The 72,089-nt window shown below is 45.4% G+C and overlaps 1 protein-coding gene across 1 annotated transcript; it reads left to right on the forward strand.

Moving 5' to 3' along the window:
- The first annotated feature begins 3,491 nt into the window (after positions 1-3,491).
- On the forward strand, positions 3,492-53,063 carry LOC143987708 (N-acetyllactosaminide alpha-1,3-galactosyltransferase-like). Its single transcript, XM_077486661.1, has 4 exons — positions 3,492-3,554; positions 5,826-5,956; positions 25,116-25,386; positions 52,127-53,063. Exons 1-4 carry the CDS (start codon positions 3,492-3,494, stop codon positions 52,532-52,534), a joined length of 873 nt encoding a protein of 290 aa, XP_077342787.1. The 3' UTR covers positions 52,535-53,063.
- The last annotated feature ends 19,026 nt before the right edge of the window (positions 53,064-72,089 follow it).

Genomic DNA, 72,089 nt, shown 5'->3' on the forward strand with positions numbered 1-72,089 from the left:
GGGAAAGGGAACTACAAATGGCGCTGTCTCCGTCCCAGCAGTCACAAATCCTAACACTGGCTCATGCCTCCTCTGGATCCTCTAAGACATCAGAAATGGCGTACAAACTTTTGACCAGATGGCACTACACACCGGTTGTTTTACATAGGTTTTCTCCCCAGTCCTCCCCACTCTGTTGGCGGGAGTGCGGGGAGGTAGCCACTCATGCCCATATTTGGTGGTACTGCCCGAGGATCCGCCCATTCTGGTTGGCGATCTTATACACAATTAAAGAAATCCAGGGGTGGGAGGTACCCAATGACCCGTGGTATGTGCTGTTCCATTGCACGGGGAGGCCGACAGGCCCCTACAAGAGGTCGATTACACCACATCTCTTAAACGCTGCTAAAACCCTCATTCCTCAGTTTTGGAAGCTGAAGACGATCCCCACGCTCCGGCGTTGGTTGCTCAACGTGGATACCACATATTATATGGAAGATATGACTCTTTCCCTCCGGGGTAAATCTGAGTTGTCAACAAAGATCTGGGCCTGTTGGGTTGCCTTTAAATATTCCTCGAGTTATGCAGCCATAATGTCTCAACCAGAGTGAGGTGAACATGACGCTTGTTCTTACTATGTTTACTGTTATTTTGCAATAGGTTGTCTGACGGTGGTCTGCCCCCTCCCCCCCCCCCTTCTCCCCTCCCCGCCCCCCCCCCCCACACCCCCCCCCCCCTCCCTTCTTTCTCTCTCTCTCTCTCTTTCTGCTTTTTTTTTCCCTTTCCTTTACTCTCCTTCTAATTCTGTCTACTATATTCCCTCTTTCATAATAGAAGAGGTGGGTGTATATTTCTGTGCCCATGTAACTAACGTTATAATGTTGTTGATCTTGCTATTGGTTTCTATATTGATCGTTATGCTCTGTACACGCTTCTCTTCTTTAATAAACATTAATTATAAAAAATAAAAAAAAAAACAGCCGGTGAGTGTTTTCACGAAGGGGGGGATCACAAACACGGATGGTGTGGTGAAGGAGTTACTTTTAAAATGGATTTGGACACTGGAGATTTGCTTACGCACTTATAGAAGGACTTTGGAGTCTGGAAATTTAATTATTTTCTGGTGGATGGACTATATTCACTTTTTGATTATACCAGTCACTTATTTTATATTTTAGATGTGAACTAATATATTCACTTAGCGACAGTGATTTGTGTAATTCATGTGATTTTTGTTTATAATTTATAGCACATTGATCCACACAGGATCACTTAGGAGTTTAGGTAGTGTGTGCTGACAGGTAACACCGGTAATAGCGCTACGTGCAATCAATTAGTTGGTTTATGTTTTAAAACTAGTTTGGATGCACCTATATATGTTTGATATTTTTTGGAAAGTAGCAGCTAAGTTTTAGAATTGGGGTAATTTGAGCGCTGTGATGATACACTAGGTGGAGGGATTGTGATTTGTGTATGCATAGAAATATAAAACAATGCGTTCTAGCAGAAACAAATTTCTCTGAGCCCAGCAGCAATGCTCTGAGGGCAAGGTTTATGTTCAGTAAATATAAACCTGTCATATTGGCATTTTCCCAGAAGCGGCTTGGACAAGGGTCATTTTTAGTGAAGGTGCAGTTTTGAATTTTTCCAAGTAACATTAAATGTCATTCACCTAGAGTGTCACAGTTATATTCACCCTTTTTATAACACAATAATTGTGTACCAGGTGAATGTAGCAGCCAATGACCAGCTGTTGGGTGCCAGGGGTACATCCTGCAGACAAATATGCAGGTAGACGCTCTCCATTGTGCTGAAAACATGTTTATACAACGTTCCAGCACTGGGAAGGTTAACTGTAATTTATACTCACCGGTCACCTTATTAGGTACACCCGTTCAATTGCTTGGTGACACAAATTGCTTATTAGCCAATCACATGGAAGTAACTCAATGCATTTAGGCATCTAGATGTGGTGAAGTTCAAACTGACCATCAGAATGGGGAAGAAAGGGGCTTTAAGTGACTTTGAATGTGGCATGGTTGTTGGTGCCAGATGGGCTGATCTGAGTATTTTAAAACATTGCCTGGTCTGATGAGTCTCGAGTTCAGCTGCGACATTCAGATGGTAGGGTCAAAATTTGGCATAAATAACATGAAAACATGGATCCATCCTACTTTGTATCAACGTTTCAGGCTGGTAGTGGTGGGGAATAATGCACCATGTCACAAAGCTTTCTTGAACATGACAATGAGATCACTGTACGCCAATGGCCTCCACTGTCACAAGATCTCAATCCAATAGAGCACCTTTGGGATGTGGTGGAACAGGAGATTCGCATCATGGATGTGCAGCTGACAAATCTGCAGCAACTGTGTGATACTATCATGTCAATATGGAGCAAAATCTCTGGGAAATGTTTCTAACACCTTGTTGAATCTATGCCACGAAGAATAAGGCAGTTCTGGGGTGCAGGGGACAGAGGACACTACAGTGGGGTGGGATGCAGGGGACAGAGAACACTACAGTGGGGTGCAGGGGACAGAGGACACTGCAGTTGGGTGCAGGGGACAGACGACACTGCAGTGGGCTGGGGTGGGGTGCAGGGGACAGAAGGCACTACGTGGAGTGCAGGAGACAGAGGACACTGCAGTGGGGTGGGGTGCAGGGGACAGAGGACACTATGGTGGGGTTGGGTGCAAGGGACATTGCAATGGGGTGGAGTGCAGGGAACAATGGACACTACGGTGGGGTGGGGTGCAGGGGACAGAGGACACTACAGTGGGGTGGGGTGCAAGGGACATAGGACACTACTGTGGGTTGGGGTTCAAGGGACATAGGACACTGCAATGGGGTGGAGTGCAGGGAACATTGGACACTATGGTGGGGTGGGGTGCAGGGGACAGAGGAAAGTGGGGGGTGCAGTGCTGGACACAGGTGAGACTGCGTTCCTGGGCACAGGTGAGGCTGCATTGCTTGGCACTGGTGAGGCTGCATAGATGGGCAAAGCTGAGCCTTGCATTCTTTATGTAGCCATCTCCTGAACCCTGGGGCTCTCTGGAGACCCTGATGTTAGGGGGGGCTCTTTGCAGACCCTGATGTAAGGGGGGCTTTGGGGACCCTGATGTAAGTAGGGAGGCTCTCTGGAGACCCTGATGTAAGGGGGGGCTCTCTGGAGACCCTGATGTAAGGGGGGCTCTCTGGGGACCCTGATGTTGGGGGGACCCTGATGTAAGTAGGGAGGCTCTCTAGGGACCCTGATGGGGGAATCAATGGTGGAGAAAGATTTGGGGGTTTTGGTAGATCATAAGCTCAATAATAGCATGCAATGCCAAACTGCGGTTTCCAAAGCAAGCAAAAGAGGTATGGACTCCAGAGAGAGAGATATCATTTTGTACAAATCATTAGTAAGACCTCATCTGGAATATGTAGTTCAGTTTTGGGCACCAGTTCTCAAAAAGGATATCGGGGAACTGGAGAAAGTGCAGAGAAGGGCAACCAAACTGATAAGAGTCATGGAGGAGCTCAGCTATGAGGAAGGATTAGAGGAACTGAATTTATTCACTCCTGAGAAGAGGAGATTAAGGGGGATATGATCACCATGTATGAATATATAAGGGGTCCATCCATATAGAGTGAACTTGGTGTTGAGTTATTCACTTTACGGTCAACACAGAGGACAAGGGGGCACTCTTTACATCTAGAGGAAAAAAGATTGAATCTCAAAATAAGGAAAGATTTCTTCACAGTAAGAGCTGTGAAAATGTGGAATAGACTCCCTCCAGAACTGATTCTGGCCAGCTCATTAGACTGCTTTAACCACTTCAATACAGGACACTTTTGCCCCCTTCCTTCCCAGCCCAATTTTCAGCTTTCATCGCTCTAGCGCTTTCAGTGACAATTGCGCGGTCATGCTACACTGTACCCAAATGAAATTTTTATCATTTTGTTCACACAAATAGAGCTTTATTTTGGTGGTATTTATTCACGACTCCATTTTTTATTTTTGCGATATAAGCGCAAAAAAAGCGGAAATTTGGAAAAAAAACAATATTTTCTTTTTTCTATTTTAAAAGAAATCCAATAAAATCTAATTTTGTCATAAATTTAGGCCAAAATGTATTCTGCTACATGTTTTTGGTAAAAAAAATTCCGTTAAGTGTGTAATAATTGGTTTGTGTGATCACGGACATATGTACGCAAATGATCATGTACATATGTGTGCAGGTGATCACGTACATATGTGTGCAGATAATCATTGGGACATGTGATTTTAGTGGGACATATGTGGGGAACATGTTTTTATTATTAGGGACATGTGTTTTGGGGACATGTGTATTTATTATTTGGGGACATGTATGTTTTGGGGACATGTGTGGGGACATTGTGTTTATACTGTGTGGTGTGTTTACACTGTGTGGTGATTTGTGTTTACACTAGACTGGTGATCAGTGAGTAAAAAGCTGTAAAAAACAGCTCATACTCACTGATCATCAACCGGCTGCAGCGATCTGCTCTCCTCTCCTCAGTGATGACTTCTGTGTGAGGAGAGGAGGAGCCGATTGCCTAGCAACCGGATGTTTTGTTTACATCACATGACGGCCGTGATTGGACACGGCCGTCATGTGATCAGGAGGGCCAATCTGGGTGACACGGGCGCATCGGGATCGCGCCGCTGCGCGGGCACGCGCGCGCGCGATCCCGCTCCTTCTGATGGACGCTCCTGAACGTCCTATCAGAAGTAGACAGCTCCCACCCAGCAGTATATGTGCATTGGCTGGGTGGGAAGTGGTTAAGAAAGGCCTGGATTCTTTCCTAATTTTTCATAATATAACTGGGTACTAACATTTATCAGTACTGTTGATGCAGGGAAAATCTGATTGCCTCTCTGGGATCAGGAAGGAATTTTTCCCCTGCTGTAGCAAATTGGATCCTGCTTTTCTGTTTTTTTTTTTTTCCTCTGGATCAACTGTGGGTATATGGGATTGTATGATATTTTTTATTACATTTATTTATTTATTATGGTTGAACTGGATGGACTTTTTTCGACTTGACTAACTATGTAACTATGATGTAAGGGGGGCTCTCTGGGGACCCTGATGTAAGGGGGAATCCACACTCAGATATGTAACGATATTATATATAGACACACACAAGTACTGTATATTATATACATGTGTATGCCCGCTCAAGCGTATTACTTTCTTTACTTCATTGCTTTGGGCTCTAGCCCCGTATCTTTTGTAGACCTAGAAACACCCCTGTTGGGGGGTCCCTTGCTGTGGAATGAGGGAGATTTCCTTGGCTGTGGAATGAGAAGGGGGTCCCTTGCTGTGAAATAAGGAAGGAGGTACCTGGCTGTACAATGAGGGGGGTCCCTGGCTATTGAATGAGGGGTCCCTTTGCTGTGAAATGGGGGGGGGGGGGGCTGGCTGCTGAATGAGGGAGGGGATTCCCTGGCTATTGAATAAGGGGGTCCCTTGCTGTGAAATAAGGGGGGAGCCCTTACTGTGGAATGAGAAAGGGGATCCCTGGCTGTGGAATGAGGGAGTCCCTCTCGGAATGGGGGAGGTGGCTGTAGAATGAGATGGTCCCTCTTTGAATTGGGGGGGGGGGGGGCTGGCTGTGGACCATCTCCTGTTGCATGTCTGCAGTCTCTGATAGTTTTCTGCAGCATTACATTCACTAAATATTATGTGTGGCCCAGTGGTGATGTCAGGGGATATTGTCTGCACCAGTCATATGCATCAGGAGACTCATCTAGTATCTACAACAACTGTTATTAATCTGTAGCAGTAATCTAATATTGCTTGTGTCACTGAGTCATCTCATGTCCTTTCAGCTGCTTTCCTAAGGTACCCACTGCAACATCTTGGGGAGCTCCCATCGTGTGGGAGGGAGCCTACGACTTTGAGGAGGAAAATCGATTCCATCAGAAACAAAGGACCGTGGTTGGACTCTCAGTTTTTGCTGTAAATAAGTGAGTGTTCTTACATAGTTACATAGTTAGTCAGGTTGAAAAAAGACACAAGTCCATCCAGTTAAACCACAAAAAAATATATATATAATAAATATCATACCAGCCCATATACCCAATTCTATACCCACAGTTGATCCAGAGGAAGGCAAAAAACCCCAGCAGAGCACGATCCAATTTGCTAAAGCAGGGGAAAAAATGTCTTCCTGATCCCCCGAGAGGCAAACGGATTTTCCCCGGATCAACCGTACCTATAAATGTTAGTACCCAGTTATATTATATACACTTAGGAAATAATCCAGGCCTTTCTTAAAGCAATCCACTGAGCTGGCCATAACCACCTCTGCAGGGAGTCTATTCCACATTTTCACAGCTCTTACTGTGAAGAAACCTTTCCGTATTTGGAGATGAAATCTCTTTTCCTCTAGATGTAAAGAGTGCCCCCTTGTCCTCTTTGTTAACTGTAAAGTGAATAACTCGACACCAAGTTCCCTATATGGACCCCTTATATATTTGTACATGTTGATCATATCCCCCCTTAATCTCCTCTTATCAAGAGTGAATAAATTCAGTTCCTCTAATCTTTCCTCATAGCTGAGTTCCTCCATGCCTCTTATCAGTTTGGTTGCCCTTCTCTGCACTTTCTCCAGTTCACCGATATTCTTTTTGAGAACTGGTGCCCAAAACTGAACTGCATATTTCAGATGAGGTCTTACTAATGATTTGAACAGGGGCAAAATGATATCTCTCTCTCTGGAGTCCATACCTCTCTTAATACAGGAAAGGACTTTGCTTGCTTTGGAAACCGCAGCTTGGCATTGCATGCTATTATTGAGCTTATGATCTACCAAAACCCCCAGATCCTTCTCCACTATGGATTCCCCCAGTTGTACTCCCCCTAGTATTTATGATGCATGCATATTCTTAGCCCCCAAGTGCATAACTTTACATTTCTCAACATTAAACCTCATCTGCCACATAGTTGCCCAATTAGACAGAGCATTGAGGTCGGCTTGTAAATTGGAGACATCCTGTATATAAATCCTGAATAATAATAATAATAATAATAAGGACGTTATTCCACTGCATAGCTTCGTGTCATCTGCAAAGATGGAAATGTTACTTTTGATCCCAGACCCAATATCATTTATAAAGATATTTAAAAGAAAGGGTCCCAGCACTGAACTTTGGGGTACACCACTGATAACCTTAGACCATTCAGAGTAAGAATCATTAACCCCTACTCTCTGAATTCTGTCTTTTAGCCAGTTTTCTATCCATTTACAAACTGATATTTCTAAACCTGTAGACTTTACCTTACACATGAGCCATGTGTGCGGAACTGTATTGAACGCTTTTGCAAAATCCAAGTATATCACATCCACCGCCACCCCTCTATCCAAGGTTTTACTTTCCACCTCATAAAAAGAAATCAGGTTTGTCTGACAACTTCTGTCTTTCATGAATCCATGCTGTCTGTTGCTCAAAATATTTTTTTCCTGCAAGAACTCGTCTATGTGGTCTTTTATTAATCCCTCCAGTATCTTCCCAACTATAGAAGTTAAACTAACGGGTCTATAATTACTTGGTAAAGACTTTGTTCCCTTTTTAAATATAGGCACCACGTTGGCCCTGCGCCAATCCAGTGGTACTATTTCTGTCATTAATGAGTCCCTAAAAATTAGATACAATGGCTTTGAAATTACAGAGCTCAATTCTTTTAGGATCCGTGGGTGGATGCCATCAGGTCCAGGTGCTTTATCCACCTTTTATTCTGTCCAAATATTTCTGGACCATATCACTTTTGAGCCATTGTGGATTTGGGGCTGCATCAGTACCACCCCCAACCCAAGTACCATCTTCTGATCCTCGGTACAATGCCCTGCCAATACTCTGCAATAACCAGCAATGCCCTGCCAATACTCTACAATGCCCTGCCAATACTCTGCAATACCCAGCAATGCCCTGCCAATACTCTGCAATGCCCTGTCAATACTCTGCAATGCCTTGTCAATACTCTGCAATGCCCTGCCAATACTGTGTAATGCCCTGCCAATACTCTGTAATGCCCTGCCAATACTCTGCAATGCCCAATACCCTGCCAATACTCTGCAATACCCTGCCAATACTCTGCAATGCCCTGACAATACTCTGCAATGCCCTGCCAATACTCGGTAATACCCAGCCATACCCCGTGATACTCTGCAATACCCAGCCATAGTCGGTAATACCCAGCCATACCTGGTGATACTCTGCAATACCCAGCCATACTCGGTGATACCCTGCAATACTCGGTGATACCAAGCCATGCTTGGCTGTACTCAGCCTCTGTATGTTGCCAGGCTGTGGAAGTCTCACACATGTGGTATCGCCGTACTCAGGAGGAGTAGGAGAATCTATTTTGGGATGTCATTTTTGGTATGTACATGCTATGTGTTAGAAATATTGTATAAATGGACAACTTTGTGTTAAAAAAAAAATGCATTTTAACCACTTCCCGCCCACCGGCCGTCATATGACGTCCTTGAATTTGTGTGGAGATATCTGAAAGATGCCTGTAGCTACAGGCATCATTCAGATATCAGCTTTTTCAGCAGGAGATTTCCTACACCATAAGAATGACCATTGCGGCTGTTCCGCTGCTTGATAATTCTTACAGGAGGTGAGAGGGGACAAATCCCCCCTCCCACCGCCCTCTGGTGCTTCTACCGACTCGCCAATACGATCAAAGCCAGAATCGTGTTTTTTTATTTCAGGCTTCCCAGCCTAGAGGTGAGATGTGGGGTCTTATTGACCTCATATCTCACTGTAAAGAGGACCTGTCATGCCATATTCCTATTACAAGGGATGTTTACATTCCTTGTAATAGGAATAAAAGTGATCAAAAAAATTATTTTTGGGGAAAAAAGTGTCAAACTACAATAAAGTAAAATGAACAATAAAATATATATTTTTTTAAAGCACCCCTGTCCCCATGTGCTCGCATGCAGAAGCGAACGCATACGCAAGTCCCGCCCACATACGAAAACTGTGTTCAAACCACACATGTGAGGTATCACTGCGAACGTTGGAGCGAGAGCAATAATTCTGGCCCTAGACCTCCTCTGTAACCCAAAATATGTAACCAGTAAAAAAATGTAAAGTGTCGCCTATGGGGAGTTTTAAGTAACGACGTTTGGCGCCATTCCACGAGCGTGTGCAATTTTGAAGGGTGACATGTTAGGTATCTATTACTCGGCGTAACTTCCTCTTTCACATTATGCAAAAACATTGGGCTAACTTTGCTGTTTTGTTTTTTTTAAAGCACAAAACTGTTTGTTTGTTTTTACAAAAAAAACGCATTTGAAAAAATTGCTGCGCAAATACCGTGCGAGATAAAAAGTTGCAACAATCACCATTGTATTCTCTAGGGTCTTTGATAAAAAAACATAGATAATGTTTTGGGGTTTTATGTAATTTTCTAGCAAATAAATGATGATTTTTACATGTAGGAGAGAAATGTCAGAATTGGCCTGGGTGCTCCAGAAGGCTTGATGGTGCTCCCTGCATGTTGGGCCTCTGTATGTGGCCACACTGTGTAAAAAAATTGCCATACTCGGAAGTAATAGCAGAATGTGTTTTGGGGTGTAATTTGTGGTATGCATATGCTGTGTGTGAGAAATAAACTGATAATATGACAATTTTGTGAAAAATAAAAAGGAAAAAAAAATCTTGATTTTGCAAAGAAGTGTGGGGAAAAATGACAACTTCAAAAAACACTCCATGCCTCTTACTAAATACCTTGGAATGTCTTCTTTCCAAAAAGGGGTCATTTGGGGGGTATTTGTACTTTTCTGGCATGTTAGGGTCTCAAGAAATGAGATAGGCCGTCAATACTTAAGATGTGATCAATTTTCAGATATTGGCACCATAGCTTGTGGACTCTATAACTTTCACAAAGACCAAATAATATCCACCAATTTGTACTTATTTTTTACCAAAGATATGTAGTAGTATACATTTTGGGCAAAATTTTTGAAGAAAAATTACTAATCTGCTAAATTTTATAACAGAAACAAACATTTTTTATTTTTTTAACAGAATTTTCGGTCTTTTTTCTTTTATAGCTTAAAAAATAAAAAACCCAGCGGTGATTAAATACCACCAAAAGAAAGCTCTATTTGTCTGAAAAAAAGGACAAAAATTTAATGTGGGTACAGTGTTGCACGAGTAATTGTCATTCAAAACGTGAGAGCACCGAAAGCTGAAAATTGGTCTGGTTATTAAGGGTGTTTAAGTGCCCAGTGGTCAAGTGGTTAAATAAAAAACACTTACAACTATCAAAGTTGGAAAGGGCAAGGCCACAGCTTTATTAAATCCAACACATAACATGTGAACACTTTTCAAACGGTGCCAGTCACAGTTGTACTGTGAGCACACAATTCCAAAAGAGGGGGAAGGGGGCCTGTCCTTACCATAAGTGCTGGACAGACCGCCTACTTCCTATTTCCATTACGGGCATATACCTTTACAGCCATTTTATGCTGCCAAGGTCAAGAAACCGCAGCAAGGTGTGACATACCATAGAAAAAAGGGGGCGGGAGGGTGGTCAGCTCTTACAACCACGTTTCCTGAAAGACCCAGAATCCCTTGGGGCACAACTTTTACAGAGCTCAGGCCCGAGCCCGTCCCCCCTAACAACCAATCCTTGGTGACCCCTTAGTCACCTTGTCACCCTCTGGTCATGCCCCCATCAGTCAAGGATCACGGATATCTTTCTCTAAGGGGCCCAAGAGGCAATGAGCCCAGGTACATAGATGTATAGACAAACCTTCCTCCTTGTCTCCTCACCCCATTAAATAAAAAACACTTACAACCATCAAAGTTGGAAAGGGCAAGGCCACAGCTTTATTAAATCCAACACATAACATGTGAACACTTTTCAAACAGTGCCAGTAACAGTTGTACTGTGAGTACACAATTCCAAAAAGGAGGTGTGAGAAAAGGGAGCCTGTCCTTACCAGGCCGCCTAATTCACATTTCCATCAAGGGCATATCCCATTACAGCCATTTTATGCTGGCAAGGTCAAGAAACCAACACCCGCCTATCAGTGGATAACTGACGGGCGCCCCACCACAGCCAGCACCAGTTCCAAACCACGTTGAAGGCCAAGGTTAAAGATATCCAATGTCATTGAGGTGGACGCCATCCGATCTCAGCAGATCATCATTAACACCTTCTAAATCCTTGTGCCGGATCACAAACCCCCTGATCTGCCATACAAACTTGGCGACCTGTGTGTTAACTTTTCAACGGAAGTGTTCCAGGCGGGGGCCAGGGATCTCCCGAGCCCATAGCAAGCGGGGCACGATTTAAGACCAAATGAGAATCAAGTTGGTAAAGACTGCATAACACTGGGCGATATCTCGCTTAATAGTGGAATATAAGTCCACAGAACGTGTATAACCAACGTCATTCCCACCAGCATGAAGAACCAAGATGATAGAACCAGAAACATGAGCATAAAGGTGAAAACATTCCGGGAGGACCTGAGGCCAGCATAACCCACGGAGCCCAAACCAGCAGATCCTGGCGAGATCATAGGTGAAACCCAAATTTTTCCCGTAGGTCCGAACTTCCGCCTGACGAGTGGCCTAGTAGATGTAGGAATCTCCAATTATCCATATCAGAGCCGGGTGACAACCTGAAAAATTAACACAGCAGATGTGGGCGGATGTACAACGAAAAACAAGATGATTGCCAACGACCCAGACGCTGGAGTTCCATATCAGAGAAACCCATATCAGAAGCCACGGAGGCAGCACCGATGCGAAATGAGTGGGTTGAGAAATCGCGCAAAGGGAGGCCCATGATCTCGAGGCAACGATGCAAAACCCGTAATAAATGGAACCTGCTCAGGGAGGAAGAATCATGAACGAAAAAGGTGGGAGACGTAGGGAGCGCAGACAAGAAAGGAGAGGCTAGTGACACAGGGCAAAAGGGGCCACCACAAGGGTAAATAACAACCCTTCTACCCTTGCCAAAGCCATTGGTCTTCGAGGTCCGCAACAACACCATCACGCGGTGCTCAGAGAAGGAAACATCCTCCATCAGCATGCCATCCACCGATGACGTGGATTTAGAAACCAATTCACCAGTGCGAAAGGCACCGAAAAACGCCCAAGACAAGGCCACGCGAAAAAGAAGAGTCTCAAATGTAGAGGAGCACACGGACAGCAACAGGGAAAGAATACCGGAGAGGATCTGGAGGGAAAACTGGCGCCGCGAATCGGGAGAATGGGTAGCACGTTTCCAACCCCGCAATACCTGTTGAACAGGAAATGCTTTTCTGATGTCCTCCCACTCGAGGAGTTGAAACCAAAAGGACAATGCAGACATGGTCGAGGAAACAGTGGACCCCAAAACACCTCTCTGCAGCAAATAAACTAGGTAAGCAAACAAAGCCATACGTCTCTTGAAGAAGAGAGTGAAACCTCACCGCCCGACACTTGGACCCATTCATCCCACACACGACAGTACGACGCCCACGTCCACGGGGAAAGCGATGCCCGAAGGAGGTCTAGTAGGCATCGGAAACGAGGTTCCACAAGTGGCCGGACAGGGGAGGCCCTCCAGGGAAGCCGACGGGGCAACTACCCATTCAAGGAAGCTACTGAAGAGCTCAAAGAAATAACATGAGATGGCGCAACCCATGGGGAGGCAAAAAAGATGTCAAAAAGTAGCTTCCCAGAAAGTAGCAGCCCAGGAGATGGAAGCATTCTGGGTGGACTCAATGTCCGCCTTTGCCAGCAAAGCTGACTGACCGGCAGCCCTAACTAATTGGAACGCCCTATTAAAAGAGGCTTAGTGGACCCTGGATTCCGCCTTGTCGATGCCATCATTGACCGAGGAGCCAGAAGGGTAGGATAAGCGGTGAATAAGGCGAAATTTTCTCTCTGCCTTTTTTGGGACGACACCGAGGGGGGACACCCTCAGGTTGTGGAAAGGGGAAAGATCAAATGGGCCTGCCATAACCCAACTCCAGCTCCTTCTGAAGCTTCTCAGCCACAATGGACTCAAATTCAACTGTGGATTTCAAATGAGGCATCATGGTATGCACGTCTGAAGGGGAGAAGGGTATCCAAAAACCACAATCCAGGCCATCTCTCAAGATCAAGGCCTCCCTATGAAGGGGGTACTGGTCTAGCCAGGGAAGCATCTCTAAGATGTTCACTGGCGTTATCTGGTTTAGAAGGGTCAGGCTTGGCTCCCGGCCTGGGAAGTGGTTGTTTTCCCTTCCGGAAGCAACGGCTGGCGGGATGAGCACCCCCGCAACTAGAGCACTCATGCTTAAAACGGCACGTGGTGTACCATTTGCAGCGACTCTCATTTAACAGCCAGAAAATAGCCTTTTGTGGAGCGGCTGACGCTCTGGAGGGAGTGCCAGCCAGGGACTGAAAGGACGAAGGCCTGTGGGGCACATAAGCAATAACCACAGGCTACAGTCTTGACAATCAAAACTAAACTCCTTACGTGCCGCGATTTTTTGGCAAAACTGGGTGTCATAGTGAAACCAACACTGGGCCCCGTAAACCTTATATGTGGCCCAAATAAGGTCTAAGTAGCAAAAGAGAGATGCGGCCAACTCCGGGAACCGCTCACAAAGCACTCCTGCTTAAGTGCAGAACCCTTGCAGCCAGTTCCCGAATGTCCTAGGAAGCTGTTTTGGTTTGTTGCACTGCACAGCGACATCAACACGACGAGATTTGTCAATCGTCTCCCTGTCAGGTGGGACCAGAGCAATAAATTTGTGACGCCATATCTTGCCCTTTATCTCCTCCATGAAGTGCGTGCCAGTAGGTGAAACCACCCACAAAGCGCCACCGGAGACAGGGGGGGCTAGCCGCCGAACCCGATACCCCCATACTGGAAAGAACTAATTTGACGACCAAAGCTGTGCAATCACCTGGCGGGCCCAATACGGAAGCATCAGTGGACCTACCCCAAATTAAATCACAGTCATACTCACTTACGCGCATAGGCAGAGCTGACGAAGGGCAACCAGCAGCAGGTCCAGGCGGAACATCCGGTGCAGGCTCGACCATGGTAGACAGCTGCCTGAGACGACCATCTCCTGGAGGAACGGTGACGCCTGGTGAGGCAGGATTGTGATGACGGACAGAGAGGTCCAGGGGCAGGGGTCCAACCACTGACCCTGAGGAGTCCAGATGGCCAGGGATAGCGACTGAGCACAAGAGCACCTGTTGACTCCAGAGGGATGACCCAGGGCGGGTGCAGCCGACATCCCGGGCCTGGAGTAGGAGTCTCCTGCCCTGCCAGGCGCAGGGAGACGAGGCTGAGATGTGGTGGCGAGCAGGCCGCGGGGACCTCCTGCCCGGCCGGGCGCATGTAGGTGCGGGTATACAGGAGTCCGAGGTGAGGGGGGGAGGCTGGAGCAGAGTGACCATCACCGCCCTGCTGGGCGCATGGAGATGCTGGTGGGCACAAGTCAACTGGAACGGGTGGGTGGCAGGCGTGGAGTGGCCATCTGCTGCCCAGCTGGGCGCAGGGAGACCTTGGCCATGGGGAGATAAAAGTGCTGTGTGGGCAACCTGGGAAACATACTGATCCCCACCCAGAAGGACGCAGGGGGATTCAGGACTGACATCCCTGGCTGAGCGGAGATCATTGGCACATTTAGATCTCCCACCCTGCTGGGCGCAGGGAGATTCTGCATTGGCAATAAAGGCTGAGCAGAGTTCATTGTCATATTTAAAGCGGGAGTCCGCCGGGACTCCGCGTTTTTTTTTTTTTTTTTAAAGCCAGCAGCTACAAATACTGCAGCTGCTGACTTTTAAAATAGTGACACATACCTGTCCAGCGCGCCCGCGATGTCGGCACCCGAAGCCGATCTCTAGATCGTCTCTCGGGTGCTGCCGCCGCCATCTTGGGTATGGGAATCAGGAAATGGAGCCTTTCGGCTTCATTTCCCGGTTCCCTACTGCGCATGCGCGAGTCGCGCTGCGCAATAAGGACAGTCCCCGCTGCCTCTGGGATCTGTGTGTTTCCCAGCAGGCAGCGGGGCACTTGCGGAAAGGGGCGGGCACTTGCGGAAAGGGGGCGTAATCTACGCCCCTTTCCGCAGAGAGCTATCCCGGAAGTGGGTGCAGATACCTGTACTGTACAGGTATCTGCACCCCCTCCCCCCTGAAAGGTGCCAATTGTGGTGCCGGAGGGGGGGAGGGTTCCGATGAGCGGAAGGTCCACTTTAGGGTGGACCTCCGCTTTAAATCTCCCGCCCAGACAGGCGCAGAGAGAGAAGGAGCCACTGGGGGCAGCAGCGCTGACGTAGGCAGAGCTGCGGAACCGCCAGCAGGGAAATGAGAATGGGCAGCTGGAGAGGAGACCGAAGAGACTATCTGGCGGTGCTAAGTCCGCCGCCCAGACTTGGCAGAGGGCACTCGGGCAGAATGGCATGGACCCCCGCCAGCTGCCACTCCCCCCGCATGCTAGGAGAGTGGGAGCGGGATCAGGTATGGCCGCAGCAGACACCTCCCATGTGTGTGACGGGAAAGGGAAGTGCTGTAGCTCCCGCCCGCCCGGGCGCAAGGAGGCAGTCAGAAGAGGCACCAGGAGGTGTAGCCCGAGTGGACCGGATCGCAGCTCTAGGGCTCCGCGAGTGGGGATAGCAGGAGGAGACTCGGGCCCGCCGGGCAGGACCCCGGCATTAACGGGCGGAGGTACCATGTCTCTTATTAAGGAAAGTGGTAGCACCTGGGTCGGGAGTGTCTTCAGGGGAGCAGGGGGGACAGGAAGTCATGTAGGAGGACCTGGAAGGACTGGTACTCAAACAAGAAGGGGGTGGGCCCGCCTCCGAGCCCTGGGAGTCGGGGGCCACGCAGCAGTGTCCGCAGGTGAAGTGGGGGAGAGGGAGCTGTCTCAGGAGAGAGGAGAGCGAAGAGCCAGTCAGCCTGACCTTAGAGAGCCAGTTTGCGGACCTTGACCAACAGGAGCTCAGTGTCCATGGCTGGGGAACAGGGTCAGCTCCAGCTCTTCCAACTACGTTTCACAAAAGACCCAGAATCCCTTGGGGCACAACTTTTACAGAGTTCAGGCCCAGCCCATCCCACCTAACAACCAATCCTTGGTGACCCCTCAGTCACCTTGTCCCGCCCTGGCCATGTCCCCATCAGTCAAGGCTCTCTTTCCCTAAGGGGCTCAAGAGGCCTTCATTTGCTGCACATGATCTGTGGCTAAACATAGGCATGAGTCAACCTTGGATAAGCACAAGTCACTTGAGATTTTGTCATTTTGCACCACTAAAGATTGTGCTTTATAATTTATAAATTACTTTTACGTCTATATACAGTATATATTTTTTTTACTTTTGATTATCATTTTTTTCGTGCACATTTATATTTTTTTCTGTGATGAATTGTTTAGGATGAAATCTGACTGATCTATGCATATGTATATATATATATATATATATATATATATATATATATATATATATATATATATATATATATATATATATATATATATATATATATATATACATATATAGGACTTTTCCAAAGCCTCTCCAATCCTATGGAATGCCCTACCCCAATCTGTCCGCCTATCTCCTACTTTATTAGCTTTTAGACGATCCCTGAAAACACTTCTCTTCAGAGAAGCCTACCCTACCCACACCTAACTGTATTTTAATTTTCTTCATCAGCTCACCCCCCCACAGTTATTGCCTTTTGTTTCAACTTGACCCTCCCTTCTAGATTGTAAGCTCTAACGAGCAGGGCCCTCTGATCCCTCCTGTATTGATTTGTATTGTAAGTGTACTGTCTGCCCTCATATTGTAAAGCGCTGCGCAAACTGTTGGCACTATATAAATCCTGAATAATAATAATAATGAATAGTAATATATATATATATATATATATATATATATATATATATATATAATTTTTTTGATGAAACTTCTTATTCATCTGAGAAGAGTGACTCACTAGAAAGATCACTTTTTAGGTGGCGGTAGTGTCTACTATGCATCTGTAGCACTTTCACCAGAGAAGAATTACTCGCTGTGGAGGATTACTCTTCAGGTGACTGGCAGCACCACCCACCCCATTTTTCATACAACCTCTTTCCAATACTGGTGCTCCAATTGGAGCTCCTCAGAGGAGGCAGCAGCCCAGCCTATACCTAAGCGCGGAATACAATAATTTATATATCACTGGCAAGAAGGATATTCCGCACTACATCACCACCATAAATGCCAGAGGAAAGGATTTGAAGTTGCCAGATCCCAGGTATTACTGGCAAATACTACAGATACTCACCGAATCTTGTGGATTACAAATGTGTGCTCTGTGGAGTTAAGGACGCTATGCTGGAAGCCACTTCACCCCTGTAAAGAGGTTATTACTAGTGGAGAACATGCATGATTGGCTGTACTGCTGAGATTGTGCTTGACTGAATGCTGCTGGCAGATACAAGAAGTGCCCATTTGAGTAGCACTGGCCAGTGCTGTGGAATTGCCAGTGCGGTTCCCTCTGAAAAGTGAGCTGTGATGTTCAGCAGGTTGTTTCCTTCAATTGATGAGGGGATCTATCTCAGTCCCCAGCTGTCATGCGGACAGACTGAGACTATCCTTGCAAGGGAACCTGTGTTCGGGAGTGCTGTCCCTTGCACCACGGCCTGGCTGCTTGTTGCCTGATTGCAGCTGTGCCTCCCATCCCCGGAGTTATCCCTAAGAAGAAGGGAAACTTCTGGGAAATATGTTTCACCCAAGTGATAATATTGATGGACTCTGGTGATTCAAAGGCACCGGGGTGTTGTGCCGCGTACACACGATCAGAATTTTCGATGGACTAGGTCCGACAGTTATTCCCGACGGACTTTCAACCTAAGTCCGACTGACTTTTACAAACGAATGGACTTGGACACACACGAACGGACTAAGTCCGTTCGAAGGTCTGTTCGTTTTGAACGTGATGACGTTAACGGGACTAAACAAGGAATAGCCAGCAGCCAATAGCTTCCCTTGCGTCGTATCTGGTCCGTCGGACCAGCACACAGACGAATGGTTTTAGTCCGTCAGACAGATTTGAGACATGTTCTATTTCTAGGTCCGCCGGATTAAAAAAAAAAAAAATGATCAGACTTATCCCTTCGGACGTAGTCCGCCGGAAAGTCCGATCGTGTGTACACAGAATTAGTTAGCTAGATAGGATAGGCTCTGGTAAGAAAGGGGGTGAAAGTTCTTACAGTGTCTACTGAATAATGGACTGCCCAGTGTCGCATGTTGGCCACCAGGTGGTGTGAGAAGTGCCAGCCCGAGTGAGCCCTCATTCATATTATGTGTTAATCTATAGTACATACTAAGAAAGTTTGTAGGAGTGGAATTCTTGGATGAGAATGAGGCCCACTTTCATTCATGTGTGTATGGTTCAGATCGGACACATTTTTGGGACCACTGACAATTATACAGCGATCAGTGCTCTATAAATGCACTGATTACTGTGTAAATGTCACTGGCAGGGAAGGGGTTAACACTAGGGGGCGATCAAGGGATTAACTGTGTTCCCTAGTGTGTGTTCTAACTGTAGGGGGGTGGGAGTGACTGGGGAAATTACAGATCGTTGTTCCTAGCTAGTATGAACTCACAATCTGTCTCTCCTCTCCTCTCCTCACAGAACATGGATGTCTGTCCCTGTTCTGGCTCTCGTGACCGTCAGTCATCAGCACCCCCACAGTGCAGTGGGTGCGTGTGCACGCCTTTGGCAGCGGACCGACATACAGCTACGATGGTTCGCAGGATCATGCCGACCTGCCACAGTATATTGACGGTGGCCGGTCGGCAAGCGGTTAACTGCAGCAGAGAAAAATCTATTTAAACATCAACAAAAACACATTAAAGTGTATGTAAGCCCTAACAATGAATTTATCCTATTTGCTTGGTTTTGATCTGTTAAAGAGGAGCTCCAGGCTCCACACCAAAAAATCACCAAATACAAATACTGTAGCTCAGTGGCGGCCCGCACATAGGGGGCGCCCGGGCGCCGCCCCCCCCCCCCCCTCCCTAGGTGTAAAAAAAAAAAAAAGGAAAAAAAAAAAAAAAAAAAGGAAAAAAAAAAAAAATATATATAAAAAACGGGCCCTTTAAGACATTAAAAAAAAAAAAAAAAAAAAAAAATATTTCATTTAACAATTTAACACAGTGTACTGTGGCGCCGGTCACAGTGCACTATGAGAAGCGCCACGTCGATGCAATCACAAGATTGCATCCATGGCGCTTCATTTGCGGGTTAAAAACCCGCCTTGCGGCGCACTGCAGAACGCCGACTAGCTTCCGCCCGTAAAATCACTGTGATTCTACGGGCGGGAGCATTGTCATTCTTAGACAGGCAGTCACTTCCAGCTTTCGGCTGCTTCACGAAACCCGGAAGTGACGTAGGCAGCTCCGTTCCTTAGCCCGAGCGGAGCTGCCAGACAGTGAGAGGTGAGTCACCGCATAAAGGCTTTCTAGCTTCTACTTTGTGGAGAATGTTCGTGCATTTAGCTGAATGAATGCAAAAAGCTTTCACAGCCAGAAAGGTTTCCCCAGGCCAGGCGACTTTTGCCGTGGCCAATCAGAGAATGAGCTCTGAAGGGGGAACTCCACGCCAAATTTCTGAAAAAAAAATTGACGTGGGTTCCCCCTCCGAGAGCATACCAGGCCCTTAGGTCTGGTATGGATTCCAAGGGGAACCCCCTACGCCGAAAAAACGGCGTGGGGGTCCCCCCAGATCCACACCAGACCCTTATCCGAGCACGCTACCCGGCCGGCCAGGAAAGGGGGTGGGGACGAGCGGGCGGCCCCCCCCCTCCTGAGCCGTACCAGGCCGCGTGCCCTCAACATGGGGGGGTGCCTTGGGGGAGGGGGGGCGTGCGGCCCCCCCACCCCAAAGCACCTTGTCCCCATGTTGATTCTTCCCGACAACCCTGGCCGTTGGTTGTCGGGGTCTGCGGGCGGGGGGCTTATCGGAATCCGCCACTGCTGTAGCTGCTGACTTTTATTATTAGGGGACTTACCTGTCCAGAAACCCAGTGGTGTCCTCACCCAAGCCAGTTTTTCTTTTATTTTTATTTTTACATTATAATTTTTATAAGAATTTTTAAGATGATACAAAATATGTACACGATTAGTATAGTATAGTATATAAAACAGGAACAAGATAGATTTCCTATAAAAACCTATAGTAGTAAATGTGAATTCATAACAAAAATCATCTTTGATTTTTAGGCTACTTTCACACTGAGGTGATTTACAGGCATTTTAGCGTTAAAAATAGCACCTGCCCGAGTGCTTTCACACTGGAGCAGTGCACTTGCGGGACGTTAAAAAAAGTCCTGCAAGCAGCATCTTTGGGGGTGCTCCTAAAACATCCTGCCCATTGAAATCAATGGACAGCACCGCCGAAGCGCCTGCAAAGAGCTTCAGCAGCTTTGGCACTATTAACTCCTTCATCGGCCGCTAGGGAGGGTTATAAGTGCTCCGCTAGCACCCGAAAAGCACAGCTAAAACATGAGTAAAGTGCCGCTAAAATATCAGCGCTTTACTGCCACGGCCCCCCGCCCCCCGGCCCAGTGTGAAAGTGCCCTTACAGTATCAATCTGAATATAGTGAAGCCATAGGAGAAGGATACATGAATTGGGGAGGATATATAATAACACAAAATACATAAATAAAATTATTTGTAAAGGGGGATGATGACTAATAATATCAGCATGTCCTATAAAGGTACTGTATAGTAAAAACAATAACATAAGGAAGTTTGTGGAGTGTTATTTGAGTCAAGTTTTATCAAAATTGAATTTTACGGACAGTCTCAACCATTCAATCCAAATATTCCATTAACGTTTAGTAATAATGGTGGTTGAGGACAAAGGGTGTGACCTCAAAAGTAAGAAATTGTTCCTATTGCTCATGTTTATGTGCCCATTATGAGCTTATAGTTATCTGAATATCTGAATGTAACCCAAGTATTCCAAACTTTATTATAGTAGTCTAGACCAGTGGTTCTCAACCGGGGTTCCGCGAGAAGTCCCCAGGGGTTCCGTGGCGATCTGACTGTCAGTCAGGCAGCTGACAGGAGGATCTCACAGACACAGGCAGAGATAGGCAGGGAAGCGTCTGGCATCCTATTGGCTGGAGCACACTGTTCCCTGCAGGCCCCTTCTCCCCTGTATCCTTCCAGAGTACGTGACATCATCTGGGATGGACAGGATAGGAGGAGGGACAGAGGGGGAACAGCACGCCACTGGAGGAGAAATGAAATGTGCTCTGAAGCCAAAAAGCCACCGGTACTGTGCCCAGCTGTGTCCCCCCCCCACAATGTACCCAACAGTCTGCCGCATGTAATGTCCCCCACCCCATGTAATGTGGCCTGTCCCATATAATGTCCCCTGTCATGTGCCCTGCCCCATGTAATGTGCTCTGTCATGTGCTCTGCCCCATGTAATGTGCTCTGCCCCATGTAATGTGCCCTGTCCCATGTAATGTGCCAGACCCTCCAGGGATTGGATATGGATTCTCTGCGGATTCTCTTCTCCGGGGGTCCAGCGAAGGGTGATCTCTTCTCCGGGGTCCAGCGATGGGTGATCTCTCCCAATGACGTCCAGCGCAGCGCATCCTGTCTCCACCGGAGACACCAAAGAAATCCTGGCAGCCTGAAAGGTCTTAGCTGAGGAGGTTGGGGCCACCCGTCAGCTGACCCCACTCCCTGTGACGCAAGGGGAAACCCGGGCTTCCCCAGTGACATGCAGATGACCCCGCCCCCCTCTGATGTAACGGAAAAAAAAAATATATAAAAAACGGGCCCTTTAAGACATTTAAAAAAAAAAAAAAAAAAAAAAAAATATTTCATTTAACAATTTAACACAGTGTACTGTGGCGCCGGTCACAGTGCACTATGAGAAGCGCCACGTCGATGCAATCACAAGATTGCATCCATGGCGCTTCATTTGCGGGTTAAAAACCCGCCTTGCGGCGCACTGCAGAACGCCGACTAGCTTCCGCCCGTAAAATCACTGTGATTCTACGGGCGGGAGCATTGTCATTCTTAGACAGGCAGTCACTTCCAGCTTTCGGCTGCTTCACGAAACCCGGAAGTGACGTAGGCAGCTCCGTTCCTTAGCCCGAGCGGAGCTGCCAGACAGTGAGAGGTGAGTCACCGCATAAAGGCTTTCTAGCTTCTACTTTGTGGAGAATGTTCGTGCATTTAGCTGAATGAATGCAAAAAGCTTTCACAGCCAGAAAGGTTTCCCCAGGCCAGGCGACTTTTGCCGTGGCCAATCAGAGAATGAGCTCTGAAGGGGGAACTCCACGCCAAATTTCTGAAAAAAAAATTGACGTGGGTTCCCCCTCCGAGAGCATACCAGGCCCTTAGGTCTGGTATGGATTCCAAGGGGAACCCCCTACGCCGAAAAAACGGCGTGGGGGTCCCCCCAGATCCACACCAGACCCTTATCCGAGCACGCTACCCGGCCGGCCAGGAAAGGGGGTGGGGACGAGCGGGCGGCCCCCCCCCTCCTGAGCCGTACCAGGCCGCGTGCCCTCAACATGGGGGGGTGCCTTGGGGGAGGGGGGGCGTGCGGCCCCCCCACCCCAAAGCACCTTGTCCCCATGTTGATTCTTCCCGACAACCCTGGCCGTTGGTTGTCGGGGTCTGCGGGCGGGGGGCTTATCGGAATCCGCCACTGCTGTAGCTGCTGACTTTTATTATTAGGGGACTTACCTGTCCAGAAACCCAGTGGTGTCCTCACCCAAGCCAGTTTTTCTTTTATTTTTATTTTTACATTATAATTTTTATAAGAATTTTTAAGATGATACAAAATATGTACACGATTAGTATAGTATAGTATATAAAACAGGAACAAGATAGATTTCCTATAAAAACCTATAGTAGTAAATGTGAATTCATAACAAAAATCATCTTTGATTTTTAGGCTACTTTCACACTGAGGTGATTTACAGGCATTTTAGCGTTAAAAATAGCACCTGCCCGAGTGCTTTCACACTGGAGCAGTGCACTTGCGGGACGTTAAAAAAAGTCCTGCAAGCAGCATCTTTGGGGGTGCTCCTAAAACATCCTGCCCATTGAAATCAATGGACAGCACCGCCGAAGCGCCTGCAAAGAGCTTCAGCAGCTTTGGCACTATTAACTCCTTCATCGGCCGCTAGGGAGGGTTATAAGTGCTCCGCTAGCACCCGAAAAGCACAGCTAAAACATGAGTAAAGTGCCGCTAAAATATCAGCGCTTTACTGCCACGGCCCCCCGCCCCCCGGCCCAGTGTGAAAGTGCCCTTACAGTATCAATCTGAATATAGTGAAGCCATAGGAGAAGGATACATGAATTGGGGAGGATATATAATAACACAAAATACATAAATAAAATTATTTGTAAAGGGGGATGATGACTAATAATATCAGCATGTCCTATAAAGGTACTGTATAGTAAAAACAATAACATAAGGAAGTTTGTGGAGTGTTATTTGAGTCAAGTTTTATCAAAATTGAATTTTACGGACAGTCTCAACCATTCAATCCAAATATTCCATTAACGTTTAGTAATAATGGTGGTTGAGGACAAAGGGTGTGACCTCAAAAGTAAGAAATTGTTCCTATTGCTCATGTTTATGTGCCCATTATGAGCTTATAGTTATCTGAATATCTGAATGTAACCCAAGTATTCCAAACTTTATTATAGTAGTCTAGACCAGTGGTTCTCAACCGGGGTTCCGCGAGAAGTCCCCAGGGGTTCCGTGGCGATCTGACTGTCAGTCAGGCAGCTGACAGGAGGATCTCACAGACACAGGCAGAGATAGGCAGGGAAGCGTCTGGCATCCTATTGGCTGGAGCACACTGTTCCCTGCAGGCCCCTTCTCCCCTGTATCCTTCCAGAGTACGTGACATCATCTGGGATGGACAGGATAGGAGGAGGGACAGAGGGGGAACAGCACGCCACTGGAGGAGAAATGAAATGTGCTCTGAAGCCAAAAAGCCACCGGTACTGTGCCCAGCTGTGTCCCCCCCCCACAATGTACCCAACAGTCTGCCGCATGTAATGTCCCCCACCCCATGTAATGTGGCCTGTCCCATATAATGTCCCCTGTCATGTGCCCTGCCCCATGTAATGTGCTCTGTCATGTGCTCTGCCCCATGTAATGTGCTCTGCCCCATGTAATGTGCCCTGTCCCATGTAATGTGCCAGACCCTCCAGGGATTGGATATGGATTCTCTGCGGATTCTCTTCTCCGGGGGTCCAGCGAAGGGTGATCTCTTCTCCGGGGTCCAGCGATGGGTGATCTCTCCCAATGACGTCCAGCGCAGCGCATCCTGTCTCCACCGGAGACACCAAAGAAATCCTGGCAGCCTGAAAGGTCTTAGCTGAGGAGGTTGGGGCCACCCGTCAGCTGACCCCACTCCCTGTGACGCAAGGGGAAACCCGGGCTTCCCCAGTGACATGCAGATGACCCCGCCCCCCTCTGATGTAACGGAAACCTGTGTTACACTCACGGGAAACATGCGCCCCTTTACAGGCATACTATACACACCCCCAGGTACGAAATTTAAAGAAATATTACACTTTTATTGTTTCACTTTAAGCATTTTTAAAATCAGTGCTCCTGAAAAAACGGCCGTTTTTTTAAAGTTTTTTTTGCATTGATCCAGATTGATCTGGGGCAGGACCCAGGTCCCCAAACCCTTTTTAGGACAATAACTTATTATTATTATAACATATTATCCTTTAAAATTAGCACTTTTGATTTCGAACATTCGAGTCCCATAGACTTTAATAGGGTTCTAAAGTTCACGCGAATTTTAGGTCTGTTCGCAGGTTCTGGTCCGAACCGAGGAGTGTTCAGCTCATCCCTACTCCTGAACACGATTTTATGGCGTTCAGAAAACAGCCCATAAACTCCACTGCTGATAAATGTCCAAAAACGTACATCCATGTGTGCATGGACACATAGGATAACATAGAGGGGAGTTTATGGGCTGTTTAAAAAAACGCCCAAACTCCCAAAAATGGCCGTCTAAGAGCTTCAGTGTGCGTGGAGCTTTATAGTCTACCTTTAATTATGTTTTACTGGCATTCTAATGTGAGGTCTTCTTGTTCTCTTCTCTCCTGCCAGGTATCTGGAATGTTACCTCGCTGACTTCCTTGTTTCTGCCAATATTTACTTTATGCCAAACCTCTCCTGCGTGTTTTACATCCTCACCGATCGCCCAGATGATGTGCCTGATATTGAACTGCGTCCCGGAGTTTCCAAGGTCATCCTCCAGGTTCCCAAGAGAGGCCGCTGGCAGGATATCTCTATGCTACGTATGAGGGACTTGCTTGAGCTTGTCTTGCCTCAGGCTGTAGAGAAAGTGGATTACCTCTTCTGTATGGATGTTGATCAGGTAAGTCAGATCCAGTGGGCTGAGGATTCCACAACCTACATGGAGGCTTATATAACATTACTATTAGCTAGATATGACATACTCCTTTTGGCTAGCTATTTTTTCATGTTGCTTTGAAAGCCCTACTACTTAGAAGGCATTCTTCTTATTCATTGCAGTTTTAAAGAAATGCCTCTATAATAATATGTTGTATGTCCACTTGACCACCGGAAGATTTACCCTCCCCATTTAATGACCAGGGCGATACGGCACTGTGTTACTTTAATTGACGATTGAGCGGTCATGCAACGCTGTACGCAAATAATTTTTTCCCCCACAAATAGAGCTTTCTTTTGGTGGTATTTGATCACCAGTATGGTTTTTATTTTTTGCACTATAAACAAAAAAATGCTGACAATTTTGAAAAAAAAATCGAATTACTTCATCAATTTAGGCCAATATGTATTCTGCTACATGTTTTTGGTAAAAAAAAAAACAACAATAATCGTACATCAATTGATTTGCCATTTGTCAATGCAATCACGTACTCATTAAAAATTGACAATACTGCTGCGCACAAACCTTGCCAGTTATATTCTGATCTTATCGTTCTAGAAAGCCGCTCACATGTATAAAACATGTTCTCTACACTCTTGAAAGAATACGAATAAGGGGGGGTTTTATGTGGCGCTACCAAAATATAAGTGAATCCCAAAAGGATCTCAATCGATTGCAATCTCACAGAAAAACTACTATATGAAGTGACTAAATCTAATCCATATACATTTACGTAATAATAAAATGATAATTAAATATAAATAAATAAAGTGCAATAACTTGAAATCGCATACATAAAAATAGAATAGATTCCATAAATAAATATGTGCAATGGTGCAAATCGCATACACAAAAATTAAATAGATTCCATAAATAAATCAAGACCTTGAAAATCTTAGATTGTGTTACTCCCAATTCAAAGTGCAAAAGATATGTAAGTAAGTCCATTAAAATCTTCTTCATAAAGTGTAAAAATAAGTCCAAAATAGTAACCATGCGATGTGAACAACAAGTGCAAATCCACCGCTCCTCCACACTTCAGTGCTTACAGTGCACCCCTTGTTTCCCCCAGCCTATCACCTCTATACAAGGTCCCTAGGGACCGAATCACACTTTAGAGACAATGGGCTGCGATCTTCCACCTCCTCACATCCATACACTCCGGAACGCCAGCATATAAACTGCAGGCATGTCTTTCCAACAGGCGGACTCTCCTAGTGGTAGGGGATAAGGGACTGTAAAGCCTGCCCGCTCCTCGCACTGCCAGGATATTCCAGTATCTCCCTGCTGCTCACTTCCCTGCTCCGCCCCGCCCATTCACAGACTGACACGGAGACCGACCTGAAGTCGGGAAGTGAGCAGGAATACTGTGTAAAATCTACATAAAAATTAAATGCAATGATTTGCAAATCTCATAAACCCGTATTTTATTCACAATAGAAAATGGAAAACACATCAAATGTTTAAACCGAGAAAATGAATTATATTAATCATTTAAGGACTGCCTTTTTTTGCAGTCCAGCAGCACTGCTGTGCTGGATCACATACATGTACGTGATACAGCATTTCCGGGTAAAGTGCGCATGCGCATTCACTGCCTGAACTGTGCTGTAATTCGGTACAGCACAAGTTGGTCAGCAGGTCCTAGCCAATAATTTATGACTGGGACCTGTTACTTGGCTTAGTGAATCACAGTACAGTACCCTGTTTTTAGTAACATGGGCTCTGTACAGAGAGCAGCAATGTGGCTGTGTTTTCTCCCTGCAAAGCAGGGAGAAAAAATTCCACATCGATTAGTAAAAGCAGCACATATTACACATTGTTGGATACACAGTTCATTTGATTTCCCCTAGATGTTAACCCCTTCCCAGCCAGTGTCATTAGTACAGTGACAGTGCATAGTATCGTCACTGTTTTAGTGTCACTGATGCTGCGTACACATGATCAGACTATCCAGCGGACTTAGTCTGGTGGACAAACTGCCGTAAAGTCCGCCGGACTGTCCGAACGAGCGGACCTGCCCACACACGGGACTTTTCTGGTGGACTAGGTCGTACTTTTGAAATGAACGGACTTGCCCACACACACACACGGAGGAAAGTCTGTTCATTTTGAGCGCGGCTCCAGGTAGCGGCGACTTATATAGGGACATCGCTGTGCAATAAACTATTTTTAACCCTTGTGTGTTGTGTTTTATTTACATTTTTTCACAGGTGAATGGGTAAGGGTACATTGTATCCCATAGCCATTCACATATGGTGGGGGGCCGGGATCCGGGGGCCCCCTTATTAAAGGGGGCTCACGGATTCCGATAAGCCCCCCGCCCGCAGACCCCGACAACCAACGGCCAGGGTTGTCGGGAAGAGGCCCTTGTCCTCATCAACATGGGGACAAGGTGCTTTGGGGTGGGGGGGCTGCACACGGGCGAATTGTCCGGCGGACTTGAGTCTTTCCAACAGGCGGACTCTCCTAGTGGTAGGGGATAAGGGACTGTAAAGCCTGCCCGCTCCTCGCACTGCCAGGATATTCCAGTATCTCCCTGCTGCTCACTTCCCTGCTCCGCCCCGCCCATTCACAGACTGACACGGAGACCGACCTGAAGTCGGGAAGTGAGCAGGAATACTGTGTAAAATCTACATAAAAATTAAATGCAATGATTTGCAAATCTCATAAACCCGTATTTTATTCACAATAGAAAATGGAAAACACATCAAATGTTTAAACCGAGAAAATGAATTATATTAATCATTTAAGGACTGCCTTTTTTTGCAGTCCAGCAGCACTGCTGTGCTGGATCACATACATGTACGTGATACAGCATTTCCGGGTAAAGTGCGCATGCGCATTCGCTGCCTGAACTGTGCTGTAATTCGGTACAGCACAAGTTGGTCAGCAGGTCCTAGCCAATAATTTATGACTGGGACCTGTTACTTGGCTTAGTGAATCACAGTACAGTACCCTGTTTTTAGTAACATGGGCTCTGTACAGAGAGCAGCAATGTGGCTGTGTTTTCTCCCTGCAAAGCAGGGAGAAAAAATTCCACATCGATTAGTAAAAGCAGCACATATTACACATTGTTGGATACACAGTTCATTTGATTTCCCCTAGATGTTAACCCCTTCCCAGCCAGTGTCATTAGTACAGTGACAGTGCATAGTATCGTCACTGTTTTAGTGTCACTGATGCTGCGTACACATGATCAGACTATCCAGCGGACTTAGTCTGGTGGACAAACTGCCGTAAAGTCCGCCGGACTGTCCGAACGAGTGGACCTGCCCACACACGGGACTTTTCTGGTGGACTAGGTCGTACTTTTGAAATGAACGGACTTGCCCACACACACACACGGAGGAAAGTCTGTTCATTTTGAGCGCGGCTCCAGGTAGCGGCGACTTATATAGGGACATCGCTGTGCAATAAACTATTTTTAACCCTTGTGTGTTGTGTTTTATTTACATTTTTTCACAGGTGAATGGGTAAGGGTACATTGTATCCCATAGCCATTCACATATGGTGGGGGGCCGGGATCCGGGGGCCCCCTTATTAAAGGGGGCTCACGGATTCCGATAAGCCCCCCGCCCGCAGACCCCGACAACCAACGGCCAGGGTTGTCGGGAAGAGGCCCTTGTCCTCATCAACATGGGGACAAGGTGCTTTGGGGTGGGGGGGCTGCACACGGGCGAATTGTCCGGCGGACTTGAGTCTTTTCCACCGGATTGTTTGATCATGTGTGCGCGGCATGAGAATGTCAGTGTCAGTTCCCACTCTCCTTGCTGCATTCACACAGTCCCACTATAAGTCACTGGTTACCACCATTATTATTATAAAAAAAAAAAAACAATTCCAATATATACACTGTATACCATAGTTCGTAGACACAATGGGGTTGATTTACTAAAGGCAAATAGACTGTGGACTTTGCAAAGTGCAGTTGCTCTAGAGATTAGTGAATGAGCAAAAGCTCAGCTGACTTCCATCATCCAATTATGTGTAAGCAAAAATGCATTTTTTTTTCCTTGCATGAGATTGGGTATTCTATGCAAAATGAAGATTTACCTGATTTACTAAGCTCTGGAGCAACTGCACTTGCAGAGTGCACAGTCTATTTGCCTTTAGTAAATCAACCCCATAACTTTCACACAAACCAATTATATTTCAATAATTTTTATTGAAGTTAGTAATAATACAAAAAAAGTAAAGTAAAATAGAAATACAGTGCTAACATTGCTTGCAGCAGCCATACAGTCCACAGTAGGTGCATTGACTAACCAACAAATTTTAGGACTGGATATAATACTAAGGTATAACAGTAGAAAAAATGAATATCAGTCCTCAGGGACTAACCTCTTTCCAGACACCCCATATGGGATCTCACTGTGTCCAGGATTGAGGTTCAATCTCCGATCAACATGTAGTTAGGAGGGTAGCAGTAAAAATTATCCCTGAGGTTGTAATTGGACGGTTCAAATCACATTAAACTGATTTTAAGAAGAGACAGATAAAATATCCAATCACTCAGGATGAAGCAAGCATAACATCAAATAACAGATAACTTAAGTGCACCCGGATGTGGGTAGGTATAAGATATAATGAGCTACGAGCTTGGTAATGGAAAATAAGACAGAGATAAAAAAAAAAAAAAAAAAACAACAAAGGGGAGGGGGGGGGGGGACCTCTCTTCTTTTTTCTCTCTCTGTCTCTCTCTCCCCGATGGGGGGGGGGGGGGGGAGAGGTCCAGGAAGATGATAGAGTAAGGGTTGAAAGAGTGGGTAAGGAAGCCTTTGCCAAGTCGTAATTATCAGATAAGTAAGGGTTGGGAATTATTGAACCACTCTATCCACGCTTTCCACAGATTCGCAGTTTTGGGTAGATGTCTCTCTGCAGTGGCATACATACATTCATATATCCCATGCAGGTGAGTGGTTCTTACAACGTCAGCACAGGAAATCAAGGTGGGGGATTTCCAATTTCGGGTCACTGTTAATCTTGCCGCTAGGCAAATATGCGTTACTATGCATCTAAGCCTGTGACGGTAATGCTCAATGCCGATGGTGAATAAAGCTAGAGCAGGGTTTGGTAGGGTAACAATGTGCGTAATTTCTGATATGAGATTAAATACATCTGTCCAAAAAGGGACCAGTTTGGGACAGGACCAGAGGATATGATAAAGGGTTCCTGGGAGGCCACATTGTCTCCAGCAGGTTGAGTCTGTAGTTTTATAGTATGTGTGGAGTTGGGTTGGGGTGAGGTACCACCTAAGATTAATTTTGTACGTGAGTTCCCAGAGATTAGCAGATTTGGTCGCTGAATTAACAGCTTTTATGGCAAGTGACCATTGGTGCGATGAGTATGAGGTGTCCATGTCTTGTTCCCATTGTACCATGGGGGGTAGTTTGGCAAAGGTTGTCTTTTCGTTAAGTGTGGCATAGAACAGAGAGATACCTTTGGTTGATGTATTATTACCTTTGAGATATTGCCAGGTTGGCCTTGGTATACGTATGTGGAGATGGGGATTCCGTAGTAGGCAATGGGTTATTTGGAAATATTTGAAATAGTTGCGGGGGGGGGGGAGATTAAATTCCTGTTGCAAGGAGGCAAAGGGTTTTAGGAAGCCATCGTTATAAAGGTCCGCTATGTGTGTGATCCCAGTGTCTTTCCAAGAGTGCAGATGCATGTCAGAGATCAGTAGACCAATTATATCAATTGGGAGAGGGACATTGCAATTGATGATGTTCGTGTGTGTGTGTTTGACCAAATAGGCGAATGCTATCACTGATGCTCTTATGGGAGGGGAGAGGAGGGTATCATTCGCCCTTATTTTAGGTGCAGAGAGGAGCCACGTTTGTAAGTTTTTACCAGGTATTTGGCAGGTTTCTATGGAGCTCCAATGATTGTTGGGGTCAGGATTAAACCATTCTTTGAGTTGTGCTAGTATGGCTGCGTTATAGTAATCCATAATATTAATATAACCCATACCTCCCACCGCCTTGTGTTTCAATAGGGTATTGTATGCTATTCTAGCTTTTTTTCCTTGCCATACAAATTTCCTGAGTAATGTTTGGGTTTGTGTGAAGAAGGGTGTAGGTAGGGGGATTGGTAGTGCTCTAAACAGATACAGTAGCCAGGGAAGTTGGAGCATTTTAAATGCTGCTAGTCTACCTGAGCTTGTGAGCATCAATTTAGACAATTTATCTAGTTCTGATGGGAGTTGATTGAGAAAGGGGGTGAAATTGGCCTTGAATAAGTCTTTAGGACAAGAGGTGAGAGTGATACCTAGGTAGGTCAGAGAGTCAGCGGCCCACGCATAATGGTAATGGTCTTTCAGGGACAGACATTGTTGTTCTGGCATGAGTAAGGGAAGTGCATAAGACTTAGAAACATTCACTTTATAATATGAAACAAAGCTGAATTCATCAAGTACCTGTTGTACCGAAGCCAGGGAGGATGTGGGACGAGTCAGAGAAAAAATGACATCATCAGCAAAAAGGCTGATTTTGTGGTCTGTATTGCCAATGTTAATACCGAAAATGTTGGGATGGGATCTAATTTTAGCAGCCAGGGGTTCAATCATTAGGTCAAAGATCAAGGGTGACAGGGGGCAACCTTGGCGGGTGCCGTTGGTAATATGAAATTAAGTCGATAACATTGAGGAGCAGTAAACTTGGGCCGAAGGGTTAGAGTAAAGGGCTAGAATAGCTGAGAGGATATGGTCTTGAAATCCAAATTTCTCTAAGGTCAATTTTAAGTAATGCCAGTGAACCCTATCGAATGCCTTCTCCGCATCCAATGAAAGAAGCAGAGAAGGCACTCGATGGGCCACTGCGTGATGGACAAGATTGATCATGCGCCGGGTAGCATCTGAGGTTTGGCGACCTTTAACAAATCCCGATTGGTCAGGATGGATCAACATTTGGCAATATGTCATTCAGTCTCCTTGCAATAACTTTCGCGTACAGTTTCATATCATGGTTCAATAGTGAGATGGGGCGAAAATTTTGATTTAGATTAGGTTCCTTCCCTGGCTTTGGTATCGTTACAATTAACGCTTTCAACATCTCTTGTGGAAAGGAGGCAGAGGAGGCAGCAGAATTAAACAGGGGTGTCATATGTGCGGTGAGGATTGGACTAAATTGCTTGTAGTACTCTCCCACAAAACCGTCTGGGCCAGGCGCTTTACCATTAGGTAGAGTTTGGATAGCGGATTGAATTTCCGTTTGCGTGAAAGGGGCATTGAGTACCTCCAGTTGTTGTGTAGTCAGACGGGGGAGGTTCGCTGAGTCTAAGAAGGTTTGTATCTGCGAATGAGTGGGTTGGGTTTGGTTGGGATCAGTTTTCAGATTATATAGTTTACCATAATAAACGTTAAAGGCATTAGCAATGTCTTGCAGGTTAGTCAGTTTGGAGTTAGAGTCAGGATGGTGGATATAAGGAATGGGAGATCTAGTGATATGACCTTTAATTTGGTGGGAGAGTAGTTTGCCAGGTTTGTTACCTGCAGCGTAAAATGTCATTTTGTGTCTCCTTTGGATTTTGTCATGGTTCTCTAGTAAAAGAGCCTTAAGCTCCAGTCTTAGTGAGATTAGTTCAGATCTAAGTGTCTGGGTAGGTTGGGCTTTGTTAAGCAAATCAACAGTTTGGATACGCGTAAGAAGGGTGTCCATCCGCTGCCTCCTCTGCCTACCGTCCCTAGCCCCAAGTTGAATAAAAATTCCCCGCATAAATGCTTTATGCGAGGCCCACAGAATATGTGGATCTGCAACAGAGTCTTTGTTACGAATGAAATATTCCTCTAATTCATCTTTCAGTATTTGAGCATAGGGTTCCGTTTGTAAAATCCTGGAATTCATTCTCCAAAGATACGCTGGTGAGTGCTTGATTTTGTCTTCCAAGGTTATACTCACAGGGGAGTGGTCCGACCATGTAGTTAGATGTATGGTAGAAGAGGATATGTTTTGAAGAGTCCAGGGGTCTGTTAAAAAGAGGTCAATTCGGGAGTAGGAGTTATGACCTGGGGAAAAGTACGTATAGTCCCTCTCTTCTGCGTGTTGACATCTCCAGATGTCTAGAAGTCGTAAATCAATCAACAGAGGATTCAGCGCTAGCCTACTTCTCTTGGGCTGGAAGGTCGAATCCAGATCAGGATCAGGAGTGCTATTGAAATCTCCACACCATATTGTAGCTCCTTGTTTTGGTGCTTCAACTTTTTTATATAGCTTACGTAAAAAACGAGTTTGGTGTGTATTAGGCGCATAAACAGTAACAAAAGTATAGGGAGCACCATTGATGGTACAAGACAAAATTATATAGCGACCATCAGGATCTGCAGTGCACTGGACAAGTTGAAATGCTAGAGTGTTTTTGAAGGCTATAAGTACCCCTTTCCCTTTTTTTTCCGTGTTGGCGGTAAAGATATTGCTGAATTCTCTGTGAGTGCATACAGGGGGATTGCTTGCTTGAAAGTGCGTTTCTTGTACGCACAGAATGTCACACTTGGTGTGTTTGGTTAACGTCCACAGAGATCGTCTCTTGGCAGGGTGGTTAAGCCCCTTTGCATTGATTGCGACAATCGTGATAGGCATGTGGGGTGCACGAGCAACAAAAAAAAAAAAAAAAAGAGCTGATAAAGTTGTTACCTTGGAAGGCAGTGGCCCAGAGGGATCAGAGATTTCAGTTAGCTGTGATGGAGGCAGGGGTAGATCCAGAATAGGCACGTCCAGTCAAGTGGATTGAGGCTCCCAGGGTGCTGTGTAGGGTAGAGAGACAAGTAGGGAAGGAAGAGAAGTGGGAAGGGGGAGAGACAAAAAAAAAAAACACACAATCGTATTTGGGCGGACCAAAAAGCAGAGAGATTTGCAAGTGGTCGTAGCTTGGAAAGCTTTAAGGTACTAAAAAAACGTAAACTGCAAAAAGTGTTTCTGTTGAGGATACACCTCAGCGCTACAGCGCCTAGAAACACTAAACTGGGGTAACGAGTCTTAAGACCTGGCGTGAGCAGATGGCATCACCAAACGGCAAATAGAGTGCATGGACCCATTCCTTAATGTTAAAGGGAAGCATTATTTTGGCTCCTGGGTGGTAGAGATTGGGCTATGATAGAGCCCATATTACTTTAATCCAGAGGCGCTTTGTCAGGGGAAGCAGGGATGATGCCCCATCTCTGTAATAGATGTAATCCTTGTTGCAGAGACGTTACTACATATTTCCTCCCTTCGCGGTGGACGGACAACTTGGCTGGTGCTATCCACTGGTATTGGAGCTGGTGATTGCGTAGGGCTTTGGTGATCGTATTAAGCTGCCTCCTTCTGCTTAGAGTATGCTGTGAGAGGTCAGCGTAGATTTGGAGACGATTGTACGGGTCTGGTAAATTTTCCATCCCCCGCACCTTGTGCATGAACTGCTCCTTGATGTGATAAAAATGCACTCTAAGGATGACATCTCTAGGCACAGCGTCTGGTAAAAATGCGGGTTTTGGTAACCTGTGAATGCGATCAATGACAAGCTCAATATTTTTTGCCTCAGGGAGCACTGTTTTAATAAGACCTTTCGCATAGGCAGGTAACTCAGTGTTTTGGACAGATTCTGGGACCCCTCGGATTTTAAAGTTATTACGTCTGGCCCTGTCCTCTAAATCCGCCATTTTGTCCTTTATCCAAGTAATATCCTGAGTTTGCACCTCCTGAGTATCAATAATGTCATTCACTGTACCTGTGATATCACCTAAAGTAACTTCCATTTGCGTAATCCTGTCATCCATTGCTCCTATTTTGCTGCCAAAACTGTGCATGAGGGAGAGCATGTCTGACTGCAGCAAGCTCCTTAGAGACATGAGCATGTCCTTTAAGGTGGTGTCTATGACAGTCTGCCCAATGGTAGGGAATGCTGCTATGGCATCAGGCTGTTGACTCTGCTGAGGGAAGGCCTGAGGCAGCCCAGTAGCGGGATCTCTGCACTGGGCCGTGCTTGTGTTGTCCAGGCGCATTTTAGCCTTAGCTGGGCTTTGGGCTGTGGGTGTCCCTGGCGGTGAAAGGGAAGGATCCCCCCTGCTTACCAGAGGATGTGTCGCCAGGCATGATTCTCCCCCTCCGTCCGTATGAATTGCGGCCTCTGCCTGTATGCTCCGTGAGTCCGCACCGGCGCCATTTTGGATCTTCCACGCGGACGGCTGGTACATGAAAGCCGTTAATTTGCGGGGATCGTCCTTGCGCTTCAGCGACATCACTGTGAGGTGGAGCGGGTGTTCCCCCAGGATGCCAGGAGCTGAAGAGGCAGTTTGGGTTCGCCAAATGTCGCTTCGGATGCCGTTGGTGTGGAGAGCGCTCTCCTCAAGCTGCCATCTTAGTCACGCGCCGGCCACGCCCCCCCACACAAACCAATTAATATAACTTTATTAGGATTTTTTAAACAAAGACATATAGCGGAATAAATTTTGTTCTAAATTTATGAAGACATTTGATTTTTTATTGGATATGTTTTATAGCAGAAAGTAGAACAAAAAAAATAAAAAATAAAAATATATATATATATATATATATATATATATGTATGTATATATATATATATCTATCTCAAACCTCGGGAAGGTTACTCTCCTGTTGATCCGTTTGGGTGTTCAGAACAGCGCCAGGTGGAACTTCCAATCATCCACCAGTAATCATTCAGGAAAAAGACAGGACAACTACTCTGATGCAATAATTTCCTTTTTTACTTCAGTATTTTGTATCAAGCATAACAACAGCAACAGCCACTGTACAGTTGCGAGCGAAGACGCAAAGATATATTTATTTATTTTTAAATGTTTGGTTTTTTCATTTATTTAATAAAAACCCAGTGGTGAAAAAGGAAGAAAAAGCTCTATTTGTGAGAACAAATGACATCAATTTCATTTATGTACAGCTTTGCATGACCTCGCAATTGCCAGTTACCTACTTCCCAGCCGTTTTGTGTACATTGGCCGGGTGGGCACTCTCTCCTTCTGGGTGGACATTCAGGTACGTCTCTCAGAAGGAGGGGGATCGCTCGCATGCCTGCACAGTGGCGCGATCCTGGTGCGCTCGTGTCATCTCCGATCAGCAGGAGGGCTCTGTGATTGGCCTTTCTGATCACATGACGCCCGTGTCCAATCACAGCCATCATGTGATGTAAACACAGAGCCGGTTTCTAGGCAATTGGCTCTCCTCTCCTCACACAGAAGTTGTCGGTGAGGAGAGGGGATCGCTGTAGCCGGCTGGTGATCAGTGAGTATGAGCTGTTTTTTACAGCTTTTTAATCACTGATCACCAACTTAGTGTCACCACACAATGTCCCCAAAACACATGTCCTCAAAACACATGTCCCCAAATAATAAAGACACCTGTCCTCCACATATGCCCCACTAAAATCACATTTCCCAATGATTATCTGCACACACATGTCCGTGATCACCTGCGCACATTTGTACATGATCATTTGCGTACATCTGTGCATGATCACACAAACCAATTAATATACACTTAACAGAAATTTTTTGACCAAAAGCAGAATACATTTTGGCTTAAATTTATGAAAAAATTTGATTTTATTGGATTTCTTTTAAAATAGAAAGAAGAAAATATAGCTTTTTTTTTACAAATTTACGCTCTTTTTTCGCTTATAGCGCAAAAAATAAAAAACGGAGTCGTGAATAAATACCACCAAAAGAAAGCTGTATTTGTGCAAACAAAATGATAAAAATTTAATTTGGGTACAGCGTAGCATGACCGTGCAATTGTCATTGAAAGTGCGAGAGCGATGAAAGCTGAAAATTGGTCTGGGACGGAAGGGAGCAAAAGTGCCCAGTATTGATGTGGTTAAAGTAGCGCAGTGCCAAATAGCAAAAAATGGCCTAGTCATGAAGGGGTTAAAACCTTTCGGAGCTTAAGGGGTTAAGAAAAAAATAAGGTCATTTTGAAATTGATGGCAGTAACATGTCTCAAAAAAGTGGTACTAACAAGGTAGAGCTGGAGGCTGGGTTAACACAGCAGGAGATTGTGACCAGCTCTCTATGGAGCCAGTTCACATATATCCGCAGTGGCTCCTATGCGATTTTCACAGTTGTCCTGTGCGTCTTTTGGTTCATTTTAGGTCCGAATTTAGCCAAAAATTCGAGCTGAAATCGGACCTGAAACAGTGAACTTTAGTTTCATTGGCAACAGGTCAGTAACATGACTGGGTGTAAAAAGAGCATTTTAGAGAGTCAGAGTGTCTCAAAAGTAAAGCTGGACAGAGGTTCACCAACCTGTGAACATCTGTATCTAAAAACTGAAAGTTTTAACTGGTTACTTTCCATAGTACAGACTAGGGTTGCACCAATTCTGTTTTTTTTGTCAGAGAGTAGGTGAGTTCTAACATTTTTAAACTGCCCACTAGATGGCGCTTTAATCCCTTTATATACAACTGTGGCCAAAAGTTTTGAGAATTACACAAATATAAATTTTCTCAAAGTCAGATGCCTCAGTTTTTATGAGGGCAATTTGCATATAGTGCAGAATGTTATGAAGAGTGATCAAATAATTTTCCATGAAAATGATGTTAATCCCATAAAAATCATTTCCACTGCATATGTGAAGAAGACTTCAGAGCACCCCAGAAAGTCCAGCAAGTGCCAGGACCGTCTCCTACAATTGATTCAACTGCAGGATTGGGGCACCACCAGTGCAGAGCTTGTTCAGGAATGGCAGCAGGCAGGTGTGAGTACATCCGCATGCACAGTGAGGAGAAGACTTTTGGAGGATGACCTGGTGTCAGAAAGGGCAGCAAAGAAACCACTTCTCTCCAGGAAAAACATCAGGAACAGTCGGATATTCTGCAAAAGGTACAGGGACAGGATTGCTGAGGACTGGGGTAAAGTCATTTTCTCTGATGAATACCCTTTCCAATTGTTTGGGTCTTCTAGAAAAAACCTTGTCTGGAGGAGAAAAGGAGAGGGCTACCATCAGTTCTGCCATGTCAACAGTAAAGCATCCTGAGACCAATCTTGTGTGGGGTTGCTCCTCAGCCAAGGGAGAGGGCTCACTCACAATTTTGCCCAAGAACACAACCATGAATAAAGAATAATCCAAAAACATCCTCCGAGAGCAACTTCTCCCAACCATCCAAGAACAGTTTGGTGAGGAACAATGCCTTTTCCAGCATTATGGAGCACCTTGTCATAAGGTAAAAGTGATAACTAAGTGGCTTGGGGAACTAAGTATACAAATTTTGGGTCCATGGGCAGGAAACTCCCCAGACCTTAATCCCATTGAGAACTTGTGGTAATTCCTCAAGAGGCTGGTGAACAAACCCCCCCCCCCCCCCCACAAATTCTGACAAACTCCAAGCATTGATTATGCAAGAATGGGCTGTCATCAGTCAGGATGTGGCCCAGAAGTTGATTGACAGCATGCCAGGGAGGCTTGCAGAGGTCTTGAAAAATAAGGGTCAACACTACAAATATTGACTCTTTGCATAAACTTAATGTCATTGTCAATAAAAGCCTTTGACACTTATCAAATGCTTGTAATTACCGTATTTATCGGCGTACAACACGCACTTTTTCCCCCTTAAAATCGGGGGAAAGTCGTGGGTGCGTGTTATACGCCGATCCCCACTGTCTGTGAGTCTAAAATACAGAGCGCCGCCGAAAAAGACAGAGCGCCGCAGAAAGAGACCGAGCGCCGCCAAAAAAGACCGAGCGCGCCGAACAAGACAGAGCTGATTGCTCGGCTTCGCTCGTAGTCCCGCCTCCCTGCTGTTTCTGGAGCGAGCGCTGCCGAAAAAGACCGAGCCGACTGTACTGTGTACTCTGCTCGGCTGGGCTTGCAGTCCCGCCCATACTATGAGCAATCGGCTCTGTCTTGTTCGGCGCGCTCGCCCTTTTTCGGCGGCACTCGCTTGGCCTGTCTCGGCGGCGTTCGGTCTGTCTCGGCGGTGCTCGCTCGGTCTGTCTCGGCGGTGCTCGCTCGGTCTGTCTCGGCGGCGGGAAATTTAAACATGGGCAAGACTGCAAAAGGCGCTGGCCAAGCTGCAAATGACACTGCAAAGCTGCAAATGATGCTGGGCAAGCTGCAAATGACACTGATCATTCTGCAATGATGGACAAGGCTGCAGATGCACACTGATAAGGCTGCATTGATGGGCATTTAAATGTAAGTTTTTTTTTTCCTTAAACTTCCCTCCTAAAACTTTTTTCCTTAAAATGCCCTCCTAAACTTGGGGTGCGTGTTATACGCCGGAGCGTGTTATACCCCGATAAATACAGTATACTTCAGTATACCATAGTAACATCTGGAAAAAGATCTAAAAACACTGAAGTAGCAGACTTTGTGAAAATTATTATTTGTGTCATTCTCAAAACTTTTGGTCACAGCTGTACATCCACACAGGGGCGGCAGGGGATATAGCATGTGATTCGGACCACATTCCTGTTCAAATAGCATGCTTTTCTTTGCAGGGCAATTTGCGCCCATGCATTTTCTATTGACGCAAATCGCAAATGTAGCGGAGATATAATTGTGTATTAATGCAATTAATGTGAAGTACAATGCAACTCTATGGGCAATGTTATTCACTAGTATTGGATGCCATCTAATGACCAAAACTGGAAATGGACTTTAGCTATTTTCCTTTGTATGGTGTTGAAAAGATAACAGGAAGTGACTGTGTTTACTTTGCTCATCTGACCTCATTTACCCAGGAGTTTGTGTGACCTAACCATGAACACTTTGATATGCAGTGAATGCTGGGTGGGGTATAAAAGGGACTGTAGCGGCCATATTTGGTCTCTTGGAACCATGTTAAATTTTGTGAAAAACAGTGTAGCGCTTATGAGCTTATAAGCGCTACACTGTTTTTCACAAAATTTATTACGTCACATTTGTACACCTAGATGTTGTGTTAGCTGCTGTTTGTATATTGGTTACACATTTGAATAGCGCAGTGTTTTCGGATTGTTTTGAAATCTTGGAACCAAGTTGCCTGCCTGTGCGGAAGTGTGTGTGAGGTTCCCGGACGCATTGGTAGACAGTCACCATGGAGTGCAAACTGGACTGTGACTGGGTGACTTCATGGAGCCAAGAGCTGGTGATTAGACCGATGGGGATCGGAGACGCTTCTTGGAGCATCGGAGAGGCGGATCCAGACGGTGGAGTGACACGGAGCATCTGGTCTAGTCAGCAGAAGCAAGCTGCAGCTGTAGGACTCGAGCCATCACTCAGAACTCTGATCCGATTGGTGAGCGGGTTGCGGCCCACCGTTTAGTCTATTACACGTACTTAGACTTACTAATAGGCCTTGCTGGAACCTGTTGTTCCACGGAAGCGTAATTGAGAAACTGACACTTAGTAGGCTCAAGGCCCGTTATACTTTGATACCTAAGTGTGATTACAAGTTTCTGGAGTTATACCTGGAGTGTTCTAAGTTAACTTTCTCTACTTACCCCTTTGGATTACAATTAGTAATGCATAGTAGTCCATTATGCTTTACCTTTGCAGGGAATGAAAGAGTAAGTAAACCCATAAGGGTTTACTTCCTCTTTAAGTGAGGCCTCATGTTAGACTTTAAATAAGGGGAGCTCCCAGGTCTAGATATTAACATACTTGCATGTTGTTTGTTGTATTTGCCTGTTGACTTATGTTGTGCTGACGTTCTACGCTAGAACGACAGTGCAAAATCTGTAACCATCTATTTGCTATATTTTCAGTAAAGTATTCTTGTTTAAGAGTACAAGTGTGTGGTTTACTGTCTTTCCCTACCAGGTGGAGCCAGAGGATCCTGAGGGATAGGTACATTATATTGTTTACACTTATTGTATTATTATTGCACCACAGCTGTGCCAAGGGGACAGAGTCATTCAGAAGGGGGGTTTCTCAGTAGAGTACAGGCCCAATTCAAATCAGCAGCTCCTTCAGGAGTCAGTGCTACACGTGGGGGCTCGTCCGGGATAACTGTCACTCTGCAAGCAAGCCCACCCCCTTGGAGCCAGTATGGACCCCACCACAGTGGTCCAGTGGTGCGAAACGGAAGGCGCACGCTCAGATGTGAGCATGGCAATTGAACTCCCTGGCGAGGCCTGGAACGAAGAGGAGGTCAGTAGAGTTGTAAAGTTACTGTCCCCAGACAGAAAAGCATGGGTGATTGCCATCAAGCAACATACTGAGACTTCTCGCGCTCATGCATTGTTAGAGTGGAAGAAGGGAGTACCCGAAAGCTTCAGAGGCAAAAGTGTACAACTAGGAAACAAATCCAATTTTTACTTAGTACACTCAAGAGAGCCCTTCAGTGTTGATCAGGTAGAGCCAACCAAAGAAACCGTCACCTCCTCATCACCTCTGTGTGGAGACTGGATACAGTAAGTTGAGGATCTTCTCAGGAAAGCAGCCTGGGCTGGCTGGGGAGGAAGAATTTGATGTTTGGATAGAGCAGGTCATGCAGGCCCTGGAAGAATGGGAACTGCCAGAGGCCCAAAAGAAACAGCATATAAGTAAGAGCCTGCGATGAGCTGCCGCAGAAGCTGTCAGGAACTTGAGGTTCAGCAATACCACCTGCACAGCCTATGAATAACTAATCATTCTGCAAGAAGAGTTCGGGCAGTTAGAAAAGGAGGGTGATTTAATCTACCAGTTTGTACACACCCTTCAGCATCAAGGAGAGCGTCTTTCTGAATACATCAGGCGTCTGAAGGAGTCAACCGGGTGCCCTGTAGTGTCGGCTAACTCCAAAAAAAGTAACGAAATGAAGAAAGCCCCAAAGGAAGGATCGAGACCCATAGTGAAATCTCCTGACATGGTCTCAGAACCACCCAGCATCCCAGCCTCCCCGGCTCAGACTAAGAGGCATCGGCAACCCAATGCATGCCAGACTCACAGGGTACTACAGGAAACCAAGCGTAACTCAAGCCCCTACAAGAAGGGAGTACAGGTCCGCTCCAACAAGCGAGTTAAACCAACCACCTTCTCCAAAGTACCTCCCAAATTAGTGAGACCTTCCCCAGATGTCACCATCCAGGTGGAGGGGATCTACAAAAGGGCCTTCTGGATATGGGAGCCTAAGTGACAATACTTTATAGGGACTTCTATGATAAGCACCTCCAACATCTGCCACTCCAAGAACTAGAAGAATTGAAGATCTGGGGCGTTGGGACTCAAAACTTCCCCTAGGATGGGTACTTGCCAATCAAACTAACTTTTGACCCCTGTGTAGCTGGGAAGGCAGAAACATTTTATACTCTAGCAGTGGTTTGCCCTCACCCTCCAGGTGCTGGCATGAACTCTATCATTTTTGGAACCAATACTGACCTAGTTCGGAGGTTACTTATGCCACTTGTACAGGAGAAGAGCACCTTTTCCCTGAAAATGAACCCCATGCTAACACAGGTGTACCAGAATCTTGTACAGGAGTAGAAGGCCCCATCAGGAGTGGGAAAGATCTGGCATCTGGACAAAAGTGAAAAGCTGGTACAACCGGGTGAGGTAGTCTGCCTAAAGGCCTTCGTCAAGCTGAGTTGGAAACAGCCTGGTCCTTTCATTGTCCTTGAGACAGACAGGACAGAGGAAGATAAAGGCCTGGAGGTTATTCCCGAGGTGCTTCATCACCCCAGTGGGGTTCTTCGAGTTTAACCGGATGCCTCAAGGGTTGTTTGGGGCCCCAGCAACTTTCCAAAGGCTTATGGAGAAGACAGTGGGTGACATAAACTTGATAGAAGTGCTAGTTTACCTGAATGACATAATAGTCTTCGGAAGAACACTGGAAGAACATGAGGCACGTCTGGAAAAGGTCCTGAAGAGACTACACAAAGATGGTTTAAAGCTTTCCATGGAGAAGTGTCAATTCTACCACCCCTCAGTGACTTACTTGGGATATGTCGTGTCCAAAGAGGGTGTAGCAACTGACCCGAAGAAGCTAGAGGCTGTCACTTCTTGGCCCAGGCCCTCCAACGTGACTGAACTCAGGTCATTGCTGGGATTCTGCTCATACTACAGAAGATTCGTGGAAGGTTTGCAAAAATAGCCCATCCCCTCACTGAGCTCTTGAAGAACCAGGAAGAGGCTGGTGAAGACTCACAACGGTCTGGGAAGCTGAAAGAGGGACCCAGTAAGAAGAAAGAGTCAATGGACCTCAGAGTGAGAAGAGGCCTTCAGACGGCTGAAGTGGAGCCTCACCACTGCTCCGGTATTTGGCGTATGCAGAATCAACCAAGCCCTACGAGCTCCATGTGGACGCCAGTCGAGACAGACTGAAGGGAGTACTCTACCAAGAACATGAAGGGTCTTTGCGACCTGTCGCCTATGTGAGTCGAAGCCTGATTCCTGCAGAAAAGAGCTATCCGACTCGTAAGCTGGAGTTCCTGGTCCTGAAGTGGGCAGTGGTAGACAAGCTTAACCACTTGCCGACCGCCGCACGACGATATACGTCGGCAGAATGGCACGGGCAGGCATATGGGCGTATATATAAGTCCCTGCCTGCCCGCGGGTGGGGGGCCCGATCGGGCCCCCCCCCGGTGCCTGCGGCGGTCGGCATTCCTTCGAGAGCGATCCGGGATGAGGGGGCGGCCATTCATTCATGGCCACCCCCTCGCGATCGCTCTCGACGAATGGAAATCCCCCGTGACATCACTTCCTCTCCTGTAATGTAAACACAGGAGAGGAAGTGATGTATTCTCTCCTCCGTGTCGGTATTTTTCGTTCCGACACGGAGGAGAGCGGATCGGTGAGTTGCACCAACACTCTACACACACAGTAGAACATGCCAGGCACACTCACACCCCCCCTTTACCCCCCGATCACCCCCCCAATTACCCCTGCCCCCCAGTCACAGTGACACCAATGTCATTTTTTTTTTTTTTTTGCATTGGTGTCATTTGTGACTGTAATAACTGTTAGGGCAGTTAGAGTTAGCCCCCTTTAGTTCTAATGTACCCCCCTAACCCCCCCAATAAAGGTTTAACCCCGTGATCACCCCCCGTCGCCAGTGTCACTAAGGCTGGGTTCACATTGCAGCGGTTTATGAGAACGAATGTGATTCGCACCGCACTGCAGTGCAAATCACATCCGATCTCTATGCGATTCGAGTTCAGCCATTCGCCGCACCCGCCGCACCCGCCACACCCGCCGCACCCGCCGCAAATTCGCACGGGACCCTTTTTTTGGCCCGCAGCAGAATCGGATCGCATGGGTGTTCACACCATGCGATCCGAGTTTGCAGATCGCACTGCGATATGCAAACTGATCTGGGGGTGTCAGTAACATTTCACTGACACTCCCAGCAGTTCGCATAGGGCAGTGTGAACTGCCGCCGGGAGGCATGCGATGCGGGAACCCGCCGCGGATTCATGGCGTTCCCGCATCGCTCCAGTGTGAACCCAGCCTAATAAGCGATCATTTTTCTGATCGCCGTATTAGTGTCACAGGTGACGCTAGTTAGGCAGGTAGGTATTTAGGTTCGCCGCAGCTTTTTATAGCGCCAGGGACCCCCATATACTACCGCATAAAGCCCCCTGATTGCCCCCTAGTTAACCCTTTCACCAGTGATCACCATATAACTGTTACAGGTGACGCTGGTTGGTTAGTTCTTTTTTTATAGTTTCAGGGCACCCGCCATTTATTACCTAATAAAGGTTTAACCCCCTGATCACCCGGCGGGTGTCATTTGTGACTAATAACTGTTAGGGCAGTTAGGGTTAGCCCCCTTTAGTTCTAAGGTACCCCCCTAACCCCCCCAATAAAGGTTTAACCCCGTGATCACCCCCCGTCGCCAGTGTCACTAAGGCTGGGTTCACATTGCAGCGGTTTGAGAACGGATGTAATTCGCACCGCACTGCAGTGCAAATCACATCCGATCTCTGTGCGATTCGAGTTCAGCCATTCGCCGCACCCGCCGCACCCGCCACACCCGCCGCAAATTCGCACGGGACCCTTTTTTTGGCCCGCAGCAGAATCGGATCGCATGGGTGTTCACACCATGCGATCCGAGTTTGCAGATCGCACTGCGATATGCGAACTGATCTGGGGGTGTCAGTAACATTTCACTGACACTCCCAGCAGTTCGCATAGGGCAGTGTGAACTGCCGCCGGGAGGCATGCGATGCGGGAACCCGCCGCGCATTCGTGGCGTTCCCGCATCGCTCCAGTGTGAACCCAGCCTAATAAGCGATCGTTTTTCTGATCGCTGTATTAGTGTCACAGGTGACGCTAGTTAGGCAGGTAGGTATTTAGGTTCGCCGCAGCTTTTTATAGCGCCAGGGACCCCCATATACTACCGCATAAAGCCCCCTGATTGCCCCCTAGTTAACCCTTTCACCAGTGATCACCATATAACTGTTACAGGTGACGCTGGTTGGTTAGTTATTTTTTTATAGTTTCAGGGCACCCGCCATTTATTACCTAGTCTCACTAGTGTACCCCTAAATTTAGGGGTGTCTACTTTCCAAAATGGGGTCATTTGGGGGGGGTTTGTGCCATCTTGGCATTTTATGGCCTTCAAAACTGTAACGCCCTTAGAAAGCCTGAAGGCGGTGCTTGGTTTTCGGGGCCCCGTACGCGGCTAGGCTCCCAAAAAGTCCCACATATGTGGTATCCCCGTACTCAGGAGAAGCAGCAGAATTTATTTTGGGGTGTCATTTCACATATGCCCATGGCATGCGTGAGCAATATATCATTTAGTGACAACTTTGTGAAAAAAAAAAAAAAAAAAAAAGTTTGTAATTTTCCCGCAACTTGTGGCAAAATATAAAATATTCCATGGACTCAACATGCCTCTCAGCAAATAGCTTGGGGTGTCTACTTTCTAAAATGGGGTCATTTGTGGGGGTTTTGTGCCATCTTGGCATTTTATGGCCTTCAAAACTGTAATAGGTAGTGAGAAGTGAACTCAAAAATTTACGCCCTTAGAAAGCCTGAAGGCGGTGCTTGGTTTTCGGGGCCCCGTACGCGGCTAGGCTCCCAAAAAGTCCCACATATGTGGTATCCCCGTACTCAGGAGAAGCAGCAGAATTTATTTTGGGGTGTCATTTCACATATGCCCATGGCATGTGTGAGCAATATATCATTTAGTGACAACTTTGTGAAAAAAAAAAAAAAAAAAAAAAGTTTGTAATTTTCCCGCAACTTGTGGCAAAATATAAAATATTCCATGAACTCAACATGCCTCTCAGCAAATAGCTTGGGGTGTCTACTTTCTAAAATGGGGTCATTTGTGGGGGTTTTGTGCCATCTTGGCATTTTATGGCCTTCAAAACTGTAATAGGTAGTGAGAAGTGAACTCAAAAATTTACGCCCTTAGAAAGCCTGAAGGCGGTGCTTGGTTTTCGGGGCCCCGTACGCGGCTAGGCTCCCAAAAAGTCCCACATATGTGGTATCCCCGTACTCAGGAGAAGCAGCAGAATTAATTTTGGGGTGTCATTTCACATACGCCCATAGCATGTGTGAGCAATATATCATTTAGTGACAACTTTGTGTAAAAAAAAAAAAAAAAATTTTTTTTGTCATTATTCAATCGCTTGAGGCAAAAAAATAAAATATTCAATGGGCTCAACATGCCTCTTATCAATTTCCTTAGGGGGTCTACTTTCCAAAATGGGGTCATTTGGGGGGGTTTTGTACTGCCCTGCCATTTTAGCACCTCAAGAAATGAGATAGGCAGTCGTAAACTAAAAGCTGCGTAAATTCCAGAAAACGTACCTTAGTTTGTAGATGTGACAACTTTTGCGCAAACCAATAAATATACAATTATTGACTTTTTTTTTACCAAAGACATGTGGCTGAATACATTTTGGCCTAAATGTATGACTAAAATTGAGTTTATTGGATTTTTCTAATAACAAAAAGTAGAAAATATCATTTTTTTTCAAAATTTGCGGTCTTTTTACGTTTATATCGCAAAAAATAAAAATCGCAGAGGCAATCAAATACCATCAAAAGAAAGCTCTATTTGTGGGAAGAAAAGGACGCAAATTTTGTTTGGGTACAACATTGCATGACCGCGCAATTACCAGTTAAAGCAGCGCAGTGCCAAAGTGTAAAAAGACCTCTGGTCATTTACCAGCAAAATGGTCCGGTCTGAAAGTGGTTAAAGACTACCTGTACGGGGCTGAGTTTGTAGTGCAGACGGACAACAACCCCCTCACCTACTTGCTCACTACTGCCAAGCTGGATGCCACTGGCCACAGGTAGCTCACAGCCCTTTCGGCTTTTACCTTTAGCCTGAAATACAGACCAGGAGTTGGCAACCATGATGCGGACGCTCTATCCAGAAGACCTCATGACCCCCTGAATTCCCCAGAAGACTGGACTCAACTCACTCCAAAAGGAGTCAGAGCCCTATGTGAGGGGACAAGTCACTATGGGAAAGGAGGGGCCAGAGCCGAAGTAGTAGGAGTGTCTGCAGCAGGAGTCCCCAGATGTTATTGTAATGTATCTCAAGTAGTGCAAGAATGCCTTCCCAAGCTGTCCAGGAAGGATCAGGAAGAAGACCCATTGTGTGGACTGGTGAATAAGGCACTGGAATGTCAACAACCTAATGTACTTCAGAAAAGTCCTTGTAAGGAAGCCAAGCTACTGCTGAAGGAATGGGATCGGTTGCAGCTGCAACAGGGAGTGGTCTACCGAAGGGGCCCTTCCGACGATTCCGAAGGAAAGTGGCAGTTGCTCCTGCCGGAGAAACACATAGAGAGGGTACTAATTGCTCTACATGACCACCATGGTCACCTGGGAGGCAAAAGGACTTTTCAGTTAGTGAAAGACAGATTTTACTGGCCTCACATGAGGAGAGAGGTAGAGAGTTACTGTCAGGTGTATACAACGGAAGATGCTGCCACAGAGGGCTGCCCCAATGGGCCATCTGGAAAGTCAGGGCCCAATGGACCTGGTCTGCATAGATTTTCTCTGTCTGGAAAACGACTTGAGTGGAGTAGGGGACATCCTAGTGGTGACAGACCATTTCACCCGGTATGCCCAGGCTTTTCCCACTAGAGATCAACAAGCAATCACAGTGGCAAAGACACTTGTTGAGAAAGTCTTTGTCCATTATGGATTACCCCAAAGGATACACTCAGACCAGGGAAGAGACTTTGAAAGTAGACTAATAAAAGAACTACTGGGATTATTAGGCATACGGAAGTCGAGGACCACACCCTATCACCCACAAGGGGATCCTCAGCCAGAAAGGCTCAACCGGACCCTCCTGAATATGTTGAGTACGTTGACCGCATAACAGAAGCCTTACTGGAGTAGATACATCGCTGCATTAGTCCATGCCTATAACAGCACCAAATGCGATGCCACGGGTTACTCGCCCTATCGATTAATGTTCGGTCGGGAAGCCCGACTACCAGTGGATCTGGCATTTGGAACCTCTCTGTATCAAACTTCAGAGTCTTACCACAAAGGATATGTGAACAGACTGAGAAAGAACTTGCAAATTGCCCACGAGCAGGCCCAAGCTACTTCAAGTTCCAGGGAGAGCAGAAATAAAAAGAACTTTGACTTGAGAGTGAAGATTCAAGATCTTCAAATGGGTAACCAGGTACTGCTGAGAAATTTGGGCATTCCAGGGAAACATAAGCTGGCCGATCGCTGGAAGTCGCAGCCTTATGTTGTGTGTGGAAAACTCCCAGCCATCCCCGTATATGAGATCAAACCAGAGGGGAGCACTGGACCTGTGAAAACCTGGCACCGGAACCACCTGTTGCCCCTTACAGAGGCGGTTAAACAAGTATGGAGAAGGAACTCCCATCCACATCCAGTGAAGTCAGTAGGCCGACAACCAGATCTCAGTCAAAGTCCTTGGAGGAAGAAGATGAAGACTTAAGCCGCGTACACACGGGCGGACTGTATGGCCAACTTAGTCCGTCAGACAATCCGACGGACAGTCCGTTCTACTTTCGAATGAACGGACTTGACCACACACGGATGCACAAATAGTCCGTCGAAAGCTTGCGTGATGACGTGTACAGCACGTACGACGGGACTAGAAATAGGAAGTCCAATACACAGCAATGCAACCTTTCGCCGTGTAAATCCTTTCTGAGCATGCGCCATACTTAGTCCGTCGAACTAGCCTACTCACGAGCGGATTGTCCGCTGAAACCAAAGTATGACGGACAGTATTACGGAAATTCCGAAATACTTAGTCCGCCAGACTGCACGCTGAAAAAGTCCGCTGAAGCCCACACACGAGCGGACTGTCCGCTGAAATGTGTTTCGACGGACTAAGTTGGCCAGACAGTCCGCCCGTGTGTACGCGGCTTTAGGGATTTGGTTGTGGCCCATGGAGGCTCTGGAAATTGATATGGAGGTCCTGCCTGAAATAGAGGACGGTCATACTGAAACTCTTAGAGCAGAGGCCCCAGAGTTTGTGCCAGCAGTTGACCCTATTGAAGAGCTGGATACCTCTAGTTACTCTCCACTGGTTGAGACTGAAAAAGGGGTTAGAGATACCTGTCAGTTCGAAATGGAAACCCCAAGAGTTCCAAGAGAAAAGAGAGACATTCGCCCACCCCGCAGACTGACTTATGACACATTGGGCAAATGTTCTGAGTCATCGCAGTACATTAGTAAAAGAAACTCTGAACTGCCTGGTCTCTCTACTACTGATTCAGTAGGGTACAACCCCACCTCACCCCTTGGCACATCTGTACCTAACATGGTAATCTCAGCTGTGAATGCACAGGACAACTCCCCACCATGTGACAACTGGCGGGAGACTCCTCTATCCGTTTTGTATAGTCAAATAGATGATAAAGTGCAAAGCCTCTTTGGGGACCAAAGAGTTCAAGTGGGGGGAGTGTGTAGGGGGGATATAATTGTGTATTAATGCAGTTAATGTGAAGTACAATGCAAATCTATGGACAATGTTAATCACTAGTATTGGATGCCATCTAGTGACCAAAACTGGAAATGGACTTTAGCTATTTTCCTTTGTATGGTGTTGGAAAGATAACAGGAAGTGACTGTGTTTACTTTGGTCATCTGACCTCATTTACCCAGGAGTCTGTGGGACCTACCCATGAACACTTTGATATGCAGTGGATGCTGGGTAGGGTATAAAAGGGACTGCAGCAGCCATATTTGGTCTCTTGGAACCACGTTGCCTGCCTGTGCGGAACTGTGTGTGAGGTTCCCGGACGCATCGGTAGATTGTCACAGAGGAGTGCAAACCAGACTGTTTGCTGGGTGACTTGATGGAGCCAAGAGCTAGTGATCAGACCAACGGGGATTGGAGATGCTTGTTGGAGCAGTGGAGAGCCGGATCCAGTCGGTGGAGTGACACGGAGCATCTGTCCTAGTCAGTGGAAGCAAGCTGCAGCTGTAGGACTCGAGCCATCACTCAGAACTCTGATCCGATTGGTGAGCGGGTTGCGGCCCACCATTTAATCTATTACACGTACTTAGACTTACTAATAGGCCTTGCTGGAACCTGTTGTTCCACGGAAGAGTAATTGAGCAACTGAGTAGGCTCAAGGCCCGTTACACTTTGATACCTAATGCCGCGTACACACGCATCAGACTATCCGGCGGACTTAGTCTGGCGGACTGTCCGCCAGACTTTCCGAAAGAGCTACCTGTCCACACACGGTACTTTTGCGGCGGACTAGGTACGGCGGACTAAGTCCGCCGGACTATCCACTGTACTTTTGAAATGAACAGACTCGCCCACGCACACGGAGGAAAGTCCGCTCATTTTGAGCGCGGCTCCAGGTAGCCGGGACCAGCGAAGGAAGCATCGCTGGCCCCATCACCTTCGCTGGTCCCGGCTACCTGGAGCCGTGCTCAAAATGAGCTGACTTTTCTCCGGGAGGGAAAAGTCCATTCATTTCAAAAGTACAGAGGACTGGCACACACACGGCCGTACTGTCTGCTGAAATGCGAGTCCGGCGGACAGATTGATGTGCAAAACTCCAATCTTAGTCCGCCGGACTTTTGGGTAAAAAAAGTCAGCCGGAGCCTACACACCGGCTGATTGTCCGGCGGACTTGAGTCTGCCGGATTTTCCACCGGATTGTTTGATCGTGTGTATGCGGCATAAGTGGGATTACAAGTTTCTGGAGTTATACCTGGAGTGTTCTAAGTTGAGTTTCTCTACTTACCCCTTTGGACTACAATTATTTGAGGAACTATTTAAGCTAGCGAAGAAAGAAGATAAAGGAGGAAATACATTAAGTGAGGCCTCATGTTAGACTTTAAATAAGGGGAGCTCCCAGGTCTAGATAGTAACATACTTGCATGTTGTTTGTTGTATTTGCCATTTGACTTATGTTGTGCTGACGTTCTACGCTGGAACGACAGTGCAAACTTTGTAACCACCAATATTTATATTTTCAGTAAAGTATTCCTGTTTAAGAGTACAAGTGTGTGGTTTACTGTCTTTCCCTACCAGGTGGAGCCAGAGAATCCTGAGGGATAGACATTATATTGTTTACACTGTATTGTATTATTATTATTATTGCACCACAGCTGTGCCAAGGGGACAGAGTCATTCAGAAGGGGGGTTTCTCAGTAGAGTACAGGCCCAATTCAAATCAGCAGCTCCTTTGGGGGTCAGTGCTACACAAAGTATCGGTTTCAATATCGGGAGCATTTGGGCGAGTATCGATACTAGCTCAAATGCTTGGTAATCAGTGCATCCCCAGTACAGACCATAATTTCAGACACATATAATTGAGACCTTGGTCAGAATCCATCACAATTATTGATTGATATCATTTCTATATTTGCAGATATTCACTTCCAATTATGGCCCTGAGGCTCTTGGTGAGCTGGTGGCTCAGTTACACTCTAGCTTCTACCTGGCCAACAAAGAAGACTTCACCTATGAAAGGGACCCTCGATCTGCAGCGTACATACCTCCAGAAAAGGGGCACTTTTATTATCACGCTGCCGTGTTTGGCGGCACGCCGTCGCGTCTCTTTAACCTTACCTCCAGCTGTCTGAAGGGCATCTTAAGGGACAAGGAGAAAAATATAGAGGCAGTGTGGCATGACGAAAGTCATCTCAACAGATATTTTGCCTTGGAAGAGCTGCCACAGAAGGTACTGTCACCAGAGTATTGCTGGGACAACATATTGTGGTTGAAATTTCATAAACTGGTCTGGGAAGAAAAACTATATTCAATATTAAGGGTATAACTCAGACAGATGAAGATAATTCATGACAACTAAGTGACAAGATCATATAGCCATAAGGACCTGTGGATTTGGGTACAAAACAAGAAAGGGTTTTGATTGGAGTTCTACTTTAAGCCTAATAGATTCTGATTGGTTGCTATGCTAATGGGCAACACCAACACTTTTCCTATCATAAAGGTATCAGTTTTTGCTGGCCAATGTATTTCTAGGGGCAGGTTGAATTTTTGCCCCAAATGATTACCAATCAGACACAAATGCCTTGTCCCACCCCTTGCACACCCCATTGGAATGCTGTCTTCTCCTGGTCTTCTTGTCAGGTTCCGACTCCTTCGGCAACATGATTGGCAGGGCCACGATGATGCACACAAGTCACATTTTCATGGTACAGAGCTGCACCATAAATGTATGCTGAGTTGCGCATTAATGACTCAGTGTACACCAACACGCTGACAGGCAGGGAGAAAGATTTATGACAGAAGGGGCCAATAAGATTTCATCTATTATAAAAAAAAATCCAACCTGTCATTATTTTTCTTTTTTAAGTTTAATTTCATTTTAAACTCTAAATTTACTAAAATGGGTGCATGCTGAATCTGGTGCAACTATCACTGTGCATAGTAACTGATTAGGCTGCTTTCACACTGGGGCGGTATTCAGGCGTTACAGTGCTAAAAATAGCGCCTGTGTAACGCCTGAAAAAAACCGGCCCCTTTCACTCCAGTGTGAAAGCCGGAGGGCTTTCACACTGGGGCTGTGCGCTGGCAGGACAGTGAAAAAAGTCCTGCTAGCCGCATCTTTGGAGCGGTGAAGGAGCGGTGTATTCACCGCTCCTAAACCGCTCCTACCCATTGAAATCAATGGGACAGCGCGGCAATACCGCTGGCAAAGCGCCGCTGCAGCGGCGCTTTGCGGGCGGTTTTAGCCCTTTTTTTGGCCGCTAGCGGGGGTTAAAACCACCCCGCAAGCGCCCGCAGACTGCCGCTAAAACGACGGTAAAGCGTCGCTAAAAATAGCAGCACTTTACCGCCGACACCCGCACCGCCCCAGTGTGAAAGCAGCCTTAGCTTCCAGGTTTTATTGTCAAAGCCTTATTCAACAAGCTGATTGGTTACTATGCACAGCTGCACCAGACTTTATGTGCACCAGTTTTAGTAAATCTTCCCCACAGTGTTGTCATCTCCCCACCCCCTACCCTGCTGATTAGTCAGTGAGAGGACAGCAGAAGATTGATGAGCTCATCCTTCTACTCAATTCCTATTATCATGTTCCTCATCCGCTCAATATAGCACTTCTCATGGACTTTCTGTTCTGCCCCTCTCTCTCCTAGTCTGAGTGCTGCTTTACAAGGACACCAGGTCAAATGTAGGCACTTAAACTGCTTGCATTAAAAAAGATAATGTTTTAATAAATACAGAGCTGCAGGTAAGTGTGTCATTTATATCATAATGGAGATCTGAAGATCCAAAAAAGACAGTGATTAAAGCGGGGTTCCACCCTAAAGTGGAACTTCCGCTCATCGGAACCCTCCCCCCCTCCGGTGTCACAGTTGGCACCTTTCAGGGGGCAGGGGGGTGCAGATACCTGTCTAAGAAAGGTATTTGCACCCACTTCTGGGCATACAATCCCACGGGAGTCTATGCTGTTTCCTGTCTCGGCGCGTTGTCTGCTGGGACACACACGGGTCCCAGAGACAGCGCGGACCATTCCCATTGCGCTGCGCAAATCGCGCATTGCACAGTAGGGAACCAGAAAGTGAAGCCGCAGTGCTTCACTTCCTGATTCGGTCTCGGCTTCCGACATTGCTGGACCCTGGGACAGGTGAGTGTCCATTTATTAAAAGTCAGCAGCTGTAGTATTTATAGCTGCTGGCTTTTAATATTTTTTTGTAGGTGGAATCCCTCTTTAAGCCTAGGTTCACATTGGAGTGGGTTAGAAATCGTGCGAGTTCAGCTGCACAGATGTCTAAACAAATCACCCCCAGAGTAGTACGGGAACTACTTTTGAGAACCGGTGCGGTGCCACAAAGTCGGCACCGCTTCGGACGGTGCCATTGCAATATCTGCCGATTTGGCATGCAATATCTGCTGATTTGGCATGTCAAATCGCATGCCAAATCACTTCAATGTGAACCTAGGCTTAAAGAATAAAAGAGATTAGGGAGATTTAAAGTGTAACTCCACTTTTGATAAAAACACAAAAAAACAAAAAAAATCCCTTCTGGGTGATAAAGGCTCATTGCAAGGATTTTACCAAAATTGTTCATTATAACCACCATCTGGTGTAGGGATGCAACAATACCATTTTGCTTTTGGGTGAGTACAAGTACCAATACTTTCGGTCAAGTACTCGCCAATACCGATACTTTGCGCTGCAATTTGCGTTAATACAAAATAAATGGGCGCAAATAGCACTGCAAAGAATCAAATGCAATTTAAACAGGAGTGAGGTGCGATTCATGTCTGAGTCACATGCGATTTCCCCCTTCGCTCCTGTCTGTGTGTATAGAAAGGGAAAATCGTCATCTAGTGGGTAGTTTATTAAAAATGTGCTAACTCACATTAAAGTGGTAGTAAATGCTCTACTACTTGTATCTATAGGTAAGCCAGTAATAAGGCCTACCTGTAGGTACTGTGAATATTTCCTAAACCTGCACTGTTTAGGAGATATTCAGAGTGCATGCAGACGATGACATCATCGGCACATGAACTCTGAAGGTCCGGCTTACAGTGCTGGACCTTCAGAGCATGTGCCAGAAACGGTGGCTCCCATGCACATTCGAGGGATTGCCGTAATTGTGGCTCTGGCCAATCAAATAGCTGTAGCTCACGAACCCTGAAGACAGACCACCCTCTTAGCGGTGACTTTACAGCGCTGGAGGGCTTAGTTCCAAGGTAAGTCTTTAATAATGTGCTAGTAGGCGATGCCTGCTAGCACATTATGCCATCACCTTGCAGGTTTTTTTTTTATTTTGAACATCGTCGGTTTACAATTGCTTTACGTACAGTTCAAATGCAAAATCTACATAGGTGTCCTAGGCCCACCGAAGATAGAAAATGGCCACTGGAGGTGCTCACAGGGCTGTATTTTTTTTTATAATTTACAAGGATTATTTTTGTGATATATTGGTTAGCAGTAGGGATGAGCCAAACACCCCCCTGTTCAGTTCGCATCCAGAACATGCGAACAGGCAAAAAATTTGGTTGAACACGCAAACACCATTAAAGTCTATGGGACACGAACACGAATAATCAAAGTGCTCATTTTAAAGGCTTATATGCACGGTATTATCATAAAAAGTGTTGGGGACCTGGGTCCTGCCCCAGGGGACATGTATCAATGCAAAAAAAAGTTTTAAAAACTGAATTTTTTTTCAGGACCAGTGATTTTAGTAATGCTTAAAGTGGAACAATAAAAGTGTAATATTCCTTTAAATTTTGTAGATGGGGGTTGTCTATAGTATGCCTGTAAAGGGGCGCATGTTTCCCGTGTTTAAAATAGTCTGACAGCAAAATGACATTTCTAAAGGAAAAAAGGTAATTTAAAACTACTCGTGGCTATAATGAATTGTCGGTCCGACAATACACATAAGAGTTCATTGATAAAAACGGCATGGAATTTCCCCACAGGGGAACCCTGCGCCAAAATTTTTAAAAAATTGCGTGGGGTCCCCCCAAAAATCCATACCAGACCGTTATCCTAGCATGCAACCTGGCAGGCTGCAGGAAAAGAGGGGGGGACGAGAGAGCGCCCCTCTTCCTGAACTGTACCAGACCACATGCCCTCAACATTGGGAGGATGCTTTGGGGTAGCGGCCCCCCCAAAGCACCTTGTCCCCATGTTGACGGGGAGAAGGGCCTCATCCCCACAACCCTTGCCCAGTGGTTGTGGGGGTCTGTGGGTGGGGGGCTTATCAGAATCTGGAAGCCCCCTTAAACAAGGGGACCCCAGATCCCTCCCCCCTGTATGAATTGGTAATGGGGTACCCCTACCATTTCACAAAAAAATTTCAAAAGGGTTAAAAAACACAAGAGACGGTTTTTGACAAGTCCTTTATTCATTTCTTCTTCTTTTCACTTCTTCCATCTTATTTCTTCTGGTCTTCCTTCTGTGTTCTTCTTCTTTCTCCATCTTCTTCTCCATCTTCTTCATATTCTTTCTCCACGCTTCTTGTCCCGAATCTTGCTCCGGCTTCTTCTCCGCTCCGTCCACATGATCCACCTCAGTGGACGTCTTCCACCGTGTGACGCTTCGGTTCTTCTGACACTTCTTATATAACGGAGGGTGGGGCCACCCGGTGATCCTCTGTTATAAAAGTGTCAGAAGAACAGAAGCCGGGACAAGAAGAGCGGAGGAAGAAGATGGAGAAGGAGAAGATGGAGGAAGAAGAACACCGAAGGAAGACCAGAAGAAAGAAGATGTAAGAAGTGAAAAGAAGAAGAAATGAATAAAGGACTTGTGAAAAAATGTCTCTTGTTTTTTTAACCCTTTTGACACTTTTTTGGTGAAATGGTAGGGGTACATTTGTACCCCATTACCAATTCACACAGGGGGTGGGATCTGGGGGTCCCCTTGTTAACTGGGCTTTCAGATTCTGATAACCCCCCGCCTGCAGACCCCCACAACCACCTGGAAGGATTGTGGGGATGAGGCCCTTCTCCCCATCAACATGGGAACAAGGTGCTTTGGGGGAGCCGCTATCCCAAAGCACCCTCCCAATGTTGAGGGCATGTGGCCTGGGACAGTTCAGGAGGAGGGGCTGCTCTCTCATCCCCCCTCTTTTCCTGCTGCCTGCCAGGTTGCGTGCTCAGATAAGGGTCTGGTATGGATTTTTGGGGGGACCCCACACATTTTTAAGAATATTTTTGGTGCAGGGTTCCCCTTAAAATCTATACCAGACCTGAAGGGCCTGGTATGGAATTTAGGGGCCCCCAATGCTTTTTTTTTTTTTACATTTTAATTCATGGTTCCCCTGTGGGGAAATCTCATGCCATTTTTATCAATGAACTTTTATGTGTATTGTCGGACCGACAATTCATTATAGCCACGAATAGTTTTAAATTACTTTTTTTCCTTTATAAATGTCATTTTGCTGTCAGACTGTTCTAAACACGGGAAACATGCACCCCTTTACAGGCATACTATAGACACCCCCCAGGTATGAAATTTAAAGGAATATTACACTTTTATTGTTTCACTTTAAGCATTATTAAAATCACTGCTCCTGGAAAAATGTCAGTTTTTAAAAACAATGTTTTGCATTGATTCATCGTCCCCTGGAGCAGGACCCAGAACACTTTTTATGACAATACTATGCATATAAGCCTTTAAAATTAGCACTTTTGATAACTCCCATAGACTTTTAAAGGGTGTTCTGTGGCTTTCTAATTTGACGTGAACACCCAAAATTGTTCGCTGTTCGGTGACCTGGCAAACAGCCAATGCTCGAGTCGAACTCATGCACACACAGTTTTCTGGCAGAGACTCCGGGGGCATGTGTGCGCATGCGTGGTATCACATAAACTGCCTCTTTGGATGTGACATGCCACCCCAGGAACTGTTTACAAGATGTCGCGTGTGGCCCACCATGGGAGTAAAATATACAGACGAGATCGAGTGCCTATGCTGGAAGGAGGGCCTGACATCATCCCTGTGGGGCACTCTGTGGGTCCTTGCAAGGCAAAGATGCTGAGAGCACAGGAGAGGATGGGCATGCAGAGGTATACATCATCAGCAAAAATAAACACAAAAAAATTAGACAGGAGAATATTTAGAAAAAACAGAATAACTTTTTAATAATACTTTTTTTTTTACTGCTTTAACCACTTCAGCCGCGCAAGGTTTTACTCCCACTACCCCACCCCCCCACCCCCACCCCCACCCTCTTCCTGACCAGGCCATTTTTTGCGATACGGCACTGCCTCACTATAACTGACAATTGTGTGGTCGTGCGACGCTGTACCCAAATAAAATCAATGTCCATTCATATGCTCAGTAGCATGTTGATAGGAGGAGAGAGCAGCAGAACAGAGATATCTGTGTAGCTTCCCCTTTCGCTGTGCTTTAACCGGCCAAGGGCAGGTCCAGGATGATCGGGCTCAGAGGAAGCCAGTTGAATGATGCTGGCCAACAGACTAGGGACATCCTGTGGCAGAAAAAATGTACTGCAGGGGATCTCTGGATCGAAGTTGAATATTGCAGCAAAAGCTGGTTTTCTTATTTGATCTTTTTTTGCACTATTCATTTGTATCTTATTTTTGTCTGGAGCCCTGCCGAAAAAAAAAAAATATATATATATATATATATATATATATATATATATATATATATATATATATATATATATATATATATATATATATATATATATATCAATGTTTTTTATTTGTCTGATTCCCTGTTGAAGATTTTCCTTTACTTCCTGTCTGGTAAAAATTGTTTTCAGCCAGACAGGAAATGGGTGAAAATCTCTCCAATGGGTCCCCAAGTGGCAGCAAAACCTGGGGGTTCTAATCCTTCTATAGTCCATCAAAAACTGGAAAAATATTTCTGCTTGGCATACCCTTTAAAGCATTATTAAACCCAAACCAAAAATGTATTATGTTGCAGCTTACCAATCATTAGATGTGGTGGCTGCATTGGTTTTTATTTATTTAGCTTTTATCCAGCTGTTTTCACCTGGTGATCTAGCCAGTAACACACATTCTGTATTAGTGAGAGACAACTCTGTATGAATAAGCACAGGAGGCACAGCAGACAGCAGCATTGTCTTTCTGGGGAGAGGGGAGTGTTAAATGTATTAGCAAATTTAAATACACTAACAAACTAAAGCCTAACTCCAACTCACACTTTATAATCGGTTACAGCAAACAGTTTTTTTATCTTTTGGGATAAATGTTTTACAGGACTAAATAAAAGCTGATAATTTTAACCACCCCTGCCAGTGTTAAATGGTTTGTCTCATCCATGTAAACTGATACATTCTGCAGGAGAACATAAAGTGTTACTAAACCCAGGAGCCTTCATTCACTATATCTGATCTCCCACAGTACACAGAACATGGTAATGCAATTATTTTAGTAAATATAAACTGTTAAATATCTTTTCTCATCAGCAATATATAGCAGTCTGGTGACTTCTATCAGTTCCTGGTAAAGCTTGTAGGAGGAGTTTTCATATTGCACTGAGCTCTCCTATCTGGATCTAGGACCTCTGACCCACTATTTGGACAGTGCTGATTGGCCCTGTGCTGATCAAATGCACCCTCCCAAAAAAAACAAAAAAAACTCCCTAGCAATACACACCAAACTGAGCATGTGCAGCCTGACTCCAAAGGCTCTGTCTTATCCGGAAATGTTCTGGAGTCAGTGGAAGAAGAGGAGGATCTGTGCATACGCGATCAAGCAACCTTTTTACACAATGAGGAGGAATAACCCCTTTGGTTCCACAGTGAGTATAACAAGCATGCTTCACTGCATATACAGACTGATTTTACTGTTGAGGGTTTAGTAACACTTTAAGCTTCTGAACAATAATAGTCTTGCTGGCTGGATCACTAGATGAAAATAGAAGAAGGAAAGCCTAAAAAAGAAAACCAATGCAGCTATCACATCTAAGAATTGGTTCCCTGCAATATAATAAATGTTTGCTTTTGGGTTTAATACCACTTTAAATCTTCCCCGCTCTTGCCAAAACCAAAGAAAAGGATTTGCCCATAAATAAGCTTTAACTATTTTTATACAATAACATTGATGCAATATCTTTTTTCAGTGTCAATAGGAAAAGCTCCCCATGGGGTTTTGAATTGCAGCAACAAGATACAAAAAAATAGTAAAATATATGTAGCACTACCCCCGAAGGAGCTGCTGGTAAGATTTGGCTTACCGTTACCTTCTGCTCTCCTCGTTTCAGTTCTTGGGGTGTCCCGTGGTAGATGGCCCAGTAACTCGAGAGACTGACAACAGATCCACTTGAATGGATTTTTATTTTCAAAATGTAGGCAATGAACAGTCTCTTAAATTGGGATCAGAGGGTTGGAAAGGAAAATTCAGGTACTCTTAAGCCCCGTACACACTATCAGATTGTCTGCTGAGTTTTTCCTTCAGATTTACCAAAACCATGTAGTAGAAGGGCCTGCCTGATTGCATACAAATTGAAACTCCTAAGGTTTGACCTCATATTATATGGTTTTGGTAAATCTGAAGGAAAAAGTCAGCAGACAATCTGATAGTGTGTACGAGGCTTTAGTGTCAAAGTCAAAATGTTGAAGAACTTGCTTACTTTGACTGCATCCAGAGAATAGCCATTCGCAACTGGATGATCACTCAAGTTGCACAGTCCCTCTCTCACAAGGCCTAGCAGCCAACAAGGTACTTACTCAGGAACAAGTCTCTGCCACAGACATTATTGTAGAACGTACAAGATAATGTCTCTGCCACAGACGTTGTTGTAGAACACGTAGGGAAACTAAGCTTGAAGAACATTCGATACCTGGATATTTCAGCCAGCTTGGCTGTATCCACGATACCGGATTCTCTTGGGTACTTCAGTTATTCCAGGCTCTTACTAAGAAACCAACCCATACGTGGTGTTCTTCTAAAGAGTCCTCCCCTGGAATTCTTGAAGTCACTGGGTCTCTCCCAAACTGGACACGGCACCCAATCACCTCAGAATTCTCCTTTAGTTTCCTTGCCTCGGGCTAACGAGACATCAAAATCGGGTGGATCTGCACCCCAGGCCATAGCCTTCCTGGGGGCTGGTCAGGGGGACCAGGACCATGAAGTCAGTACATCATTCTGGACCAGAACCCCCGAACCACGTGACATCCGCATCTTAAATACCCTCTCCCAGAAAGCACAAAGAGAGCACCACTCCCACTGGGTGGGCTCCGAGAGAGAGTAACTTAAGCACCAACCAGACCATAGTTCCATGACTGCGAGAAGAGACAGTGCCCCCAGTCAGGAGCCGTCGCTACATATATAATTTTATTTAGGAAAAATTGTTACATCAGGCCGCGTACACACGGGCGGACTGTTCGCCCAACTTTGTCCGCTGAACAGTGTTTCAGCGGACAGTCCGCTCGTGTGTGGGCTTCAGCGGACAGTTTCAGCGGACTGTTTGACGAACAAAGTCTTACGGAATTTCCGTAAAACTGTCCCCCCACCCTATGTGAATGGTTATGGGGTACAATGTACCCCTACCCATTCACCTGTAAAATAAAAGTACCCAAAAAAAAACACAACACACGAGATAAAATATTTTATTGCACATATATATATAAAATGTTTGGGGGTTCTAAGTAATTTTCAAGCAGAAAATACTGATTTTAGCTTGTAAACAATTATCAGAAAAAGGTTCGGTCTTTAAGTGGTGACGACAAACTAACCTCATTTACACACAGAAGTTCATTCCTTTGATCTGAAAGATATCAGAGATGCAATGGGGCTGATTTACTAAATGTTTGCGCCATGAGTTGAGGCGCACGGCGAGGTGCAATGCACATTTTCATATTTACGAAACGTTTGCGCCGTTAACAGAGCACTAATCCCCATTTACTAAAGCGATTTCGGCGCACGGGAGAATGAAATCTGAGCACCACTATGGACATGGCGCACAGCATCTTCAATTCAATATTAACAGAAGATAGAGGTGCCAATATTATGGGGTGATGTAATAAATATGCCCAAAATAGAATGCAAATGCAATTGCATGGGTTAAATGGGCGCAACTCTAAACTTGACATTTTTTTTTTTTTATGCTGGTTCACTATTATGTATTTTTTTAAGGAGATTTGCACGCAGGTCATGTTAGCATGTTACGTTGCCAACGTGTGACATGTACCTTGTTAAAATTATGTAAAAAGACTCTCACTCCTCTAGCTCCTCCTAAAAGGGCATTTAACCTTCCCCCTCTAATGCATAGGATTTCCTTGAGCTAACTTTTCCTTTTAAAGGGGAACTCCACACTCCATTCTCCAATGCTCTTGTCTCCCCCCTCAAACCCCTTATATTTCCATGGGCTAACATTTGCTCTTCAAGGGGAACTCCACACTCCACTCCATTCTCAAAAGGCTGTGAGCTGCCTTCACCAATCCAAACCACATCTTTTTTCAGAGCATACATTAGGGTCAGCTAGGAACCCAACACCCTCCTGAACCAGGACTGCCTTTGGGGCATGTTGGGCTCAGCCCAATACCAACCACAAAGCACCTTGTACCCACTAGTTTAAAGGGGCTTTCCACATTCCGTAAAAAGCCCCCTGTCTGCAGCCCCCCATAACCCCAGTCTAGGGTTGTGTGGAAGAGGCCCTTGTCCTCCTGAACATGGGGAGAAGGTGGTTGACTTTTGGGGTGCCCGAGCCCCTCCTGCCCCCAAAGCATACACCCCCCTTTCATGGGCTGGCTTGCTGTGTGTTTGGCTAGGGGTTTGTTAGTGTGTGGGAGGGGCACAATATTTTTTTATTTTGGGGTGGGATTTTTCACATGGGGGGGTTCTCAGTTTAAGCCTTTACAAACCCAAATGGTCTTGAATGTATTGGGGGGTGGGCAGGCTATTTTTGGTTGGGTTAAAATCTTGTAGCTGTAATGTAGATTTGTATGTTTTCTCTAAAGCTGTACATCTTTGAAGCAGCATTTTGGATACACGCTACAGATGAACCACTTTACAGGCAGATTAACCCCCCCCCTCCCCCCAAGTTACTAGCTTTAGACCCCTTTTCGGCCGCTAGCGGGTGGCTAAAATTGCCCCTCTAGCAGCTGAATAGCGCCGCTAAATTGATGGTAAAGCGGTGCTAAAAATAGCACCGATTTACCGCTGACGTCCTAGGCACCTCGGTGTGAAAGTGGTCATAGGGCTACTTCACACCATAGAAACGCAGTCCAGGTGCGTTCCAGATGCTTTTCTGCATGTGCGTTTCTGATGTGTGTTTTGTGTGTTTATGATACGTTTTTTGGTGCATTTATGACACATTTTTGATGCAGTCCAGTACTTTTTTCCACCTTCTTTTTTCTTAACCTTAACCACTAAGCCCCGGACCATTTTCCAGCTAAAGGACCAGGCCCCTTTTTGTGATTCGGCACTGCGTCGCTTTAACTGAAAATTGTGCGGTCGTGTGACGTGGCCCAAAAACACAAATGGCGTCCTTTTTTTCCCCACAAATAGAGATTTCTTTTGGTGGTGTTTACTCACCTCTGCGTTTTTTATTTTTTGCGCTATAAACAAAAATAGAGCAAAAATTTGGAAAAAAATGCAATATTTTTTACTTTTTGCTATAATAAATATCCCCCAAAAATATATAAAAAAAATTTTTTCCCCAGTTTAGGCCGATACGTATTCTTCTACATATTTTTGGTAAAAAAAAATCACAATAAGTGTATATTCATTGGTTTGCGCAAAAGTTATAGCGTCTACAAAATAGGGGATTGTTTTATGGCATTTTTATTAATAATTTTTTTTTGTACTAGTAATGGCGGCGATCAGCGATTTTTATTGTGATTGCGACATTATGGCAGACACGTCGGACAATTTTGACACATTTTTGGGACCATTGGCATTAATACAGCCATCAGTGGGATTAAAAATGCTTTGATTACTGTAAAAATGTCACTGGCCGTGAAGGGGTTAACCACTAGGGGACAGTGTAGGAGTTAAGTGTGAGTGTGTGTGTTTTTTTACTGTAGGGGGGGTGGCTTGGCATGTGATGTCACTGATCGTCTTTCCCTATAACAGGGAACAGACGATCAGTGCAAGCCACACTAGGAAGCACGGGGAGAGGTTTGTTTATACTTACCTCTCCCCGGTCTTCAGCTCTGTGACCCGATTGTGAGACACCAGCGGCGATCACGTCCGCGGGTCACGGAGCTCAGGACCGGGTCGCGAGTGTGGCGGCGTGCGAGCGACCCATGGCTGGGCTCTTAAAGGGCAACGTGCCTGTGCCCAGCCGTGCCATTCTGCCAACTTACATCGGCGTGAGGCAGTCCTTAAGTGGTTAAATAAGGCCATGCTGGATGATGTGCTTAATTTTGGACAGGGGGGTGACTTATTTTGTGCTAGCTGCATTTGGGTTGGTCTGGGCCTGCTCAGGGACGTGGCTTTTTTGTTGTGCTTTTTGTGTGCGAACAGCACTTGGATGTTTCTGGGCATGCTCAGAGAGTGTGTTTTTTGGGTTAGTAATTTAAGGACATCCATGACAGGTGTACCCCCTTTGAAGTTCTGTCTATATATTGGGTGAACCAGTGCCGGGACAAAGCCATATAAAGCCCAGGGTGACCAAGCCAAACTGCACCCCCCCAAAAAAAACGCTATGTGTCAGCAATAACCCCCCCCCCAAAAAAATAACTAAGCGCTAACTTTCATGTTTACCCCTAAGCATAAATAAATTCCCCCCAGGACAAATCCACTCCACTGCTGAAATTGCCCCTCCAAACACAAATCTTTGCCCCCCCAGCTAAAATTCTCTCTCTCTACAAACTCCCCCCCTATAAAAAGAAACACTCCTCTTAGCACTCTACCCCTCAAATTTCCCCTTCAAATCCCCTCCCTCCTCGACCACATTACCTGTTCTAGCACAAATCGTCTTTCCCCAACCTCCCTCCCAATACAAATCCCCCCCAAATAACCTTTACTAGCCCACCCCCGCCCAAATTTCCCCTCCTAGAACAATTCTTACTTCCTTCTGCCCTCCAAATTCCCCCCACCCAACTCAAATCCCCCTCTCTCCCAAACTCCTCATGGTGCCCCCAGCCCCCCCCCCCCCCACCCGATACCACAGTGCCCAGGGCAGCCGTCCCGGCCCTGGGGTGAACTTGCATTTTGTGTGGTTCATGGACTGTGCATGTGTTTTCAATTGCCTCATTAGCACACAAACCAATGTTATATAAAGCTTGCAGATAGCATGTTTTACCTTGCCCTGGGGAGAGGGGGATTTGTGTAACATGTGGATTTTCTGTTTGTATTTTGTTTGTTATGTCTTTGCAAAACAAATGCGGTTTCAGCAAGTTTTTTTACTTTGATTTATTGTATTTTTTGGGTGGGGGACATTTTCCCCTGAAATTTTTTGTTGTTGTCAATGTGTATAAATACTTAACCACTTCCCACCCGGCCAATGCACATATACGGCCGGGTGGGAGCCGTCTACTCCTGATAGGACGTTCAGGAACGTCCATCAGGAGGAGCGGGATCGCGCGCGCGCGTGCCCGCGCAGCGGCGCGATCCCGATGCGCCCGTGTCACCGGGACACGGCGCATCTCAGATCGGCAGGAGGGCTCTGTAATTGGCCCTCCTGATCACATGACGGCCGTGTCCAATCACGGCCGTCATGTGATGTAAACAAACAGCCGGTTGCTAGGCAATCGGCTCCTCCTCTCCTCACACAGAAGTCATCGCTGAGGAGAGGAGAGCAGATTGCTGCAGCCGGCTGATGATCAGTGAGTATGAGCTGTTTTTTACAGCTTTTTACTCACTGATCTTCAGTCTAGTGTAAACACACAACACACCACACAGTGTAAACACAGTCCCCACATATGTCCCCATAACACACATGTCCCCAAAACATACATGTCCCCAAAAAATAAAAACACATGTCCCTAATAATAAAAACATGTCCCCCACATATGTCCCACTAAAATCACTTGTCCCAATGATTATGTGCACACATATGTACGTGATCACCTGCACACATATGTACATGATCATTTGCGTACATATGTCCGTGATCACACAAACCAATTATTATACACTTAACGGAATTTTTTTTACCAAAAACATGTAGCAGAATACATTTTGGCTTAAATTTATGACAAAATTTGATTTTATTGGATTTCTTTTCAAATAGAAAAAAGAAAATATTGTTTTTTTTCCAAATTTCCGCTTTTTTGCGCTTATATCGCAAAAAATAAAAAACGGAGTCGTGAATAAATACCACCAAAATAAATCTCTATTTGTGCGAACAAAATGATAAAAATTTCATTTGGGTACAGTGTAGCATGACCGCGCAATTGTCACTGAAAGCGCTAGAGCGATGAAAGCTGAAAATTGGGCTGGGAAGGAAGGGGGCGAAAGTGCCCTGTATTGTAGTGGTTAATAGATATCCATTTGTGGGTGCAGTCCTTTTAACTCCTGTTCATTCCAATAAAAAAAGGATCAGACCTCAAAAACATATTCTGTTAGTGTCTCAAATTAAAATTTTTTGTTTTCCTTGTTCTTTTCCAAGTCCTGTTTTGTTGAACAATAAAATTTGTAGCAAATTTTTGTTTTATGTGTTTTTGTTACTTTTCATGCAACAGATTTGCCAGCTGCAGTTTAACTAGGCTGATTGGCATGGCAAATCAAAAAAAGGTGTGTCTAAAAATTACTTTCCAGGGGTCTTCATGGTAGCGTATGTATGGATTGTGTGTATGCTGCTGTGGATAGGCACTAGGAAAGGAAAATTTACAGAGCGGTAAGTATTCAATTTTCCATTTTAACACAGTTTCAGCCTGGGTCTTCAAGTACCCCTAACAGGACGTGTTTTGGGAATTTATCTTGGCTAAAATAGCTATCCGAAATACAAATCCATTGACTGTGATTTAAAGCACCTGGGCAAGATGAAGGAAAACCTGCAATCATGGCCTGTTGGGGGTACGTGAGGACAAGGTTGAGAAGCACTGATTTAGAGCACTGAGCTAAAATCAAGCTACAAACAATCCTATTCTAATTGTGGGCATTTGAGGGAAACCAAGTTTTAGAACCCCTGCTTGTTTTTTTTTTTTTTTGGTTGGGCTTTGTGTCCCTTTTCTTAAAATTGGCTTCGCTTCCTGTCACATAGCCAAACAAGAAGTGAGGGTTAAAACCTACCGATGTCTTTCCTAGGAGATGCGCAGGTCAATCTGACTAGTGTCCCCATTAGGCAAATTGCACTCTTGCCCTTTGTTGTGTACACCCCACATTATTAGATATTTTGCAGTTTATTAAAGGCAGATCTACTCTGCAATACAAGTGTACTTGCTGTAAATCTGAGGGGAGACACTGGTGATTTTATTATCCAATCATGTCGAAGCAAAGATGCTTTTTATTTTCCTTTCATGTCCCCCTCAGATCTCCAGCAAGTGCACTTGTAGTGCAAAGTGAATTTGCCTTTAGTAAATAAACCCCAAAGTCCAAGATGCCTAATAATTTGGGGTGTACAGAGCAAAATGCTAGAGTGCAATTTACCTAATGGGGAAATTAGATTGACCTGTGTCCCCAAGGAAAGACATTGGTAGGGTTTTACCCTCACTTCCTGTTTGGCTATGTGACAGGAAGAATACATTTGAAAGAAAACGTGGCAAAATCTGGGTGTCTTCACCCTATCAGAGGTGCAGACATCCCCAAAAACTGACAAGACTTCTAATCCCTCGGCACTCTATCCCCAAACAAAAATAAGAAAGGATTTAATTTAGTTTAACTTTGCAAACACACATTCCTAAGTTCAACTGTGATGCATGTCAATGGCCCATTTAAACCTTGTTTAATAGAAAACACCAGTTGCCTTTCACTAGAAACGTTTGTTAGTCCAGTCCTGGAAATCTGCATCTGATTTACTATTAATTTACTGTACATCCAAATATGGATTCCTGCAGCTAAATGCACCTATATGCGTGACTGCTGTCGATGCGTGAGTGTGCATAGGTATGTGCCCGTGGCGCATATCTGGTTCCCGGAAACAGCGGACGGCACACAGGAATGGCATCACGCCCCTACAGGAAGTTGCTTGTACTGCTGCTAATTTCTTCCCACTGCCATGCCCTGCTCACTGTTCTTTGAGGAAGAACAGTGAGCAAATTATGATTTATTTATTTTTTTAACATGGGGTGGTGTTTGTATGGATCCCTAACACACATTCAGACATAGTAGGGGGAATTTAGACAGGATCGGATTTACCTACCAGCATGTTTTTAGAGTGTGGGAGGAAACCCATGCAGGCACAGGGAGAAAATGCAAACTCCAGGCAGATGGTGTGGTGGGTGGGATTTGAACCAGTGACCCTTTTTGCTACTAGGACTAGGTGAAAGTTCTAACCACTACACCACTGTGCTGCCCAAATATACATCTATACATGTAGGTTCTTGTGTCCACCAGCAAAGAGAATTTGGGCAGATGCCACACTTCCAATTCTGGAGGCATAATAATGGTCTAGCACAGGGGTCTTCAAACTACGGCCCTCCAGTTGTTTAGGAACTACAATTCCCACCATGCCTAGTCATGTCTGTGAATGTCAGAGTTTTATAATGCCTCATGGGATGTGTAGTTCCGCAACAGCTGGAGCCATAGTTTGAAGATTCCTGATCACTCTAGCATGTCTTGAAAAAAGGTGGGTTCTCATGTGTCTTGTGTAATACCCAAGAAATATCAATAGGAAAATACAAGTGGGTCACGGCACATATACATTCCAAATTTGGCACTTAAGATAGTCATGCACTATGCAATCTGATTGGCCAATTTCTGTACAACTCAATATTTTGGCAAACTAGGTAATAGGAAGATGCACTTGAACAATTAATTCAAATGATAGGAAATCAATCACGCTCTTGCACTAAATCTATTTTTTTTAAGCTCTAACTGATTGCAGCGTATGGTCACCTTTAAATATCAAGATCGGAAAATATTAATTTATTGGGTTTAGAAACACTTCTCTGTTCTTTGTAATGTATTGAAAGATTTGGGTAAAAATAGAAAAAAAAAAATTTCAAAGATATATTAGAAGTAATAGGAATGAGAGCATCAAAAGGGTTAATTCACGGAGAACACCTACTAATTGCCTAACAAGACACATCCAATGAGATGAAATTAACCAATTGTATTATGCAGGCCATACATGGTCGAATTTCGAACAAATTTTCTTTTCAAAATCAGAAAATTCAGGTTTTTTTGTGATCCAATGATACCACCATTGATTTTCAAAATTCGCCCGACCAAGCCTTCAATTTCACCTCATGTTGCTACAGAAAAAAAAATTTGTGGCCGGGAATCTTCTTTTCTCTCAGTAAAATTTTCTTTTCTTATTACATTTCTCGCACGATTCTCCCATCATTGATTAGAAAATCATTTGTTTTTCAAAAGATTTCCAACATGTCCAATTTCTCAAATTTGATTTTGACACGAAAATCGACTGTTACTACAGCCCACTAATGGTGCGAAATTCATACGAAAATTCTTAGATACGATTTTCAAAAGAAAATTATTTTTTGAAATTCGAACCGTGTATGGCCGGCATTAGGCATGCACTATTACCAATGAGAAAACCTCAGTTACCCTAGCACCAGTTACATATTTATTATCGTTTTGCGCTTCAAAGTGCGCTGGTTCGCACGTTCGGTTAACAATTGGTGCAGATGTCTGCAGTGCCCATGATGCTTATACCATTATCATAAAATGCATGTTCCAATGCATAACGTCAGTCTCATTGGTCATTGGGTAATATATCCCACATTTATTCCATAATGAGAAATACTTTTGAACTGCCCAGTCCCCGAACCTTATAAAATTGGAGAAACAAGGAACAAGAAAAAGGAGGAACACCACGTTTCCCTAGAAAATAAGTGGAGAGAAAAGCAGCATGTGAGTACCAGAGATGGAAGACTGAAGATTAGTGAAGAGGGAGAGGGGAGTGAAGAAAAGGAAAAAAAAAGGAGGGGTGTCTCAAACCCAGAGGCGATGAATTTGCTTCTACTACATGGAGCAATAAAGCCGGTATTGACTCTCTGTTCATGGTCCAAGTCAGGGCCAGATTAACGTAGGGGCTATTGGAGCTGCAGCTCCAGGCCCTTACCTTAATATAGGTCCAGCAGGGACGGACTGACCATTTGAATACTGCACTGCATGAGATGCTCCTTGTACCTCCTGCAGCAGGGGGAATCTGAAAGTTGGGGGTGATCGGTGCTGCGGGAAATCACAAGCACCATCACCATGACAGTCTCTATGGCTCTCCATGAAGCAGCTGAAAGCCACTCCACCTCCTCTAGAGGGAGATCGGTGCTTGTAATTGCCCCTCCCCCCATACTGATCACCCAAGACTGTCCATTAGATTCCCCTTGCTCTGGGCCCCCCATGTGTATGCAGTACCGACACCTTCCACTGCTCCATTCTCCCGAAAAAGTATTGTGAAAAAAAATGTAAAAAATAAAAAAAACTCCAACAAATAATAATTAATGAAGAAAATAATTCAAAAATGTAATGAATTATTTAAAAAAATTAAGGGCTCATTCACATGGGTTCTATTGCGCATACAGTGTGAATGAGTTGTTTGTTTAAAATATTTTATTTACTTTAACAAAAAACATTTTTCATTTTATTTATTTCCATAAAAAGGCCCATCAAAATCCTCAGCACCAGGCCCATGATACATCCGGCCCTGGTCCAAGTAGTGACATACCTTTTTCGTACAGATCAACGATTTTAAAGAAAACCTAATTATGTTTTTTATTTTTGGGTTACAGTAAAGGAGCGTTGTAGGTCCGTCTCCCACTTCTGTAAGAAAGACAAGTGTGGTTGTTCTGCTGGGGTCTTAAGCAGAGTGTAAGTTTTGGATAATACTTGTGGTAAAAATCCCCTCATCCAGACAATAGTTCTCAAAGGTTGTCAGAGTTTGACTGAATTGGGCTGGATTAGCCAGTGAGTGTAGGAAATGGTGTATGCGCATTGCTTTCCAAAACGGAAGTTGAAAGTGACCTGTTTCACTGGTGAATGGCTGGACTGAGGGCTATTGATTGCCTTCTAGAAAATGAGAAGCACGGTCTCTGCCTGCCAAAGAAGAGTTTCATATTTGCAGTGGCGGCTGGTGAAGTTTTAGGATAGGGCAGCACAAGACCACGCCCCCTCAGAATTGGCCCCTCCCACTTCTCACAAGCCACACCCCTTAGTGAATCAACATCCTATACCAGGCTGCACATTATACACAGGGCTCTGCTAAAGTAGATGAATCATGCCTATCTTGTGTATAACCACATCAGGCACCTTTTCTGCAACCTGTAAATCGCACATATATGAAATCTGCAACCTGTAAATCACACATGTCTGCATTCTGCAACCTGTAAATTGCACATATCTGCATTCTGTAAATTGCACATATCTGCATTCTGTAAATCGCACATATCTGCATTCTGTTAATCGCACATATCTACAACCTGTAAATAGCACATATCTGCATTCTGTAAATCGCATTCTGTAAATTGCACATATCTACAACATGCAAATCGCACATATCTACAACCTGTAGACTGCACATATCTACAACCTGTAAAACGCACATATCTACAACCTGTAAATCACACATATCTACAACCTGGAAATTGCACATATCTACAACCTGTCAATTACACATATCTACAACATGCAAATCCCACATATCTACAACCTGTAAATAGCACATATCTGCATTCTGTAAATCGCATTCTGTAAATCTCACATATCTACAACCTGTAAATTGCACATATCTACAACCTGTAAATCGCACATATCTACAATCTGTAAATCGCATATATCTACAACCTGTAAATTGCACATATCTACAACATGCAAATCGCACATATCTACAACCTATGAGT

This window comes from Lithobates pipiens, unplaced genomic scaffold, assembly GCF_037356315.1.
Source record: "Lithobates pipiens isolate NorthernLeopardFrog02 unplaced genomic scaffold, aLitPip1_a1.2 Scaffold_1, whole genome shotgun sequence".
Lineage (NCBI taxonomy): Eukaryota > Metazoa > Chordata > Amphibia > Anura > Ranidae > Lithobates > Lithobates pipiens.

Bases quoted from the DNA above. Each gene is read 5' to 3' on its own strand.
- LOC143987708 (XM_077486661.1), top strand. From the start codon at position 3,492: ATGGAGGAGCTCAGCTATGAGGAAGGATTAGAGGAACTGAATTTATTC. The intron at 5,957-25,115 runs GTGAGTGTTCTT...CTCTCCTGCCAG, and splicing joins TCAGTTTTTGCTGTAAATAA to GTATCTGGAATGTTACCTCG. The intron at 25,387-52,126 runs GTAAGTCAGATC...CTATATTTGCAG, and splicing joins TCTGTATGGATGTTGATCAG to ATATTCACTTCCAATTATGG.